Source organism: Phyllostomus discolor, chromosome 7, assembly GCF_004126475.2.
Source record: "Phyllostomus discolor isolate MPI-MPIP mPhyDis1 chromosome 7, mPhyDis1.pri.v3, whole genome shotgun sequence".
Lineage (NCBI taxonomy): Eukaryota > Metazoa > Chordata > Mammalia > Chiroptera > Phyllostomidae > Phyllostomus > Phyllostomus discolor.
Window position 1 is genome coordinate 89,501,297 of NC_040909.2, and position 72,089 is coordinate 89,573,385.

The following is a 72,089-nucleotide window of genomic DNA, read 5'->3' on the forward strand; positions in this document are numbered from 1 at the left end:
ATGTGCCCAAAACGCGGCCGGGGAACTCAAGAAGAAAAGTAGTTCCTACTCCACTTTCTAGGACCCGGTGGGCTAACAAGGGCGCACAGTACTTTTCCAGGCATTTTGATATGCTTTGGTTTGGTTTCCCTCGCCACTCCGCTGAAACTCCGCTGAAACTCCGCTGGACCAGCGTGCATGTCACCAGGCTTTCCCCTCCTTCCCACCCGCCGGCTCCCTTTCCCTCCGCTACCCAAGCACTTCCCTCCTCCCTTCAGCTGTCGCAGCACAGACCTGGAGGTACAGCTCTTACCCAGACAGACCTCTGGCCTTTCTGCGGCTCCTCCTCCCCGGCACCTGGCACCTACCGCTTCAATGTCTGTAGGGACACGGGCCAGCAGCGTCAAGGTGCTCGGCCCCACCAAGGCACCCGAGAGCTCCTCGGCCCCTCAGGCAACGACGTCCGCCTCGTGTCCACTCTAGTTTGGAGCGTCGTGAGCGGGGCCCAAGGCAGCTGTGGGGAAACGGGCCGGGCTGAGAGCAGGTGGGAGAAGGAGGCTCCAGCGCAATGCGGAGGACCGTCGTGTGGGACGCTAGGGGGAGAGCTGAAGTAGGGCCAGAGCGGTTGGGAGTAGCTCGAAGGCAGGCTGCTAAGACGGCCTCCAGGGCCGGCCGAGGGTGGCTGGGGGACCCGGCCTAGCGTATCTTGGAGCATTGGAGGTGGTGGGGCGCCAAGCGAAGGGCGGGTAGGAGAAGTAATGGGCGGGGTCTCGGGTGGGCGCAGAGGCGGGGCACGGGGACGGGCAGGGGGCTACTTGGGTGTTGGTGGGCAGAACCGAAGGTTTCGGGATGAGCGGGAGGGTGGAGCGCGGATCCGGACAGACGGCGGTGTCTGGGGCGGGGCGGAGGGTGGTGGATGGGCGGAACAAAGGGGCGGGTCTCTGTCGGAAGTGCTGACAGGTTCACAGGACCAGGGTCGGGACCGTAGGAACAGCCAGCGGGGCCACAAGTGTGGCCCTGCTCTTAAGCTAGCGAGTGGCTCCGGCTGTGCGTGAGCGGTTCTTGAGGTCAGAGTGGCGGCCCCGCCCAGGAGTCGGGTCGGGCTGGGTGGAGGGCCATTTTGTGTGACAATTTGAGGCGCGTAATTTATGTCTACGAAACTCCTTCCGAAGGGAACCATTTGTTTTCAATCTTCTTTTGCTGGTTTATTCCCAGCCCTGGGGACAATTGTGGGGACAGTTATGGAGCCGCATGACAGCATCGCCTAGTGATTCGTGGCAAGAAGAGGGGTGAAGGGAGAAGCATGTTCGGGTGGACATGAAACAGGAGAGGTTGTGAGAATCCCATTTTGAGCATTTTACATTTTTTTTTCCAGTTATTTGAAAGATCATTCTGACAGCAGTACGAAGCATATATTTTTTGGAGAAAGCATAGCAATATTAAATCCGCCACAGAAAGATTTCCTTGAAAGTGTTTGCAGTAACTCCAGGAAGGAACAGGTCGGGAAAGTTGGGAAGTGAAATCAATGGAACTTAGTGACAGTGGATGGAGGGGGTGAGTGAGAGAGTATCTAGGGTGACTCTTGGGTTTCTGATTTAGGAGAACAAGTGAGTAGCCGACGGTAACATAATGTAGGGAATACAAGAGGCAGAACAGGTTTGGGGAAGGAAATATGAGTTCAGTTTGGGACTTATAAATATGACATTAGAGTAAAATATTAAGTTGAGGTGTCTGAACAGCTGTTTTATGTAAAGATGCAGGAACGATATACCCAGGCATGTTTAACATATAAATTCATAGGCATATTATAGATAAATCAAAACATTGAAAAGGGTTGTTGATTGAGAAAATGCACACATTCTACTGGGAGATGCCATATAGGACTTTCACAGCTTGAGCAGTCAGTGCTGGCTTCAGATCTTCAAAGGATGGGCCTACTCTCTTGTAAGGGGCTCATGCAGCTGGTGACTCTAAGTTGAAGACAATGCTCATTTACTAGTCTGAAAACCCTAGGGCTGTATCTACTCTACCTGGTTCTTTAGAAATGGAACCACAAAGCCCGGATGACACTACACATGTTGTAGTATGGTTTACTGAATACTTTAAGCCCTCTGTTGATACCTACTGCTCAGAATGAAAGATTTCTTTCAAAATATTACTGCTCACTGATAATACACATGGTCACCCAAGAGCTCTGATGGAGATGTACAAAGAGATTAGTTTTGTTTTTCATGCTTGTTAACACAACACCCATTCTGCAGCCCACAGATCAAGGATTAATTTTGACTTTCAAATCTTATTATTTAAGAAATAAATTTTATAAGGCTATAACTGCCATATATAGTGATTCCTCTGATATATTTGGGCAAAATAAATTGAAAACCTTCTGGAAAGTTTTCACCATTCTAGATGCCATTAAGAACATTCATGTTTCATAGGAAGAGGTAAAAGTATCTGTGGCAGATACCAGCCAGCAATATCCATCTCTGCTGCGGATGCTCGTTGAAACATGAGAAAAGCATACACAGAGACAACCAGGTCCTGTGGGGAAATAGGGACAAAATGGCCACTCTCTCCAGTGGAGAGTGTACTGTATCCATTCCCAAGCAGATTTTTATTGAGAATCCAGACTTAGTTTGTGGATTCACAGTCTGGCAGAAAAGATCAAAAGAAGTAGGTAACTTACAAAGGTACATACAGAACCCCCGCTGTGATTCTGAGCAGAACTTAGGGTTTTATCTAACAGTGCTTAAAGGGCTAGTTTTGTTTTCCTGTCTGTGTCTTCAAATGTTAATCTATTAACATCCTCCAGCAAACAGATCTCACAGGATCTTGCATATTCTATTTCCCAGGCCTGATTACCCCGGGGATCCACCAACTCTAGTCTGGGCTGCACTGCCCCTGCTATTTACACAGGCCTGAGTTAACAAAGAAGACAAAGGCAACCAGGAGACTTGGATTTTGACATCTAAGAACAAGTATTCAGGCTTTGACAAAGCCAAGGGGGCAGGAGTTGATGTCCATCACCCCTTCATTTCCACAGCCCTGAGTCTCTTCCCAGAAGCCTCCATGTGATCATGCCTGTCTTAGGCAATTCCTTCCGTGGGAAATCTTACCCGTCATTGGCTAACTGATCAAGTTTAGGAGGTCAGGCACAGAACAGGCAGTATTCATGCCAGGGAAATAAGTATTGTCTCCTTAGTGGCTCCTGGTCTGGAGGTCTCTCACTCAGCCTAAGTCACAGGAGGGTTACAGCTTCCTGAGACCAGGCAGGGCGGTCCCCAAGTATCTACATTAACAGAGTTTGGAGAAAGTTGATTTCAATCCTCATGGATGACTTTGAGGGGTTCAAGACTTTAGTGGAGGAAGTAACTGCAGATGTGGTGGAAATAGCAAAAGAACCAGAATTAGAAGTGGGACCTAAAGATGTGACTGAATTGCTGCTATCTCATTATAAAACTTTAATGGATGAGGAATTGCTTCTGAAAAATAAGCAACAAAAGTCATTCCTTGAGGTGAAATCTGTCTCTGGTGAAGAGCTGTGCACATCACTGAAATGGCAACAAAAGATTTAGAATATTCCATAAACTTAATTGATGAAGTAGCAGGGTTTGAGAAGACTGACTCTAATACTGAATGAATTTCTACAGTGGGTAAAATGCTATCCAACAGCAGCACATGCTACAGAGAAAGAGCTCCTGAAAAGCAGACTCAATAATGCAGCAACTTCAGTATTGTCATGTTTTAACAAGTTGCCATAGTCATCCCAGTCTTTAGTAACCACCACCCTGATCCATCAGCAGCCCTCAACATGGAGGCAAAGACTCCACCAGCAAAAAGATTATTATTCTCTGAAGTCTCAGATTATGGTCAACATTTTTTAGCAATAAATAATTTTTTAATTAAGGTATTGTATAGACCATTGTGCAAGGCATGGTCCCAGCCCCCAGTGGCAAACATCTACTGCAAAATAACTTCCTAAAAATCATGCTAAACCTTCCAAGGACCAGTGTAAACAGTTCAACCACTTTTGCCTTTTCATTTGCAAATATTCCTCTTCTGTGATGTGATTACTGGCATCCTCTCCTTTGTTTTTTGTATAAGGTAGCCACCTAAAGTGAGCCTGTGCATAGTTAATGAGGACCTTCATGTAATGTGCCCAGTAAGACAATAAAAGCTCATCAAAGCAAGGGCCAAGGTTTTTGCTCCCCTTGAGAGAGAAGGTACTCTCCCCTTTTTTCCACAGGATTCGGTAGTCTGTGTGAATTTCTTTTGCTTCAGCTACAACTCCGTGGACTACATGAATAGGGGTCAGCGACAGCTGGTGCCCAGGAACAGGGACCCAGAGGCTATGAGCCATTGTTGTGGACAATACACCAACTTGGTTGGAGTGCATGCATTAGCCCAGGTAAGGACCAATGACATTGGGTGCTTTTCGGTAAGGTCGTAATGTCACAGGTGGGCACAGGTAACCAGGTTCTTAGTGATCAGGACAAAGAATTGAACCAAACACTCAGAGTTTATAGTAGAGAACATGGGAGCAGGCCAACTCCAAGCAGAGATTGACCTCATGGGCGGCTGGAGGGACTCTATTCTTATAGGGCAGATCCTTCCTGGCTAGTTTTAGTGGGCTTTTACTGAGTATGTACAAGTAGTTGTATTACTTTAAAGCTACCACTCCTCCTGGGGTCTCCCTGTACTAGGTTCCCCTTTCCCTTCACCAGAGAATTATAGCTCTCCATGTTAGAGATTGGTGAAAAAGAAAGGAGTTATTTTTTCAAGTTATACGGACTAAAGGTAATGACTTAATGTCTTCGTCAAAATCCCAAAGTCCCTTAAAAACCCACAAACACACAGAGTCCTCCCCTCCCCCCTTTGCCCAGTCTGGGGTACCATATCTCAGGGAAAGAAATAGAAGTCCATGGCTCAGGAGCGCACGGTTCTTCCCAGTAATCCGTGCTCAGCTGGTAGGCCTTCCTCGGTTCTTAGCACCATGGGCTGTGTTGCTGGGATCTCCAGCTAAAGCTGTGTGGTGGTTCTCTGCTGAAGCTGCATGGTGATTCTTTGCTAAAGCTGCATGGTGGTTCTCTGCTAAAGCCGCATGGTGATTTTTCTCATGGCTGCAGGTGGGGGGGTGTCCCCCCACTCTGGCCAAAGCGCGTGGTTCTCCTCACTGCCACAGCAGCATAGTCCCTCTCTTTACATGGCTGCAAGAGTCTCCACTCAGCCAAAACTGCATGGTTCTCTCCTCAATGGCCGCCAAGTCTGGGTTTAAATATCCTTCCAGCTTTACTGGGCTCCATCATGAGTCTGCGCAGGGGTGGCCCCATGTAGCCAATCATCTCTAAGCTCTCATGTAGGCACTGCAAATAGGGGGAGTTGCCTCCCAGTTACATCTTGGGGGGAGTTCCTTCCATCCTCCTGGCTCAGAGCATGGCCACCACTATTTAACATATCTATGCAACCAGTTAAAGGTTATAGGTGTGTTAAATTACCAAGCCAGAGGTTAGCTGCAAAGGTTAGTTGCTATGCAAAACAGCTCTGAATGGCCCTGCTCCATGTGTCCCTTCCCCCAACTTACAGCTCTGGTGGAGGGTGAGGACGTCCTATATATCTTTCTAATATTTCCTAGACACCTTGAGTTCTGAACCCCATTACGAATCCTTTTTTTGGGGACCCTCTGGCTGCACCCTCCTACAGTAAGGTGTGTTGGATTACAAAGGAAAAGGGTTTCCTTTCTAGGTCACTTTCTCTTGTGACCACTTTGCAACTGTACCTTCTTTAATAAGATAGAAGACTTGATATCTCTCCCAAGTATTTGCTGCAAACTCTCAGGCATGAGTAGAGCAGTTAAAAGTCACAAGGGCACTCACCACTAGAAGCCACCCGTGACAGGATTACCTGGTACCTGGACCCAATTAGAACACTAGGTTTCTTGCCAGGTGCAAGTAAAAGTCCATGCAATGCAATGCACGCTATAAAAACACTCACAAGCCCATCCCTGGGGCACAACCCCCAACTAGGTCTAGGCTTGGGAAAAAGAGCAAAGTTTTTCTCTTTAATTGGATTTAAAAATATCAATTAGGTACAGGACAATTACAAGCATCTCAGCATTTTTTTTCTTTTAAGCCGCCTCTTGCAGTCATTTTGATTTTGACTTTTCTTTCCGTCCGCCTGCATAAGGAAAAGTGGATAGTGAATGAGTGTTTTGGTTTCAACTAGACTAAGAAGATTGCTTTCCAGAAGAATTTATTGTTAGTCACAGGCTTTGTATGAGAGCTTTTGACATTCACCAGGCTCCTAAGACAAAAGGCACTTCCTCCCCTCCACCCAATAAATTGGGTATTCCCAGTGAGTCAGAACCTTGTGAGGGTGTCTGGGATCAATTCCCTAGACATTCAGGGGCCTTATAGGGACCTCCAACACTGTGGAATATAACTTCTGGCTCATCTGGGAAGCACCATATAAAGGCTGGTCATTTAGTGCTACGAGCCCCCCTTCGGAGTCCTAAATGCTTGCTGGAGAACCCAAAATCCATAAGCAGGGTGGGGATATTCAGAAAGTCCAATACCCCTCTCCCTGACTGTCTTTCACCAACATTACACTCAGACTCACCACACTATATCCCTCAATAGCTAACTAGTTAGGGTTCAGCACAGGTGGCAGAATTTGAAAAGACAATAATTGAAAGTAAAAAAGAGCCTTTTAATAGGAAGAATGGACTCCGATTCATCTAAAGATCTGGAAGTTTATCTGAGGGTATTACAGCAGCTCCTCAGGGGTGTGGATTACAAGGTGAAGGAAGAGCATTGTTGGGAACAAGGAAATTAAGAACTAAATTTAACCTTAATAGACAAGAACCACATTGTAGCTAAAAGGAAATGATAAGGGAGACACAGGGCAGTTAAGCAAACATCCCGTGTCTAGCAGACGCTCTCCCCTAGGTAGGCTAGATAAGCAATGCTTTGTAGTTTTTAATGAGAAAATAGAAAACTAGCTAGCTAGAGCCAGGAGATTACTAGGTTAATGAACAAACAGCCTGCCTTCCCGCCTTATGCAAGAATGCTTGGTTTGAAATTCCCGCGCGGTCTTTGTAAGCGAATTGCTAACTGCCATGTCTGCTTCTGTATAATGCTTGCTTGCCCGCCCCTATATAAGAATGTAGTTGTACACGCTCGGGGCAGCTCTCGTTTGCAGCTCCTTGTGGGCACTGTGTTGCTGGACACTTTGAGAGTTCGCCCCTGTGCAGGTTAAACTTGGCCAATAAAGTAACATCTTTGATACCCTGAAAGTCTCCGATATTGGTTCTCGCGTGTGCTGGATGCTACAAGCATCTCATTCAGCTTTTAGAAATTATAAAGGAATACTACTCTGCTTTTCCTGACAAGGGAACCTTACATATAAAAACTTGGGAAGAAGTAGGCGATAGGTTAAGAACTTTACAAGATGTCACTGTTTCTATTGGAACTCAAACCTTAGTAACTTGGGGGCTAGTAAGGAATGCTCTCATGCCCATATGGGCTAAGAGATTTGAACTAGTCAAAAAGGAGGATAAAAAGTCTAGTTCAGAGGAGGAAGTTGTATGTAATGTAGTGGAAGAACCAGCTATGAAAGTTCTATCTACGGCACCACCTGAGGACCTGCTTCATAAACATCACTCCTTACATCAACCCTGGGAGAGTTCCTCCTCACAGGATTACTCACCACCAAGGGAGCCAGAAAACTTAAACAGATATTCTCTTAGGACCATGCAACAGTGCCTTCAACAGGCAGCAGAGGCTGGGGATTTAGATGCCCTTTTAGCCTTCCCCATCATAGCCAGGGGTTAAAGAAATATCCATAAGCCCCTTCTTTTTTCCCTTTACAAGGATCTAAAAAGGAGCATTAAAGAAAATGGGCTTCAGTCTCCTTTTACTAATGGGCTATTGCAAGTCATCACTGACAGTTATAGAATGGCCCCTTGTGACTGGATTGCTCTGGCCAGTCTTAACCCCAGCTCAGGTCATGGTCTGGCATTTGGAGTACTCTTAGTGAGCCTACCACCAAGCGGCTGAGATTGCACAGATGAATAATCCTGTCACCCTCCTTGTGCTGCTTGGGTCTGGTAATTTTGCCACCGGTGTGGCTCAAGCCAGGCTTGATCCTCATGCTTGTAGTCAAAGTGCTCAAATTGCTCTCAGGGCCATGAAGCCTGTGCCTGATTTTCAGGCCAGGGAATCTTCTTCCTTTACCAGTATCCACCAGGGTGCTTCGGAGGCATATATTGACTTTATCGATTGCCTCCAAGAAGCTATTGAAAGGCAAATAAATAATTACAGAGCAGCCAAAGATCTTTTGTAGCTTATGAAAATGCTAACAAAGACTGCAGGACCATTATAGGACCCCTGGGAAATACCACCAAAGACATCAGTGAGTTTATCAAAGCTTTCCAAGGTGTCGGCACAGAGCAGCATAAGGCTTCTCTCTTGGCTGCTGCAATTAAAGATCTCAAATGTTACTACTGTAGATGTTACAGGGTGCAGCCAAGAGGGGGGGGCCCAAATGGGCATTTGAAATGGGTCCAGAACTTAAGGTGTCTAGGAGATTTTAAGATGTGTTCACCCCCACCCCCCAAGTGTGGGTTGGGGGAAGGGATAAATGGAGCAGGGCCATTGAGAGCTGTTTTGCATAGCAACAGCCTTGCAGCTAACCTCTGGCGTGGTCATTTAATGTATCTATAACTTTTGGCTGGTCACTTAGATATGTTAAATAGCTGTGGCCATGCTCTGAGCCAGGGGAATGGAAGTAACTTCCCTACCAAGATGTGACTGGGGGCAGGTCCCCCCGAGCTACAGCACCTGCGTGGGAGCTTGGAGAAGATTGGCTCCAGGACATGGGGTCACACCTGCACAGACTCATGATGGCAGTCCAGTAAAGCTGGAAGGGTATGAGTTCTGGCATGTGAAGCCGAGTGTGGGAGGGGTCGGAAATGGGGCTGTAGAGCAAGATTGGCACAGGGATTTAAACCGAGATGCAGCAGCCATTGGGGAGAGAACCACACAGCTTTAGCAGAGTGAAGACTCCCGCAGCCCTGAGAGAGGGAGAACCACGTGGCCTTGACAGAGTGGAGACTCCCACAGCCCTGAGAGAGGGAGAACCATGTGGTCTTGACAGAGTGGAGACTCCTGTGGCCCTGGGAGAGAGGACCACGTGCCTTTGCCAGAGCGGGGACCCCCGCAGCTTTAGAAGGGGGAACCACCACCTGGTTTTAGCAGACATCCCGGCGACTCATCTGAGGGTGCCGGAACCAAGGGAGGTCTCCCAGTTGAGATGGAGTACTAACTGGGAATAACCAGCGGACTGCCTGAGCCATGGACTTCTATTTCCTTTCCTGAGATACGGTACTCTGGACTGGGCAAAGGGGGAAGGAAGGAAGGACTGTGTCTGTTTGTGGGTGTTTTAAGGGACTTTGGGATTTTTGATAAAGACATTAGGTCACTACTTTAAGTTTGTATAGCATTAAATAAACATTTCCTTTCCTTTTCACAAATCTCTGGCATTGAGAGACGTCTTTCCTCTGGTGGCGGACATAACAGACCTGGGGGCTTCTTTCAATAATAGTATATCGTCCCAGGCCACCCCCCCCCCTTGTTTGTTCTGTAACATAGAAAGCACTCTCACCTGCACAAGGACTGCTCATCCACACCAGAAAGGGGAAAGGATAATTACAAGTTTCCCCCAAAGTATTGTCCACGCTGTGGCAAAGGCACACATTGGGCAAAGGAATGCTGCTCTAAATTTGACAGAAACAGCCAACCTATTCAGGGAAACTTCTGAGGGGGCGCCCGCTCCAGCGCCCCCAACCCCAATCAGAGCTTTCAGAGCATCAGTCAATATCAGGGAATGCAGGGAAATGCACAGTTTCCGACTTTCATGCAGCCACCCACAGAAGCGCGGGGCTGGACTTGGCCACCACCAATGAGCTCATCTTAAAGGAACAGGATCAAGTAATTCTATCTCCTACTGGTGTCTGGGGACCTCTACCCCCACCCCAGAACCATTGGTTTAATCTTAGGGAGATCCAGTATTACTATCAAAGGCATTTTTGTATAGCCAGGGGTCATTGACTCAGACTATCAAGGGGAAATTAAAATCATGCTTAAAGCTTCTGTTTTTCATGTTATTCCTGCCCAAACTTGTATTGTCCAGCTGCTTATACTCCTTTATATAATCTCAAAGACTCAGAATACAGTGAGGGGAGAGGGAGGCTTCAGTAGTACAGACAATCAATCAGTTTTTTTGGACAGAATCAATAAAATTAAATAAACCAGTCTTACAAATAAAGGATAAAACCTTTCATGGCCTCATAGATATGGGACCCGAAGTTTGTTATCTCAAATCAGCTTTGGCCTCCAGAATGGCCTCTAACAGAGAGCAGAATGCCTGTAACAGGGATGGGAGGAGTTTCTCAACCACAAGTCAGTGTATGGTCTTTTAAGTGTTACAGACCAGACAGACAGGTAGGGAGAATTCGACCATATATCCTGCCTATGCCCCTTAACATTTGGGGCTGTGATTTCAGTCAGTGGGGGATGCAAATCTCTCTGCCTCATTTTCCCTAGTGGCCACTGCTCTTATAACTCCCCTACCACTTACCTGACTCTCTAATACACGGGTACGGATTGATCAGTGACCAGTTGAAGGAGAGCGACTTGAACAGACCTGCCTTTTAGTTAAACAACAATTAGAAGCAGATCATATTGAACCCTCTAACAGCCCTTGGAATACACCTATTTTTGTTGTACCAAAGAAATCTAGTAAATGGAGGATTACTCATGATCTAAGAGAAATCAATGAATCCCTCCAACCAATGGGCCCCCTGCAGCTGGGTGATGCGTGGGTCACCAGCCAGCAGTGACCATGGAACACTGCCGATGGCTCGTCGAAATGTGAGAAAAACATGCACAGAGACAGACCAGTTTCTGTGGAGAAGTAGGGACAGAAAGGCCACCACATCTAGTGGGGAGCACACCGATTTACAGTCCAAACCAGCTTTTACTGGGTTCATTTTGCATAAGAATTCAGGTAAAGCACATTACTCATTGTGAGGAAGTAAGGATCAAACGATAGGTAACAAGGAACTCTGAGGGTCTATTTTGAGTCAGGGTCAAAGAGCTGTAAGACTTTAAGGAACAAACTGACTTCCTCCTTGGACTCTTGTCATTCAACTGAGAGCATTCTAAACAAAGAAGGTTCCACAGGAATTTACATGTTCTTTCTTAGGCCTGATCACCCAGGGAATCCGCCCTTTCCAGCACAGGGTGGCACCACCCTGTCATTGTTTCAGGCTTAGGTGGAGCAAGGAAAGTAAGGCAGCCAAGAGATTAAGAGATTTTCTTGCAGAGCAGGAGGACTCGGACTTTGTCAAAGCCAAAGTGCGAGAGTCCATCACCCCTTTTTGCCGTAGCCCCCAAAGTCCTTCTTTTGGGGGCCTCCCATGTGATCGTGCCTGTCTTAGATCATTTTCCCTTGGGGAATTGTACCCATCATTGGCTAACGGATGAAGCATTGGGGTCCAGGCAGGGTGAGGTATGAAGGAGCAGAAGCAGTGCTCCTGTCAGGGAGATAAGCTTGTCTCCTTGATGGCTTACGGTTCCAAGGGCCTTCCCTTAGCCTTAGCCTAGGCGGGGGTTACAGCTTCTGATACCAGGCAGGGTGATTCCAAACAGCTGGGAGTCCCCAATCCAGCTTGCATTCAAAAGGACTGGCCACTTTTAATTATTGACCTAAAGATTGTTTCTTTACAATCCCTTTAGCAGAAAAGGGTCAGAAGTGCTTTACATTTTCCCTCCCAGTCATTATCAATTTTCAGCCTTTACAGAGGTTTCAATGGAGAGTTTTGCCTCAGGGTATGCTTAACAGCTCAACAATCTGCCAGCATTTCATTCATATAGCCATTCAGCCAGTAAGAGATCAGTTTCCTGATTCAATTATCTATCATTGTATGGATGACATCCTGACTGCAGCACCTTCACAAGATATTTTAGCAAAAATTGCTTCCTTTCTTAAAAATTCTGTAGCTTCTGCTGGGCTAGTAATTGTTCCAGAAAAAGTCCAGCAGTCAGAGCCTTGGAAATATTTAGGCTATATACTTTTTAATAGTACAATTTGGCCTCAAGTCCTTCAAATTAATCCATGCAAAGATTTGACACTTATTTGCCTCCAATAACTCCTGGGAGCAATCTACTGGGTGCAACCCAGCCTTAGAATACCTACCCAACAATTAACTCATTTTAATGCCCTTAAAGGGGACTTGGATCTTAATTCCCCCAGAAAACTATCCTCCAATGCCCTACAAGAATTAACTATAATAAATCAACATATTCAGCAGTGACAACTAACTAGAATTAATTCACAGTTTCCTGTCCAGCTTTTCTGCTTTGCAACTTTAGGGACACCAAAAGGCCTTATAGGGCAGTTATATCCTCACTTACCTATGATAGAGTGGCTTTTCCTGTCTCACCAGCCACAACACACTATTACCATGTATATAACTGTGGTGTGCCATCTTATTATAAAAGGATGTGAGCAAACACAGCTGTTATTTGAATATGATCCTGCTTTTAGTCACGTCCCCTTAACTCAAGTCTATTTACAACAATTGGCAGCTCAGTCTTTAGAATTTCAGTGTGCTGTAGCTGACTTCTTAGGAGGACTGGAAGTTAACCTGCTCTCAAATAGATTGCTTCAGAATGTTCCATTCCTTCAAATAAGGCTAGCAGAAAAGGTCAGCCCAACACCAATAACTGGGGCAAGAACTGTGTTTCTTGACGGGTCTGGAAAAACTGGATGAGCTGCTATTGCTTGGTGAGAGGGCAAAAACTGGAGAAATTTTGTATTTCTCAGGGCACTCCTCAACTCAAAGGGCCAAGCTTTTCGCTATAATCATAGCCCTGCAGCAATGGCCCCAAGAACCTCTGAATATAGTCTGTGACTCAGGATACACTGTTTATACTATTCTGCATCTAGATCAGGCATTAAGACTTCTATTGACCACAGTTTACTTAACCTATTTTTGACCCTACAGTCCCTCCTTGACAAGCGAGAACACCCCTCTTCATTACTCATATTCGATTCCATTCAGGCTTGCTGGCCCCCAGGTAGATGGTAACAACAGGGCAGATGCCTTAGTCAGTGTCCTTACTACATTCCAGGAAGCAGCAGCTTCTCACCAGTTTTTTTTCATCAAAATAGCCAGGCACTCCGAAAACAATTTAATATCCCCCACTCCCAAGCTAAGCAAATTATTAAAGAATGTCCTGATTGCCAAGCCTTTAACAAGGCACCCCCATCCACAGGAGTTAATCTTCAAGGACTAAGTTCTCAAATAATTTGGCAAACAGATGTCACTCATTACACTCCTTTTGGAAAATTCAAGTATGTTCATATTTCTATTGATACTTACTCTGGTGCTCTACATGCATCTGTCTTCACAGTGGAATCTGCTAAAAATATATAAAACCATTGGCTGGAGGCCTTTAGTCATTTAGAATAGCCTCAGCAAATTAAAACTGATAACGCCCCTGGATACATTGCATATTCTACTCAGGCTTTTCTCCACCATTAGAATATCCAACATAAAACAGGAATACCTTATACTCCAACCGGTTAGGCAACTGTAGAATGGGCTCATCATACTTTTGAAAATCTTCTTGAAAAACAAAAAAAGAGGGAGCCATGAGTCCTCCCCCACAAATTTGATTGTTAGCCATGTTTACATATACTTTTCTAAATTGTGATGAATCACTTTGTACTCCAAATGAGAAACATTTTCAGAAGAAAGAGCCAAAGTCATCTTATCCTCAGGTTTTATATAGAGATCCACTGGGGGATGGCTCTTGGCAGGGCCCGGTAGACCTCTTAACTTGGTGAAGAGGGTATGCATGTGTTTCTATTCCTACAGGCCCTATCTGGATACCAGCAAACAGAGTGAAGCCTTATCATGAGTGAGACAGACACCAAGCTCCGCTATCTGCTGGCAAAAACCAATCAACTGACAGACCAGATGGCCCAGCTGACCCTGAACAACCAGAAGGAAAACAGACACCCATAATATCACTCACAGGCCTGGGTCTGCCCCTGGAGGAGGATGGGGTCTGCCCCAATGACAGGGGCTGAGGCTGAAGTGCCTCCTGCAGAGGGCAACAACCCCTCATTGCCCCATAATGTTCAATGGTTGAACACTAACAACTGGTTCAGTGGGCTCAATTTTGGGGTTTGGGTCATGGTAGTCCTTGGATGCCTCTTTGTCTTAATCCTTATTTGTGTTTTAAGGTATATATAGAGATTGTTTTCTTAAGATTGCATTGTGGAACAGCAAATAGTAGGTTTCACAGGCTTAACAGCTACAATTGTATTTACAATAGAAAACGGGGGGCGGGGGGGGGCGGGATTAGATGTTGGGAACTGCCCTGCCTGGCTTTAGAAGTTGTAACCTCAGAATGGCTAAGGCTGAGTAAGAGACCTTGGGACCATAAGCCACTGAGGAGACAAAGCTCATCCTCCTGGCAGGAGCACTGCCTCTGCTCACTTTACTTCACCCTTCCTGGCCCCCAATGCTTGGTCAGTTAGCCAATGATGGATAAGATCCCTCATGGGAAGAGCGATCTAAGACAGGCACAATCACATGGGAGACCCCCAGGGAAGGACTTGGGGGCTATAGAAAAAGGGGGTGATAGACCCCTGCCCTACAGCTTTGACATAGCCTGAGTCCTCATTCTGCCTGCAATTCTCCTAATCTCTTGGCTGCCTGCCTTCCCCAGCTCCACCTAAGTCTGGAACAATGCTGGATGTGGATGTGACCCTGTGCTGGAAAGGGCAGGTTTTCAGGGGCAATCAGGCCTAAGAAAGAATGCATAGAATCCTATGCAACCTACTTTGCTAGTACCCTCAATTTAAATAAGGGTCCAAGCCTGAAATGAGTTTGTTTCCCCATAATTTTATGGCCCTTTAGCTATCTGACCCTGACTCAAAATAGGCCCTCAGAGTTCTTTGAATGTTATCTATTTGATTATTACTGCCTGACAGTGATCGATGGGCTTAATCTAAGAATGTGGGTTGCTTACTGATTATAATAATGTCCTGTGTACTTTGACATGTTTGCAAATTATTTTCCCTGGGTAGTGTGAAACACCACCAAGTAGCAAACTTTGTGGGATCTATCCTGGTCCTAAATAAAAACAAGGGAGGAGATGTAGGAGGTCATTCTGCGCGGTGTGGGCCCAGCCCTCAGTGGCAAACATCTACTGCAAAATAACTTCCTAAAAATCATGCTAAACCTTCCAAGGACCAGTGTAAACAGTTCAACCACTTTTGCCTTTTCATTTGCAAATATTCCTCTTCTGTGATGTGATTACCGACATCCTTTCCTTTGTCTTTTGTATAAGGTAGCCACCTAAAGTGAGCCTGCGCATAGTTAATGAGGACCTTCATGTAATGTGCCCAGTAAGACAATAAAAGCCCATCGAAACAAGGGCCAAGGCTTTTGCTCCCCTTGAGAGAAAAGCCATTCTTCCTTTTTTTCCACAGGATTCGGTAGTCTGTGTGAATTTATTTTGCTTCAGCTACAACTCCGTGGACCCCACGATCAGGAGTCCATGTCAGTGTTGTATTGGTTTTTAGACATAATGCTATTGTGCACTTAATACACTATAATATAGCATAAATATAACTTTTATATGCACTGGGAAAGCAAAAAATGTGTATGACTTGCTCTATTGTGGTATTTGCTTTATTTCAGTGGTCCAGAACTAAACTCACAATATCCTCAAGGTATGCCTATAAAAGTTTTTATAAACCCATTTGTCTGCCATCACACAGAGATCAACACTCTTAAGAGTTTAGTAGTCAATGTTCCTTAGTTTATTCAACATACACAGAGAATAATTCACAAAAGGTGGACATACCTGGGTGGGTGGCTCAGTTGGTAGAAACATCATCATGTACACCAAAAGTTTGTGGGTTCAATTCTTGGTCAAGGGCACATGTCTAGGTTGCAGGTTGAATCCTCAGTCAGGGGGTATATGGGAGGCAACCAAATGATGTTTCTTTTTCACATAGATGATTCTCTCTCTCTCTGTCTGTCTCTCTCCATCTCTCCCTCCATCCTCTCTTTTTCCCCTCTCCCTCCTTCCCCTTCTCTAAAATTAATTAACATATTCTTGGGTGAGGATTTTTTAAAGGTAGATCATACTTTACATATTGATTCGTAATCTGTTAGACAATATTTTGTGAACCATGTTGAATTCAACAGGTGAGAAATGTTGTGTTTTTAATGACTGTCTTTTATTTCACACTGTGTGTGTACCATTAGTTCACCTATACCTGTATTATAGGATTTTTGGACTTTTCCTTGTTTTTAATATCTATGAGAAACAAAAATGTAATAAACATCATTGTCCATACATAATTGTTCTCTTATCCATAACAACTCTAAGATAGATTCTTAGAGACAGCATTACTATGTTAAAGAATATGTATGTGTGTGTATTTCCCATATCCTCAACATTAAGGGATATAACAATTCTTTCATTGTTTGTTAATATGGTAGGTAAAAAGTAGTATCTCTCTGGTTTAATTTACTATTTTTGATGATTCATGAATTGAAAGAAGTTCATTTTTATTACTATTTTTTTTCTCTTTTATGAACTGCTTTTTCATGCCATTAGTCCCTCCTCATATTAAAAAGATTAACTCTTTCTACTATCTTGAAAATAATCTTTCCCAGTTTGTCTTATGGCTCTGCTTTTGATTATTTTCATAAAGAAGTGTATTTTTTTCTTTTAATCATTCACTGGATACTTTCCTGTATGATTTCTGCTTTAGGGTTTACTTAACATAATATTATGTAATATTTACCTATACATTTGGTAACAAAATATGTACTCCAGACCCAAGGGCATGTAAGAATTTAACACACTAATTCATTCAATCATTTATTTATTGATGCAACAAATGTCTATTGAGCCCATATACATTCGGCACTGTTATAAATGTTAGAAATAAACAGTGAGCAAGATCACCAAAGTTCCTGCTATGATGGAGTTATACTCCACAAGGAATACAATCATGTAGCATGTAAAGAGTGGGGCCAAAGTAGATTTATAGTTGTGAGTACATAAAACAGAGTTTATTTTTGTATTATTATTTATTAATTATTATATTATTCTCCATACAAACAGCTGTGAACCAACTTTGGCCCCACCCTTTAATTTAACATGGGATTTCAAATTAATAGGAAAAGAGTGGATTATTGAACATATAATGCTGTTACTAGTTAACCATTAAGAAAAAAATAAATTAGATTTTTATTTCATACCTTACATAAAGTATATTACAAATAGATATAAAATCTATATTTTTAAAATAAAATCGTGGAAACACTAGAAAAATAAGTAAATATTATATAAAGAAATATATGTTCTCAAACATGAAAACTTCAGAATAAGATCTCAAGGCAATTTTGGAAATTACATCTTATTTTTTTTAAATGGAATACAACAAGATGAGTTTTGAACAATAAGCTTTATTAATATATTTTCAAAGCTACATAAAATCCTGAGCTACCTCATTTACTCATAATTAGTTATTATTTACTCTTCAAAGTTTACATTATTTTACTGCAAACTCTGTAATGATTACATTTTTATACAAATCAGGAACATAAATTGAAATACTGTTTTTATCCCTGGAATAGCCAATTAATGTACTTAGATCATCTCATTTTTTAATTCTACATTAAAGGTTTTAGAACATAGTTTTTCAACTAAGCCATTTCTTTCTCAAAACTGCAAAGATAGACAGTGGAAGATATGATTCCTTAAATCTTACTGAATTCTTTGAAAACTACATTGATTTTGGTCTTTAATATATTTTCATGAATAAATTTGTAATTATCTGACCAGTTATATTTGAGAAGAATCATAGGAGTAACTACCTTTAATCTCAACGTTTTAGCTAGTGAAAAATTTCACAGGCTCCCTTCACATATAAGTAGTCCACAATTATCTCAATAAGAAAATTTACTATGATTTAATAAAGAGGTAGTCAACCCGAATGTAAATATATCTTTGTTTAAATGGTTATGTATTATAAAACATGTTGTGTAAAATACTTCCTCCAGGCTCTGTAAAGAAATACATACAGCTGATTAAATTAATAAATCTAAACCAGAACTTTTATAATTGGTAAATAGAACAACAGACAAAAATAAAAGACAAAAGTGCTGTGATCTTTGTGGAAAAAAAATTTATCCAACATATTCAACTGTGGACAAATAAATATTTTCATTCTTGTATTTTAAATTACTACCAAAATAGTATATCTTTCTACAAACAACAAAAAACAAGCATACAATATGTAAAAATGGTTTTTAACTGACAAGAATGTCAATGTCAAGTCTCAAGGTACAGTCAAATTCTTTTCCCAAACAAGGTCACTATGATTTTAGGTTAAAGTTATAATAAGCAGTTCAAGCAAAATACATATTGCTTACATTTTAAAGCAGGCAATTTTGATAGTTTAATTAAAATGTAAGTATAAATGTAAAGCTATTGTAGAAACATTTATAAACATTTCTTGGTAATACTCACAGATCAGCAAGTAATGGAATAACTGATTTGAAAATGAAAGGTGATGTTAGATCTAATGCTTGATGACAAGTCCAAAAATATCTTTAAGACATGTAAACATGAGGAAATGGACTTTATTACTTGGAGCTTGAAAACCTAGCAGCAAGGCAAACTATTATTTGCATATGATGCAGTGCAATGACCTTTTATTCATAAAAGACTCCCAAAGTTTTAACACTTCATACATGAACCAGAATGGAATTCATTAGGATAAATGATTTAAAAATGTCCAGAGCAAGTTATCAACAAATGCTAGATACTCTCGCCTGCATTGCTTACTTGTAAGCAAGCTTATGGAAAACTGTGTTCTGGATAACTCACTCTTATGGCTCCCCAATAACAAGCTCGGATGAGGCAGATCAAGCCTAAGAGATAAGCAATTGCCCATGAAACATAGGTTGCATGAAATCGCCTTGCAAAATCTTGGGTGGCAACCTGAAATAAAAAGCAATATAAAAATAAAATGTTGGAAAAAATTTTAAACTACTTGCTTAGAGAATTTATGTTGATTTACATGTGATTTTTATGAACTGTATCTCTGAGGCTACAAAATCCCTATAAAATATGAATTGGTGTACTTTTGACTATCACTGATAGGATAAAATTTAATAAGACGATACCACTAGTTACTGGAACCATGAATTTTTATGATGCAAAGAAACCCACTAAAACATGTTATCTCTAAAAGGAACTTAATGTATATAATTCCACCTGGCTAATGATATGCAGACAGGTGCAACTAAGGTGCATGGAAACTAAATGGCAGCAAAACAGATCAATCCCTTCCTCTTCTCCTGGGATCATCTCCACATCAACAGCTTAGTTTCAGTCTCCTTTGAAAATAAGTGAACATTGATAATAACCTGTGCTTCACTTGAAGAAACAGAAGAGCCACCATAGCTGATTGAGTATTGCTTTGGCTTTGGCTGGGGCCAAATTGGTTCTGGCATTAAGTGAAAACAAATGGGCTTTTGTTAAACAGGTGGTAAAGTCCCCAATGTCAAGGAGCTTCAGAGGGGTCCCAAGACACCATTTCCCCTGAACTGGCAAGCTCCACTGAAAACAGGTCCACGGACTGCACTTCCAATTACCCACAGTCCTTCAGAAGTTTCTGGGCCTGATATGCCAGGGAGGCAGGCTCTTCAGGCCTCACCATTTGCTTGAGATAAAGTTGAGAGGGAACAATTCTAATAGAGAGTAGAGTACTCACAGTTAATCCAACTCCAATGAAAATACAGATCATTCCAATGGTAATATATGCACAGCAGCGTCTCTGTGGAAGAGCAGTACCCACCGAGGAACTGTGAATTCATGAGAGCAATAAAGAACATTATTTACGTAATCACTCTCCATATCATCTGTGAGTACTCATCTATGGCTTTAATAACACACACTTCCATTTATTTCTTCTGCTTGAAAGGCAATCATAATCATAAATATTGAATTTGTGATATATTATTGTGGCTTTAAACAAAGTTCAAGCCTCGGTCATTGACAATATTCACAAAAAAAACCAGTGTGGTCAATAATGATTTTCCAAGACAAAAATATATTTTCAAAAATTGAATTCCAGAGTAGAAAATTAGTGTTATCTTACAAGCGCCATTTGATTTTTTAAAGCCATCTTGATTTTATGTCAACAATACTAGAATACTAGATTACTAGAATACTAAATCATGTACCTGTGCATCTGCCTCCAGCAGTCTAATCTACCATGGATTGGAAACCAATGAAGTTTATTAGAATTATGTATTGAACAAGTCAAAGGTTCTTTTAAATTATGGGTTTTTAAAAAAGATTTTATTTATTTATTTTTTAGAGAGGGAAGGGAAGGAGAAAGAGAGAGAGAAACATCAATGTGCGGTTGCTGGGGGTCATGGCCTGCAACCCAGGCATGTACTGGGAATTGAGCCTGCGATACTTTGGTTTGCAGCCTGCACTCAATCCACTGAGCTACGCCATTCAGGGCAAATTATGTTTTTTAAATTTTGCTTTTCATTGGAGAAAGAATTTGCATGGGAAGAATTAACATTGTTAAAATGTCTACACTACCCAAAGCAGTCTATAGATTCAACACAACTCCTATCAAAATACCAATAGCATATTTTATAGAACTAGAATAAATAATCCAAAAATTTATATGGAACCACAAAACATTCTAAATGAATATTGGAGCAGCTTTTCTGTGGTCCAAAAGAAATCAATTTAGTACATTAATTCTGCTTAGAAAACCCATGCCAATTTTCATCACAACTTAAATAGTCACTACCTCTGGGAAATCTTCCCAGAAAAGAACCTACTACCCCTCTACAACCCAATTGCTATTTTATCACAGGAATAAGGCAATGACCAATAAGCACCTATTGCATAGACAATAAAATCTCTTATACTTTGAATACATATGTGGTACCAGTATGTAATATATAGTGTTGTTCTGTATGTGTTAAGACTTTATGAATATGTATTAGATTGTATGCTTCTGTGACTTGCCTTTTTATTTTCTTGATACTCTACATGAGACTCTTCCATATTCATATGTGGAGGCCTAGTTCATTCATTTTCATGACTATCTTCCTTTGTATGAAAATACCAGTTTACTTTCCCTGTTGATGAATAGCTAGGGTTATTTTACATTAATTTTTTGCTATTATAACAAGGCTGCTTTCAACTCTCAGGTTTCCTCATGTACATACACAGGAATTTCTCATACATATACCTAGGAATAGAATTGCTGGGATGCACTGTAGACATGTCTTCCACTTTAATAAATGTCAAAGTTATATTCCTACCAAAACCATATGGAGCTCCCCCTCACCATCCTCAACACTTCCATTCTTTTTTTTCATATTTGCCAATTTCATGAGTCAGAATAATATTCCATTGAAGTTTTAATCTGTATACCTCTGATTTCTAGCATGCTGAACATCTTTTCAAGTGCTAGTTGGCTATTTGTTGTCTTTTTCTAGTAATTGCTTATTCATATCTATTGTCCCTTTGTGTTGGGCTATCTTAGCCTATGATAGCTCACATATCAACATAAGAAACGTCCAAACCTGTAAGAATTTTTATGAGTTTATTTGAGTCAAGCTGATGACAATTACCAGAAAGCAAAAAAAACAACTTAACCCTACATCTAAAAGAACTAGAGGAACAATAACAAACAAAGCCCAGAGTGAACAGAAGAAAGGAAATACTCATGACCAGAGCAGAATTCAAAGGTAGGTCTTTGCTTTATCTATCATTTTACTTTTTATCCAATCCCAAGGTTTCCACACTTTCCTTTTTCCCTGACTCTCTAATCTATCACCAATGGATTTTATGTAACCTTCTTATGCCTCCTCTTTTAATTGTAATGTATAAAATAAGGTGCAAAATGGCCATTTTCTGGAGTAATTTCTCAGTCCTTTGAGGTTTTGCTTCCTGGCAATTGTCATCAGTTTGGTTCAAATAAACTCATAAAAATTCTGATAGGTTTGGATGTTTCTTTTGTTGACAAATGATAACAAAACCCAGAATACAGTAGCTTAAGAAAAAGTATATTTCTCTTGCATGTAGGGATTTGAAGGTAAATTTACAGCCTCAGTCTTGTAGCTGGCTGACTTCATGATGCCACTGACTCAGCACAGGTAACAAGTCTCTTGCTGCCACTGCCTCTACCTGCCAATTGTATAGTTAAGTAGGTGTTTTGCAGGTTTACAGGAATGAGAAAGGGATTAGCCAGGTCATTCCAGGCCTAGCAGCATGAGATTAAGGGACAGAATCAAGGAACTATATTGTATATTTATATAAATTGAAGACTGTTTAGGCAGGTATATACAGAGTTGTGTAGAGGTGGAAGAAAACATTATCAAAGATACCACTAGAGAAATTAGGTAAATACCTATACCTGGAAGGCTGTATGTATATACCTTACTAAAGAGTTTGTAGTTTGTTTTTGGATTTTAGGCAGTGGGCGTATAATAAGTCCATATGGTACATTGATGTCAGGAAGTAGAAAATGCCTTTCCTCGGGATACTTTATATGCCACTAATAGCCAAACCTAAGATAAAAGCACCTCTGTGGATTGTTCAGTGTTTAACTGTTGGGGACCACCCTGCCTGGTCTCAGGAAGCTGTAACCCCCTATGACTTAGGCTGAGTGAGAGACCTCCAAACCAGGAGCCACTTATAGGAGACAAAATAAGGAGACAAAACTTATTTCCCTGGCATGAATGCTGCCTGTTCTAATGCCTGGTTCCCTTTGCATGATCAGCAGTCAATGATGGGTCACAATTCTCTAAGAAAGAAAATGAATCTAAGACAGATGCGATCACATGGGAATGCCCTAATGGAAGAGACTTAGGGCTGTGGATATGAAGGGGTGATGGACATCAACCCCTGCCCCCTCGGCTTTGTCAAAGCCTGGATCTTTGTTTGTAGATGTGAAAAATCCAAGTGTCCTGGCTGCCTTTGTCTTCTCTGTTAACTCAGGCCTGTGGAAATAGCAGGGGCAGTGCAGCCCAGACCAGAGTCAGTGCATCCCCAGGCTGGGACATAGAATATGCAAGATCCTGTGAGATCTGTTTGCTGGAGGATGTTATTAGATTACAATTTGAAGGCACAGACAGGAAACCAAAACTAGCCCTTTAAGCAATATGTTAAAACTCCAATCTCTGCCCAGAATCACAGTGGGGGTTCTGTCTGCACCTTTGTAAGTCACCTACTTCTTTTGATCTTTTCTGCCAGACTGTGAATCCACAAACTAAGTCTGTATTCTCAATAAAAATCTGCTTGGGAATGGAGACTTGGTACTCTCCACTAGAGAGAGGGGCCATGGCACTCTCCACTGGAGAGAGTGGACCTTCTGTCCCTATTTCTCCACATGACCTGGTTGTCTCTGTGTATGTTTTTCTCATGTTTCGACGAGCATCTGCAGCAAAGATGTATACTGCTGGCTGGTATCCGCCACATTTAATCTACACAACTGTACACCATAGCTATGAATCTGGAAGCTACTGAAAGATCTAAAGCCAGAGCATTTAAAATTCATATTTGCATTTGAGGACCATCACTCTAGTAAATGTATAGAAAACTGTAAGCCTAAAGGCTAGGAGATACATGAGAAAGCTTTTGTGGTTGTCTTATAGAGATCTTGAATGCATGAACAGTGAGACTAAGAGAACAGAATTAAAATGCTGAACAGAATTGATGAGATTTGTTTCCATTTAGATGGGGAATATAGATGCACTTAGAGCTTCTAGCTTGGTCAGCTGGGCAGATGGGATAACATTCATTAATGTAATAAGTTCATCAATACATTAATATAATCATCAATTTCAGAATGGGGTTAAAGAAGCTGGATATGATGTGTTTGAGAGGGCTATGGACACCAGGGTTGAAACAACAATAGGTAAAATAGTGAATATAGATTATATAGTTATATTTGAAACTCTGAAGAATGAGCAGGAGTGATTTAAAGGCATATTGGTTGGGTTTACTGACATGCAAATAACAGGGGAACCTATGAAAAAGCCCAGATGTAATGTGGTCAAGTAACAACCTTGGAGAATAAAAATATTTGACAACTTGGCAGAGAAAGTGAAGTCAACAAAGGTGAAGTCAGAAAAGCAATGCTCTAAGAAGTGAGAGAAAAATAGGAGAAAATGGCATCTGGAAACTAAGAAAATAAATGTTAAAAAAACCAAACAGAATAATCAACAGAACCAATCACTACAGAAAAAACAAGCAGGATGAAGACTGAGCAGATCTATTAGTACTTGCAGTTGGGATGTGAATTTTGTGAGAACAAGTTCAGTGGCCTCGTGGCTAATTGCACTTTACTCCAGAGAGAATGGGGTGTCAAGATCACATGAAAGGAAGAGATCTGCTTTGTTCTGAGAATAAAAAATTAAGTGAGCAAAAATACAGATAAGTTTCTAAGTAGGACAGACATGAGAGGACAGGGAGTTCACAGAGAGTCTCAGTCATCTCAGAGAGAAATGAGGCAACTCCTTTGCTGAGAAAAAGAGTAGTGGGTACAAGTGATGGACATTTCAGAGGAACAGTAACTATCTGAAGATAACTTACTTGAGGGCTAGGGGTGGGAGTTAATCAAGAACACTTGAAAAAGGAATACTAAGCAAGGGTTTAGCTAAGTGTAAAGCTATATGCTTGTAATGAGCTAATCAATATAGAATTTCCTCAGTTCTCAGTTATCTTGGGGTGAAGGAAGGAAGAAGCCATGGCCTGTTGATCCAAGATTGGTGGTTTGAAAAGCAGATGGATGGATTTGAATTTCAAGGGATGAAGACAGCCAATCTAGCAAACACTTAAGACTTGGCTGTGATTGTTTACTCTCTTTTCTTATACCCACAAGATGAAATCCCCTGAAGGCAAGGTTATATCTTTTATTTCGAGCACAGTACCTAGCACAGGACTGTTTGTTGAATTCATGAATAATATAAAAGAAAGCATTAAATAGCAAAATAAAAGAGAGTCTGTTGTTGTTTAAAATGGTAGGAGGTAATCCACAAAGAAGTATATTAGTAATATACAGAAATCATATTTAATGATCATTATCTTCACCATCTCTATAGTCTTAGGCCTGTTAGTACATTTGCATAGAAATGCAACCTAGTTTGTATTTCAGAATTCTAGGACTTCATCTCCTGGCCAGCAGTGGCCACAAGGTGCCCAGTTGAAAATGAACCTCACTATCAGCAACAACTAAGCCGTGATTGTATGAGTAAGAAACGGTGATATGAAAAAGGACTTCATGGTCTCAGGACCCCTGAGGGAAGCTTTCCCTACATGTCTTTCGATAGTTTCACAGTAATGATTTAGTAATGTAACAGGGTGCAGCCAAGAGGGGGGACCCCTAATAGGGATTTGGAATGGGGTCCAGAACTCAGGGTGTCCAGGAAATATTAAGATGTTTTCACCCCCCCCACAGGTGTGAGTTGGGGGAAGGGACAAGTGGAACAGGGCCATTGACAGCTGTTTTGCATAGCAAAAGCTTTGCAGCTAACCTCTGATGTGGTCATTTAACATATCTATAACCTTTAACTAGTTGCTCAGATATGTTAAATAGCTGTGGCCATGCTCTGAGCCAGGGGAATGGAAGTAACTTCCCCACCAAGACGTAACTGGGGGGCAGGCCCCCTGAGTTACAGTGCCTGCGTGGGAGCTTGGAGAAGATTGTCTCCATGACATGGGGCCACACCTGCCCAGACTCACAATGGCAGCCCAGTAAAGCTGGAAAGATGTGAGAATGCTGGCAAGTGTAGCCAATGGTGGGAGGAGTCGGAAATGGGGCTGCAGAGGAAGATTGGCATGGACATTTAAACCAAGACACGGCAGCCATTGAGGAGAGAACCACTCAGTCTTTAGCAGATTGGAGACTCTCACAGCCCTGTGAGAGAGAATCACCATGCGGCTTTAGCAGAGAATTGCCACTTGGCTTTGGCAGAGTGGCAAGCCCCCTCCTCACAGCCAATGAAGAGAGAACCATACAGTTTTGGCAGAGTGGGGACTCCCACAGCCCTTGTGCAGGAAGGACCACATGGCTGGGGCAACAGAAAGGAGAGCCACATGGCTTTGCCAGAGTGGGGACTACTGTAGCTTTAGAAGGGGGAACCACCACCCGGCTTTAGCAGAGATCCTGGCAACACAGCTGATGATGCCGGGAACCGAGGGAGGCCTACCAGCTGAGACAGATTACTGGGAAGAACTTGGGGCTGCCCGAGCCATGGACTTCTATTTCTTTTCCTGAGATATGGTACCCCGGACTGGCAAAGGGGGAAGGAAGGACTGTGTGTGTTTGTGGGTGTTTTAAGGGATGTGGGGATTTTGATGAAGACATTAGGTCACTACTTTAAGTCTGCACAGCATTAAATAAACATTTCCTTTCCTTTTCACGAATCTCTGGCATTGAGAGATGTCTTTCCTCTGGCAATGGACATAACAAACCTGCAGGGTTCCTTTCGGGTAATAGTATATGATCCCAGGATCCCCCTCCTTTGTTCTGTAACAGTAACTCTTATAGCTTAAAAATAATTTTAGGATATTTGTTATTTGTGTTTAAAGAAATAAAATTCTGTATCAGAATCTTACTTCAACAGATGATTCATCATTTTGTTATGAAGAAAAACATTCAAAGGAAAAAGAAATCCAGATACCAGCTCTGAGTGTTCATGTGATAACTGCATCTCTGCTCAGATAAATGCCTTGAGGCCTCCCATGTTTAGCATGTGATTCCAATTCTATCAGCACTCCTCTAGAATATTGTTTAAGCTTATTTAGTCCATGTGAATTTCTATGTAAGTTGTTTCTTAAGTAATTGATAAAGTTTTTCTTCACATTAATACACCATCTTGTGATGTTTTAACCAATCACAGAATATCTAGACATTCAATATTTCTTTATTATTTGCAAAATATTGCCAGTGTTCTAAAATAATTAACCAAGCAAAATCACTTCAGCTAAATCTTTAACCACTCTATCAGTTCCTCATCTGTAAAAATGAGAATAATAACTCTTGCATTCCTAGATCGTGGGATGGCTTACAGGTAGTATGTCTTCATCTAAAAGCAACTATCACTGTGTTTAGCACAGAGACTGCTAATCGCAAAAAGTCTTTCTTTATATTTTTTTACTTTCTACAGAATTTACTATTCAATTTAATGTTCTCAGTGAAGATATCTACAGTTTAATTTTCTTTGTTTTGTGAAAATACAGATAATACACAGAAATATGGATCATTCACATACTGGTGTGGGGGGAGTGTCCCTAGAGTATATATATTTTCTGCATACTTAATTGTAGTTATTCACTTTGTTTTTCCATATGCACACTTCTAACTGATTCAACAAAGTCAAGAATTCAAATGATAGATTTCACAAATAAATAAAAAGAAATATCTATCCCTTTGAAGCTAGAAATAGGCTGCAAAGAGTTATTCTCTCAGGGGTATATTTAGCTGGAATCAGTTTTAGTAGCAATAAAGGGAGATACTTAGTTATATATTCTCTATTTCTCAGGCAGTGTTTAATTATTTTTTCCTAGAAATCATTCTTAGGATTTCTCTGCTATCAAAATTGATAAGGTATTTATATCATTATAGGAGACTGTTCTGCCTGGCATGGGAAATGTAGCCCCGCTCCCCCTTGGAAAGGCCAGTGGAAAGCGAGATCTGGCACACAGGACCCATGCCCCCAGACAGGTTCTCCCATGGGGAATCAGGCCGCTTTGAGACTTGGTTTTTGCTAAACCTCCCTCACCCTGAATTGAGGCAGCAAACATTCACTGCATATCTTTAAAGTAACCTCCTAAAATCTATGCTAAACCTCCCAAGGATGAGTGTAACCAGTTCAACCACTTTTTTCTTTGCATTTGCAAATATCCTTCTTCTGTGATGTAATTAGTGGCATCATCTCCTTTGTTTTCTGTAACAGGTAACCACCTAAAGTGAACCTATGCATAGTAAATGATGACCATCCTCAAGGTAATGTGCCCAGAAAAGGAATAAAAGCCTGTCTAGGCAAGGGACAGGGCTGGCCCTCTCTTTCACTGAAAAAGTGGCCATGTCATCCCTTTTTCTCCACAGGATTTCTGTAGTCCATGTGAATTTGTCTCATGTCATCCATAATGCTGTGGACACTGTGGGCCAGTGTCCACATCATATCATACTAAGGCTCACACAAAATAAACTAAGAACTAATATTTTCAATATCCAAAACTGAATTGTCAAAACATTCCAGTTTAATTTCCTTAAGTTATAGTTCACACACACATATAAGTCAAGAATAATAATTTTTAAATTCAAATTTTATTATCTAAATAGACGTTGTGCAGGCAGACTATTGTTAATCCAGCAGGCCTGAGACTGCAGTCCTTAGAAAGACCTGCTTGCTAGGTTGGCCCTTGGCTGGCATCCAGAAACTTAGATTTCTAGAAAGTTTCCACTATTCCCTAACTAAAAAGAGTAGCTTAAAATGCCTAAATAGTGAAAACAGTATGGTTAATGCTAAACACCTGCTTTCCTTTTGGGTCTCTGGAAATGAGGTTCATGCCATGCAGTAGGTGCCTATGGGACAAGCTCCAATAAAAACCATGGACACTGAATCTCTAATGAGCCTTTCTCATAGATAACATTTCATGTGAGTTGCAACACTTTGTTGCTAGAGGAATTAAGGAGGCCCTGTGTGACTCCACTGGGAGAGAACTCAGAAATTTGCTACTCTTTCCTCTAGACCTTGCCCCATGTGCCTTTTTCTGTAGCTCATTTGTTTTGTATACTTTCACACTAATAAATCATAGTTGTGAGTACAAACATTTAGTACTAATTCCTAATAGTTCCCTTAGAAATTCATGGAATCTTGGGGTGACTTGGGGACCTCCAACACAGTTGCCATAAAAATGTCTTTAATCAAAATATCTTCTATTTTCCCCATTGTTACATTGTCTTTTATTTTCCTTAAGAACACAATTTAGAAATAAAAAGAAAGTTAAGATAGATAAATAATTATGTAAGCTTTGCCATCAGATAATAATCTTAGGTAGAAGAGGAGAAGAGCTAAGAACTACCTTTTCTCTTAAATGGTAGCCTATTTTTTAAATATAAATTTTTGATTATTTTCAATAGATTATAACCTCTCAGGACATTTGAGAGGTTAAAATGTTACTGATAAGTAACATTTACTAGGATACTGATAATTTTAGTAATTTCTTAGAAATTGATTTCCTTTCAGAGAATGATAATCAAGTCTAATCATTTAAATTTCACAATGAAATCTATATTGAGTTTTAAAGATTTCTTTTTTTTTGTTTTGAAAAGCATGAATATATTAAGCATCCATTCATTTCATAGCATGTCTTAAATCAAAATGAGAATTCTGAAATCTTTAAACTGTTCTCTAGTATTGCCTAGTAGCATTTCCAATGGTAGAAAACTTACATATTTTTGCAGTGTGGGCATTTTGCCAGAGTGTTGAACCGCAGTTCCATCCACTGTAAAATAAACAAAGGAAGGGATTGAAAAGAAAAGCAACTAAAAATTATCCAATCTGATAAGATGTTTCTTTTAGTTCAAATGTCATTATGGATCACAGCAAAGCAATCATCTTCTCATGGCTGTATGATCTTTTCCCTCTGACGCTTCTCCTTCTTGTCTTAAAATAAACTTTGGAATTCCCATCTGAAACAGTTCCCATGATTTTTCCAAGGTTCTGACGCAACTGGGTTTGCTTTACAAAGAAAACTGAATGCACTGCTATATTTAGGGTCATTTCTTTCAGATTTATGTCTTAGTTTACTCCTAGAGTATAAAAACTTATTTCACGTATCTTCAAAGTTTTTTTACTTTAAATCTTGAGAACTAGCCTTTTAAATACATGAATATTTAGATTTATTACTAAAATGCAGCCTTTATCCTATTAATGTGGGAAATCCACAAAATAAATAAACTAAACATATTGGATACATGTATAACTCAGGTTAGAAAGTTACTTCCTGTTCTGTCCTTGCTTAGTCTATGTAACAAAACACAGTCCTGTGATGCAATCTTCTCTTTCAGTTTCCTTCCCTGTACATATAGGTACTAGAACAGGCTACCTTCCTCACAGGAGTGTTATGCAGATACTTGAAATGGATTACTGGTAGCAAGTTCACTGGTTAAAAAAATGTACAGTATAAATTTAAAGTAAATCTTTACCACACAAAAAAATAAATTTTAAAATGCCTTTCTCACCTTCTATCTTGTTTACTTTTGTATATACTTTCTTGTAAAGTTTATATTTCCTTTATAGTTTTAGAATTCCTTTAAGCACATTAACAGTTTTATCATCAAAACAAATTTTCTTTTATTAAAATTAATTTTGTTTAGGATTTCATGTCACTCATTTCTCTTTTCATAATTTTTCAATTCTAGGTAATTCAACTCTCTACTGTTCAGATGTCTTAAGAAGTTTCCTTATATTCATGCAGGACTAGCTGAAGGCTATATATTCCCTTTATTCTTCTGTAAAATATTCTAAGCAATGTCCTTCAAAACAATATGGCTCAATGATCCCCACAAAATATTTTAGAGCTTAAAAAATGTTTTTACATACCATATTGAATCCACTTCTAGGATATTAGCAAAGACACATGCTAAAAGTGCCAAAGAATTTTGCCGTAAAATTTTTGTGTGTAATTTTTTTATTCACACAACTCCCAATGACCATGGAACTCTTTACTCACATAATACCTATTATTATTCTATAAAATGAGTATTCTATTGAATGTACTCTGGAAAACACAAATTTAGCTTTTCTAAACATTATCCCTGGTTCTAGCCAGGCTGTGAAATAAACAGTATGAATAGTGTGAATTCCTACTAAATTTAACATTTGTTTTATAACATTGATGTAATAAAAAATGTTGTTGGAGATCTGATCCATTGTATTGCTCTTTTATTTTAATCCATGGGAATAATTCTCTTTTGAGTTACAGTTTTCCAATAAAGGTTCTCTTACGTGACTTTTTAAAAGCATATTCTCCTTGTAATAAACTGTGTTTTCTTCCTTTCATTGACTTTAGAAGACTCACAATTAAAATTTAGTCTCATTTTAACAACTGCCCAGTATGAAATATTATGCATACTTATATTCTTATGCATTTTATTCTGCACTTGTTTTCACTCTCCCTGATTTTTTGATATTTAATTTTCAATGCTATTGAACACTGTGACTTGTCTCAATTCTTTTGGGCTTTGTAAGTCAAGGGGAAAACAAGGTAGAGAATAAGCAAGTGAATGATCCTAATAGTTAAATGCTTTAAGGGGAAAGAACATACTACAAAGGATATGAACATTTATGATCAGCATAAATATAAAAATAAGGCAAAGTTCTCAGCTCAGAATTGAGAAATTTGCAGCTAGTTTGTTCTTCATACACTGAGCATTTCTCATTTATCTCAAACTCTCAAGAGTAACAGTCATCCTATAGATATATACTGCATTCTCTTAATCACTAAACACTCTGTTTTCTAGGAATTTTGAAATCAACTTCAAATACCATATATTAATCCAAAACACCCTTTCCTGCTAAAAAAAATTACAGTTTCTAATCATAAGAACTGTGTCAATATGCTAATATGATTCAGTTGCCTGCAATGATTATTAAGTAAGAAAGAACTAGTTTTAGAAATTAGTCTTTGGCTTGCATATTACTTCAGTGATTTTCTCCTGGAAGGAAAATATCTAAATGTATAAATTTCTTTAAGCAATAAAAATCATATCACAAACATATTATTAACTTCTCAATTTGGATCATTCTCTAAAATTCACTACCAGATTATTTCAAAAAATTAAATACAAACTTTTAAAATAGTTGTCTTTATTCTTTATTCCCTTATCTATCTACCCTATTATTAGTACGTATGATCAATTCTCCCTCTCAAATTCTTATGCTATTCCCGGCCATGATCATCACTTTTCTGAATGACAAAAGCCAAACATCTACTATTGTGCTTCCTCAGGCTTGCCCCCATGCAATCCATTCTGTGCACAGAATCCATATATGCAGAATTAATTATAAAGCCATATATAGCATTCTACTGCTCTTAGGATAATGTCACTTCCTCTAGGCTAGGCACTTCTATGTGTGCACTAAGAACACTGTATTTCATATAATTCTTGTTTTAATTGTCTTTCTCCTCCTATTAGATTAGAAAAACCCATGAGGGCAGGGACTGTACCTTCCTTTCTCCACAGCACTTTTTTTGAGATAATAAAAGCACAGCACAGTTATTTAGATAATAACTTAGCCCCATGCCTGAAATTCACTCAATATGTATTTTTGAACAAATACAGTCAGCTCACTTATAATGTGACTACAAAGATTATCTGTGGCAAGGATTTGGAATATACAATATAACTAGGCAAAATGCAAGGTAATAATGGAGGGGTGCTCATTAAAGTAAGTGGGAAAAATCAATTTTGAAGATTTAAAAATAGAATTTCAAAATATAATTTGCTTATATATAAGAAAGAAAAAGATATTTAAGTTAGTCAAAATAATAAATGTATCAATACATGCAGTGTATTATTCTATATTAAATCAATATATAATATTTTTTTAAAAATGTGTTAAAGACCCTCACCAAGTATATATCCTCAAATCTGTGTACTTGTTGCTGATTTAATCAGTGAACATAAATGAAAGGAAGATTTATTTTGTTCTCTTAAATCAGAAAAATACTAGCAATTCTGGCTAAATGTAGTAGGTTGGACAAATGTATACATTTCTGTTTCCTTGCCCAAACCTGAGTAAAGTGATAGTAAATGGATTTTAAAATGTATAATACAATAAGGACAAAGAGAATCAGAAGAGAAATGCCTCAGATTTTCAGACAGTGGAAAGCTGATGTACACATGTCACCTAACTTTGTGAAAGGGTGCCTGACCACCTGTAGAGGTCCTATTAGAGAAAAGCAGGCTGGTTCACATGAAGAATAGGAGACAGCTCAGGTGTTGGGGCTAGCGGGTGCTTTCTCTCAAAGGTGGAATTTAGGGGTAGTGGTAAAAAGAAGAGTATTGCTTATACTTCCCTCCATATCACAATATCAGGATCCTTTCCTCCCCCAAAACATGCAAGAGAAGAATGGTTCATTCTGAAAGGAAATGGACTAAAGGTTTGTGACCTAAACAGCATTAGGCACAGCAGAGGGCAAGGGTAAGACAGCATTCTAAAAACAGGAACCAAGTGAAAGTCTACAGTTTGAACAGTGCATGAGACTTTCATTCTATTACCTTTCTTTATCTCCTAGAAAGTATCTTCCAAGCATATCCCTCACAAGAAATCTGAGATATGGAACATCCCATAGAAACTTAACCTAAAAGAAAAATGGCTTATTGATACTAGTAGTTGACAATTCTTCACAAAAGGAGAAGGTGGAGAGGAGGGGGAGAGCTGAGAGAGGTAGGGTAAAGAAGATAAAGAAATAGTTTAACTCCTGCTGCATGCTTAGAGATGCCAGTCAGAGATTTGCCTTCCAATAAATAAACTTTTCAGTAAAGTCTCTATCACCAAAGGAAAGCAGATAGAAAAGTGGGTAGAAAACAGAGACAAGGCATAAAAAAGAACAAATCTCAGAAAAAATATAATAGCTGCAAAAAGATGTTATAAAGAAGATAATGCTCTTTAGAAAAAGGAAAAATTAATCAGACAACACAAGGAAACTCATAGAAGTTAAAAAATAATTTAGATGTGTAGTAAAAGAAGCAAAAAGGGAAAATAAAGTGTTGAGAGAGAGAGAGAGTCAGTCAGTCAGTGGAGTTGATTCATCAGAGTCCCAGAAAAAGGGAACAAAGCAAACGAGTGAACTAGGAGGAGCCACTGGCAATTCAGTGAGTTTGCACACATATCCCCCAAGGCACGTTGACTAATTTCAGAGCCATGGACAAAATAAAGGAGGAAAGAGGGCTATAAAGAAGAAAAAGGGTCCCAGCAGTTGAATTTCTCAACAGCAGAGCAAATCCTTAAAATGTTTGAGAGGAAACAATGGTCAATCTATAATTCTAAATCTGAACAAATTATAAAGTGAATGTGTGGTTACATTAAAAACTGTTTAAGAAGTAAAAGCATTCAAATTTATTTTCTTGCATCTTTTCTCAGAAAGCTAAGAGAAGATGTGCACCACTTGAGGGAATAAACTCCCTCAAGTTTATTTCCCAGGGATCCCACATGGGAAATGGTACAAGGAATTCCAAGGATAATATGAAGGGAAGTTCAAGGGTGACAACTCTGAGGCAGGAAGCTGAAATAACAGATTCCTTGACTATACTGATAGAAATTTTATAGTGCTGTGAAAGAAAATGAGAATAATTAATTACTTGTACAGACAAGATTAAATTCAAGAGGGGAGGGAAAAGTATTTTTTTAAAAGATTTATTTATTTAGTTAGTTAGTTAGTTTTTAGAGAGGGAAGGGAGGGAGTAGAGAGAGAGAGAGAGAGAGTAACATCAATGTGCAGTTGCTGGGGGTCGTGGCCTGCAACCCAGTCATTTAACCTGACTGGGAAATGAACCTGCGACACTTTGGTTCGCAGCCAGTGCTCAATCCACTGAGCTATGCCAGCTAGGGGGGAGGGAAAATTATTAACAAATTCAAGAAAATTTTAAAGCTATAAATGAGAGAAATAGAGTACATTACTTGACTCAGCTGTGAGCATAGATTACTTAATTATAAGAAATGCAAACACTAAGTCTACTTGAATAAAATATTATAGTTCTACTGGGAGTATGGAATGAGAAAAAATATGAGCGGGGCAGGGGTTTGATGAATGCTAAGTCCTCAATCAGCATTTTACAAGGTAATAAGTAATATCTAAAATTGTTTAATCAAAAAGAAAAAGGATAAGCAAATAATTTAAACATGTGGAAGTAAACATCAGCAGAGAAGCCGAAACAGATGAAAGCTTCTGTGGGATGGTATTTGGGGATGAGTTAGATAAAGAGATGACCAAGATTTTCCAATAAATCTTTATAGTCCTATTTGACATTTGAAATTATGTGCACAAATTACTAAAATAAAAGTTGAAAGAAAAAAAAGCAAATCATCTATACTTTCTTAAGCTCATTCAGCCCTTAGGGGCAAGTTTTGTTTATATGGAAATTTCAATCTCCTAAGCTCTGCCCATGCCTGCCTGCCCTTATGTAGGTTTCTTTAATTTTCTTAGGGAATTTTTTGTCTCCTATAAAGTCTGAATAACAAAAGGAAGCCTATATTTACCCTTCCTGAAAGGGTAAGGCATTACGAAATTAACTTTTAAAAATCAAACTTAGGGTTAAGCATAAAAGCAGTAAAATAAGTACTTAAATTTTGCTCATATCAAATCATATACCTTCTAAATTTTTACCCAGTAGTTTATCTAACTACAAATACCAGAGTTAATTCCCTATATTTCAAGTTTATTTTCTAAATAAGAAAAATTTTGATAAATTATAGGAAGAGTTTTTTCCTGAATGTATAAACCCACACTTTGTGCTCCACTGAGGAGGTTAGGGTGGGGCGAGATTCTGGCACTGGTCAGGCCAACAGGAACTAGTGCTGTTTCTCTCCTTTAGCCTACCCAGAGAGGCCCCTTTTTGCAAGTGAACCAAGCAGAGGATGCACCTGTTGTCTAGTTCACAGAATATACTGAATATTCTAGCTGTATGTCTGATTTACTATCTTTCTTTTTTTTAATTAATTTATTTTTTTATTTTTGCCATTTTATTGTTCATAATTTTGATCTTCTCTTTCTTTTTTCTTTTTTTTAAATTTTATTTTAATCATTGTTCAAGTACAGTTTTCTCCTACTATCTTTCTTAAAAAGGCCCCACTTTAATCTTTTAATCAATTTACACTGGACAAAACTATAATACCATGAGTCACTGTTCATGTGGTCATTTTCAACACTTACAGATTGATGTTACTGTAACAAATGTCTGATTACTTACCAGGAATGTGTTTCCACAGTGTCCACACACAACCCTTGTACCTTCTGTTTGGATTGGCAATGCAGGTTGAGCTGGTTGTTCTTCAGAAATAAGCATTACTGGGCCAAGGTTAATTATGCGTCTACTGTGGGAAGAGAAAGGAAACAACTTCATCATCCCACAAATGGGGTAGGAAAAACCTGTGATGTATGGCCCAAACCACAGAATATAGCATTGGAAATAGGTTATAGAAATTGTTTTAAAAATTAGGTGAATTAAGTATTTGGCTTTGGAGCCCAAATCACAGAAAATAGCAATAGTCAATATTAAAAAACAAAAACAAAAATAAAAAGCAACAATTTAAGAATCATTCAACTGACATTTGTAAGTTCCTATAATTTCAAATCAGAAAATAGTTCTTATTCCCTATCTAGGAAGACAACTTGAACTTGGTAGAAGACTCAATAAAATAAAATATTCTACATCAACCAACAGTGTGTGCCATGAAGGTATCAATATGCTGAGTCACAGCCACATTTCCTGGAGCAGGCTGGTATTCCTTTATGTCTACTTAGTCACAGTAGGACAGAAAGGAAAGTAGAAGAGCTCCTTTTCTCTCAGGCAGGGTTGAAAATTATTTATGAACTGGTCCAAAAGCCAGAAACCACAGGGAAAAAAAGGGTCTTGGTATTCCACAATCTGGGGAGATCAATGGTGGCATTTGGCATGGGCAAATAACTCCAGAATTAATTGTACAGATTATGCTCATTAAAAATTAGTGCAGCACATGGCAGATACACAATGATGATTAAAACAGAAAACACTTCTAAGTTAAGACAAACTATGTCAAAGGCAACCTAGTTGCTTTAAAATATGTTTAATAACTAATTGACTTATTATAGTACATTAACTATGTATATAATATCAAGAAAACTTCTCTTGCTCTTTCAGGAATATTATATCTTACAAATACCTGTGACATTAATTTCAAACTAAGCATGTAATTCCTTTACCAAAGAAATATAATCTAGATTCTATAATTACTATGAGGACAAAGACTCTGTTTAGAATAATGCCTGGCACGTATGAGCCTTTAATAAATACTTTTTGAATGAAATGAATGAATAAATGAATGAATGGAGTCTTCATCTCTTACCAGTTGGGTCTCGGACAGCCTATTCGCCGAGATGTGTCCTTACAAATGAGGAGACAATTACAAGGGCATCTGACATATTTTTTCCCTGTTGGGGGATTTTTGATTGGCTAGATAAGGGAAGAAAATGCAAACACAGCAAAATTAACCAAAGTACAGATTGCCAAAGTTTGTTTGCGTATAAGAAAAGCAATAATTCCTTAAAAACTAAGGCCATGCTACCTAAGCACAGTTTAAGGAAAAGTGTATCATGAGTGCTTTTAAAAGCTCAAATGTTGGCAAGCACTCCAGGAGGTTTGGGGGCTGTAGAGATATTTCAAAATTAGTTTGTATGGGACTTTTAATATGGGAAAAATATTTAGTGCACACCAAGAGTTGTTTTCCCTTTGAAATTCATACAACAGGTTCATCTATCTGACCAGATGCAAACATTCACTGGGGGCTTATGTGCCTGTCTGGGAAGAGCAAACTTTGCAAGAATAGTAGGCAAAGAGGAATATATGATAAATTTGAACTTTTCCTAAACTTTCCTCACTAGAATATCAGAGGTAATTAGTTTTATGACATCTTCTAACTCTAAAAAAACTTACAATAGCTCTTAATGCTAGCATTACTTTTTTTCTTTAATTTTACAATCATTTTAAAAGAGAGAATAAATAATACCAAAGAAAACACTTCCTTCAATTCTAGGACTCAAACTTATTAAAGTAAATTTCTATGATGGACTGAGAGGAATATAACCTCATTCCTGTGGCATGCCTTGCAAAAATGTATAATCTGAATGTAATCTTGATAGAACATCAAATAAACCCAAATTCAGGAACATTTTACAAAAAGATCTTCCATGTACTCTTGAAAAAATGTCAAGGTAATAAAGAGCAAAGAAATAACTTAAATTTCAGATACAGAAAGATTAAAAAACATAACCAAATGCAACATGTAATTCTAGACTGATTTCTTGACCAGATTTTTAATTTTAATAGAATATTGGACAAACATGAATTAGGTCAAAAGATTATATAACAGATTGTATCAATGGTAATTTCTTGCATGTGATAATTTTCCTGTAATTGTGTAAGTAGATATATTATTTTTAAATAAAATCACACTAAAATGTTTAGGGGTAGATGATCAACATGTCTGTAATTATCTTAAAAGATTATGAAAAATGGTGATTTATTCAGAGGAGAAAGTTAATGTAGCAAAATGTTAATATTTGAGGATTGTGCATGAGGAGCCTTTGGGAATTCTCTGTACCATCTGTTATTATTTTTATAACTTTTCTGTAAGTCTAAAACTTATTTTTAAAAGATTTTTAAAAATTTAAGTTAATGATTTTGGTAGAAATATGTAAAAGCTAGGAATAAGCCACCTATAACTTATTAAACTATTATATAGAGAAAATAAATCTGAATATCTAAAACTAATGAACATCTAGAATGTATTACTATACTATCTAAAATATCCAGAAAACCAGAATTTGGCTTAATTTTTATACAATCAAATTTTGCTGTTAAGCAAACATATGCTTGGAAAATGAAAAGACTTTCTATTTTATTCCCATCACACTTCTAGTGTTCCTCATCTTGTAAACAAGGCAATTGAACAAGAAAATTTCAAGCACTAGCCTCAGTGCCAGCCCAGGCCATGTCACATCTGGTATGCAGTGAAAGGTGGGAAATGACATTGTCTTTATGCAGAAGTTTTAATATTCTTACTTGGCAAAGTAAACTTGAATGTTCTAAGCATGTTATGCTGGGTACTTTACCCCCAACAGCAACACTATGAGGCAGGTATTATTATTATTATACCATTTTTCAAGAGGAAACCACAATTTAGAGAAGTCCTCAAGCATATATCACTGCTAAGTGGCAGAGTTAAGATTCAAACTCCAGTGTGTTGATCTCTGAATCTGATTCATCATCAGTTCTGTAGCCAACTAGCTCCACTCTTCTCCAGGACTTCTCAAATTTTCCATTAACTTATCTCAGAAATCGCTTTTCCTTTAACTTTAAATTTTGTATTCTCTAAAGTTTGCTAAAATTTATCCATATTCTCTCCTTCTCTCTCTCTCTCTCTCAGACACATCCCTATTTCCCTTTCCAATTCTATTTACTGAAATAAAAAGGACTTTTGTTAGCCTTGCTTTTTGTTTTTATTGTTGTTGTGTGGGGTGTTTTTCATCTCCACGGGAATATCACGTTCCTCACAGAGGTGGTTGACCTGAGGACAATGAATCACAGTAAAACTGAGCTTTTGTGTTCCACCCTGGTTCACTATATGTATTCTTTTCAATCTAGAATTTCTACAGAGAAGTTCCTAATTGCCTAACACCTCATTAAATTCATAACTTTAAGATGAAATTACACAAACATTAGTAAGTAATGCTAAAGAACTCCTCAAAAACTTTTTTTCCTTCCTTATAATGTTACTGATTTCACCCAAGGCAATCTGATTGAATACTATCCATTTTCTCTGGAATATTCACAATTATTTACATTTCTTTATATAACAGGGGTGCATAATGGTATAAAATTTTCAGCACAATTTTCTTTATGTCCAGAAGTAATTTATTTGTAGTCAAATCCTCTTGGTCCTGTATGAACTCATCACCTCTAAGTAACCAAATTGAGGGTGGTGGCTAAATCCACAGTGACTTTTAGATTCCTGCATAAATAACCTAATCTGTTTTGTTTACTTCCAAATGCAAGTATAAAGTTTTAAAATGCCTTTTTTCCTATTCTTTTAAAAAATGAAAGTTTGTATAGCTGGAGTGTTGTATACTTGTCTGATATGATTTCAAATTCACCTGTTTATTGCTTAAAGGAAGTTGTTTTAATCCATTTGTTTATAGCAAAGATTAAAAAAGGTTGTTTTTAGAAGTAAAGTTATGTTAGGACATCACCACCTGCTCCTTTGTTGTAGATAAGCACCCAGTGGCTCCGGTGCTGAGGGGCCCAGTTGGGGGCTTATTCACAAGACCAAGTAGAGATGTAACTATGGCAAGGGGATCTTTAGCCTACATACTGATAGTTATGAAGGCTGTTGGAGGGTTTCTGGCTGAGCAAGGAACACTTTGCTGGACAGCTCTCCGAAGATACTGAAACACTTACTCCTGCCCTAGCCAATGCGATTCTTTGGGTGGTTGTGGCTCTCAACTGTGCACCAGCCCTGCAGTCCTAATCCCCAAAGTAGGCAGCCTATGAGACAACACCAGAGCCTTGGTTCCCTAGCAGCATAACCTAGCAACAAGGGACTTTGATTTTGGAGCTGGCAGCTGGAAGTCAGGTGAAGCTGGCTCTCTGAGAAATCCTCTGTTACAGGTCCAACTCTGTTAAATTTGGATTTTATTCCTTTTGTCTCCCCTTGCCTGGAACAATAGTGTGATTAATCTGCCATTTCTATGAATTGTACTATTTCTGTACTGGCTTTTAAAGAGATATTGTCTTGTATTATATATTATTGCCTTGTGAGATTATTCTAATTCCTGTGACAAACCTGTGATAAATCAAAGACAGAATCAGTCTTCCAGCATAGTTTTGCTGCATCTCCCAAAACAAAACAGTGGAGGAACAAAATAAATAATTAATATCAAATCTAAGGACACCTTTGGTATCTTTTTAAAATTATTATTTATGTCTAACACTTCATATTTGCTTGCTAACTCTAAAAAGAGCACTTAGGAGGTTAATGCTAATTAAATTTACTAAGTGTTCAACTTAAAAAAATAGCTGGTTTTGTTATCACCTATTCATACAAAAAAGTTCTCCAAATAATGTCCTTCATGGAAACAATATTTAAAATAGAATATATTATTTTGTAACTTAAGGTTTTATTTTATCACTTTTATATAAAATGTATAAAGCCCAGTATCCATATTTGATGTTTTTTAGAAGTACAATAATACTAAATGATTTTTCAAAGATTTTTTAAAGAGGAAAATAATACAAATAACAAAATTAAATTTTATTTAATTGCAGATTTAAAGATTGACATTTAAAATATAAAGCCTAACCATAAAAGCAGAAATATATTTACTCTAACCAGTATGCACTTCACCAGTTTATTACTTGAATCTCTAAAAATTTTACTTAAACTTTAATTGCTCTTCCCAAAGTTCAGTAAAAAAAACTGTCCTTCAAAATTTTTTTAACATTTCACTAAATTAGTGTCAAGTAAATGTAATAAAACACCAAGCTTCTTGTAAATAATTTGGCACAGAAGTCAATAATAAATCATAACCAGAAAAAAACTACTGACATTCCACAAACATAAAATAAATTTAAATAATTTTCCACATAAGTACCAAGTCCACATTTGTGGTGTACTTCAGTATATTTTAACTTTAGTGAAAATCGGAATGGATTTCGTTGTGAGGTAGATAGACAGTGAAGATAATTATAAATAAATGTCTATGGTCAATCTCATTTTAGAAAATAAAGAGCCAAATGATATTATATTTAAATTCACCATGATACTTTTGTAATGAAGTAAGCTTTAAATTAAACACCTGAAGCACCCTTGTATGTTAAATGAGAGACACTCAGAGACAAGAAATAAATGATAAAAATATGCCATATTTGTGTCCACATTTACTTTTAAAGTACATTATTGGTATACTTCCTTAAAGGAGAAGATGTCAGATAACAGCTGATGCTTTTATTAATGGAAATTTCACTTACTGTAGCTTCATTGCAAACTGTGCACTTAACCACATGCTGGTGAAGTTTGCCATCCAAGTTGATGAGTGACTGGCACACGCGACAGTTTATCACTGGAATGCCACCAGTATCTGGACAGGCGGTGGTGGTGTATGGAGGGGGGAGTTCTGCTGAAAAGATACCAGTGACTGAGTCACACGTATTATGGCTGGTTTGAGCATATAAACAATAGAAATAAAGTAGGAAACTATAAAAAATACCCCGTTCTTTCAGTTGTGTGTTTAAAGCTAGTCAATTTATTGAAATTTCAGAGCAGAAACACACATGGGACTGTCTTGTGAAGTAGAATAATTCCTAACTCAGATAAAATCCAAGACATTTTGCTAGGGTCTACTGCAGTGACCCAGTTCCCATTTACAAACTCATACCCAAATATCCATTGCATTCCTATGCACAAACCCTCAGAGCTTGTATTAGAAAAGTGATGATATATGCCTGAAAATCTTATGCTAATGATCTAACTACCAAGAAATAGAAAGAATCAATGAAAGCAAAGTTTTTATTTTATTTTATTACTGTTTTTCCATCAGTGTGGCTTAGGCCCTGCCCAGGAGAGTGCACATCACCACATCAGTGGGTAAGTGAAAGGAAAGTATTTAAATAGTTTATAAATGTAACACATAAATAGTGTAGCTATCATGCTGAATTTATACTAGAACCAGTGTAATACCTGTTAGCTATGACAAACAAAATAGAGTTTTGGTGTCAGTCGAGGAAAGATAAAAATGAACCTAGAAAAAATAAACTTATCAATATGGAACAAAGCTAATTAGGATGGAACTAGTTAATATCAGGCACAAAACAAAAATAAACTTATTTTTTGCTTCAAATTTTTACTTAACATCAAAAACCTAACAATTGCACTCAAGTATAGGTAAAAAAAAATATGCCTGGAATCTTGTTTAAATATTCCAAGAAAAAAATGAAGAAACAGGTAAAACAAGAATAGTAAAATATTGACAATAGATGATATAATGACATGGAAAGTCATCTTGTTCTTACTACCTTTGCACGTGTTTAAAAATTCTCAGAATACAAAGATACACAGAGAGAGAGATGCTGTTTTTCAATAGGCCTGAGGTTGACTAGTTGGGTAAAAGGCGGAAGCCCAGTTTCAGAATCCCATTTATCTATCCAAAGTGTACATTTATTAGGAAAATCTGACAAAAATGATCTAGATATACTACTCTATGATGGTACTTCTAAGGGAGACCACCTAACCTCCTGTAGGTTTCTCAATTGAAAGCAGTATAGAATCCTTCAATGTGAAGCATTATCCTAGTACAGGCGCCTAGAAAGAACTACACCTAACACGTGTTAATGTCCCCCCCAAAAAGAATGGGTATTTCAAGGGGCACCTGTGACACTATAAAATACAATCACAATAGCTAATCATGAAAAAAACTACTCTTGAAACAGAGATTTTCTATCCGCTGGATTGGATTCTGAATTCTGTGGTATTTTAAAATAAGTTAGAGCAGAGCATATTATGTATATTTAAAACTCACATATGACCTCCTGGCATCATTGCAGTTTATCGTATAAATTTTTTCAGTCTTACAAAGGATTAGCAACAAATATTATTTATTCAAATAACCCATAAGAAGCTGAATTTCTGGGGCAGCCAAGGTTCTGAACTGGCCACTCTAGAGTGACAATACACACACATTTCTGGAAGGTTTATACCAGAGCACTACTGAACACTGAACTTGAAAAGAAACTATACAGCCCTGATGGTTCATTTGGTTGGAGTGTCATCCCATACAACAAAAGGTTGCCGGTTGGATTCCTGGTCAGAGCACATACCTAGGTTTTGGGTTCAATCCCTGGTTGCATATGTAAGGGAGGCAACTAACCAATGTTTCTCTCTCTCTGTCTCTCCCTCTCTCAAATCAATAAACATATCCTCAGGTGAGGACTAAAAAAAAGAAGCTATAGATGTCTCAACTTTTTAAAAGTATCTTTAAACCCTTGAAAGAATTTAAGGTTCACTCAGAGTGACCTGTATTGTAATAAGAAGACAAAAACAGACTAAAGGAACAAGGAAGGAGTCAACACAGATTTGAACCCTTATAAATGCAGAGAAGTTTATCAGATCTCAATATAGAAAGTATTGTCCTGGCTAAAAAACACATACCTCATGGGACAATCAAGACACACTGCCTGCTGTATAATAATAAATATTATTTTTAATAATGATTAACAGTAGCATAATTAATAAAAGTGAGTTCCTTCTCTTGCTTTTCCCTTGTTATAAAGTAACATGAAGCATTTCTCTTATAATTCTAGGTCTCTATCTTACACAGTATGATAGAAATTTAAAGACAAGGCAATATCACTAAGAAAACATGCGCGTTGGAGGTGAGGGAAGGAGGCCACACATCACAACCATACAAAAGGACAATAAAACCCAGGCAAAAGCTTTGCTCAGAGAAAATTTCAATGGGTGACCTTAAGAAGTTTTTGAAGTTCATCAGATCCATCAAAACCCTGTGAGTTTTTCCTCTAAAATTTGTACTATGTAACTTCTAAATTCTCAAAAAAAGGCCTTCAGTAACAAAAATATGCCCAAATCTATTCTTTTGGAAGCTTAAGAAGTGGAGGGAGGGGGAAAGAATATATATGAAGTGAGGATTATAAATCAAAATGGGGAGATTATAAATTCTGTAAGGCTTGCTCGGGACTGATTTACCAACTCTGCGATAGTGTCTGGTCTATGACAGATGCTCACTAAATATTTATTGTATGGAAGAATGAATAAAAGAGTAAATGAATGAGTGAATCTCTGAAATTTATTGAACACATTTCTCTTAAGAAAATAACATTATGTATATTACTGCTACTCTCCTTATAGAAGAGCTGGGTCCTAGCAGGGGACTCAGCTTGAAGGAAAAAAAGAGATCTTTTCCACATAGAATAATACCTTCCTTAAACCATGCACAGAGTGGGGAGGCAGTCAGGGGGCATGTGGACCCACCAGAGGAATAGAATCCATTCAGGAGATCAATAGAATGACAGATGCTGATGCCTAATTGCTCCAATAAACAATGTCCTCAGGCCTATCATTTCAATGTTCTGTCTATTACTTCAGCCCGAAGGTGATTTAAACATACTTCTTGTACTTTTATCCACGGTAACCTTATAATTCAGTATCTTCTTATAAGGGACTTGAAACTCCAGAAATTTATTTCAGTTAGTAAACCTACAATAACTAGCAACTTAGATTGTTCAACTGGTCACTTTTCACATTTAAAAGGTCAGCAGATCACCATTATTATACTATTTTAAATTCCTGCCATTCATAAAAAGCCCACTGTAAACTCAAAGTGAGGAATCATTAGATATTAAGAGTCAAAAATCTGCATTTTGAAAGTCTTGTTACTTGAATAATAGTCATTTTCTTTATGGGGTTTGCCTATATAAATAATATTTTTATTCCATGTGAACAGTATTATTTATATCAGCAGTCTTCCATCCTGGAAAAATATCCCTCAGATTTTCAGAATTATACAATGTTATAAATTTAAGCATTTTAAGAATTATATGGTCCAATTCCTTTATTTTATGGAAGAAACTGAAGGCCAGAGATTCTAATTTTCTTTTTTTAATATATTTTATTGATTATGCTATTACAGTTGTCCCATTTCCCCCGTTAACTCCCCTCCACCCTGTACACCCTCTCCCACCCACATTCCCCCCTTTAGTTCATGTCCATGTGTCATACTTATAAGTTCTTTAGCTTCTACATTTCTCATACTATTCTTACCCTCCTCCTGTCTATTTTCTACCTACAATCTATGCTACTTATCCTCTGTACCTTTTCTCCCTCTCTCCTCCTCCTACTCCCCTGTTGCTAACCCTCCATGCGATCTCCATTTCTGTGGTTCTGTTCTTGTTCTAGTTGTTTGCTTAGTTTCTTTTGGTTTTGCTTTAGGTGTGGTTGTTAATAATTGTGAGTTTGCTGTCCTTTTACTATACATGTTTTTTTAATCTTCTTTTCTTAGATAAGTTCCTTTAACATTTTATAAAATAAGGGCTTGGTAATGATGAACTCCTTTAACTTGACCTTACCTGAGAAGCACTTTATCTGCCCTACCATTCTAAATGAAAGCTTTGCTGGATAGAGTAATCTGGGATATAGGTCCTTGTCTTTCATGACTTGGAATGTAAGGTCTTCTTGCCTGTAAGGTCTCTTTTGAGAAATCAGCTGGCAGTCTGACTGGAACTCCTTTGTAGGTTACTGTCCTTTTATCTCTTGCTGCTTCTAGGATTATTTCCTTCATTTTATTCTTGGCTAATGTAATTATGGTGTGCCTTGGTGTGTTTCTTCTTGGGTCCAACTTCTTTGGGACTCTGAGCTTCCTGGACCTCCTGGAAGTCTATTTCCTTTGCCAGAATGGGGAAGTTCTCCTTTATTATTTGTTCAAATACATTTTCAATCTGTTGCTCTTCCTTTTCCCCTTCTGGTACCCCTATAATTCAGATGTTGGAACGTTTAAAAATGTCCTGGAGGTTCCTAAGCTTCTCTTCATTTTTTTGAATTCTTATTTCTCCATTCTTTCCTGTTTGGTTGTTTCTTTCTTCCTTCTGGTCCACTCTACTGTTTTGAGTCCCAGTTCCCTTCCCATCACTATTGGTTCCCTGTGCATTTTCCTTCATTTCTTTTATGGTAACCTGCATTTGTTCATCTAATTTGTGACCAAAATCAACCAATTCTGTGAGCTTCCTGATCACCAGTGTTTTGAACTGTGCATCTGATAGGTTAGCTATCTCTTGGTCACTCAGAAGGATGAGTTCTGGGGCACTGATTTGTTCTTCTGTTTGAGCCATCTCTCTCTCTCTCTCTTTTTTTTTTTTTTGGTCTGGTCGCTCCTGTTACGGTGAGGGGCAGAGCCTTAGGTGTTCACCAGGCCTGGGCACCCCAGTCGCTAGATTGTGACGTTGTATGTGAGTGCAGGGTGGAGAGGGAACAGTGGCGGTAGCTCTGTTCTCCGTGGGACCTCAGTCCCTTCCCTGGGATCCTGGGTTGCGTGCTCTGCCCTGCTCCACAATCACCGCCTCACTGGGTCTGCCAGCTAAGAGTTTTTCAAGCACTTCAGCAAAGGCAAGAGATGACTCCTGTCTCAGAGGCCCCTGCACAGAGCTACCTCTCTTAATGAATAATTTTACTACAAGGAAGAGATGTCACGACTAGTGAGGGTTCTGTAAGACCACCTAGACAGAATCGGGTTTGAGTTAAAAGGGATTAGGATGAGAAGTAGGAAGAGTCAGGGGAAATAAAAATTAGAAGAGAGTATGAAAAACGGAAACTCATAAAACAGACAATGAAAGAATATAGATCACAAGGCAAAGATAGTGTTCTTTCTAAAACACTCAAAAGGACCCTTAATATTCTGTAAACCCACAAGTGATCAAATTACATTTTCCCATCACAAACATCAACATAGTTTATCTATTTTATGGCAAACAACCCTTCCGTTCTACAAATTCATCCTGGTGTATTAATCTGTACATCATTTTTTACCAGGTATATCTCCAGCATTTTAAAGTTTGACCTTGTTTGGTTGAACTGCTCTGACCATTATCATCTCAGTTATGCCTTTGTTAGTCTCTTCAGTGGAACATTTTCCAGTTAATTCACTTATTTTACTAATATACTCCTTTTAAAAAAACTTTACTGAATTTATAGGGGTGAATTGGTTAATAAAATATACAGGTTTTAGGTATACAATTGTATAATATAGAATTGCATTATATAATGTATTGTGTGCTCACCATCCCATGTGAAGTTTCCTTCCATCCTCACTTATCCCACCTTTATTCTGTTCTATCACCCCCTACCCCTCTTTCCCTCTGGTAATCACCATACTGTTGTGTCTATGAGATGCTTCTTCTTCTTCTTTTTTTTTTTTTTTTGCTTAATCCCTTCACCTTTTTCACTCAGCTCCTCGACCCCCCCCACCTCTAATAGCTGTCAGTCTGGTCTCTGTATCTATGAGTCTGTGTCTATTTTGATTATTTATTTTGTTCATTAGTTCCACATGCATATGAAATAATATGTTATTTATTTTTTTCTGACTGGCTTATTTCACTTACTAATATTTTTCATAATATTTTCCAGGTCCATCCATGCTGTTGCAAAAGGTAAGATTCCCCACTTTTTTACAGCTCAGTAATATTCCTTTATGTAAATACACCCTCATATTTAGCCCCTCATGCCCTTGACAAATGTATCAAAAATGAAAAATGACATCAGATTAAAATGAGATAAATTTTAGGACACAATGATTATAGGATAAGCAAGAGAAGTACAAAGGGCAAGTGTGTGAGGAAAGCCCTGGCTTTTTCTCATCCTCAGGATATTTGTGGATTGGGTTAGGGACGGAATGACAGAGAAAAGGAAGCCCACCTGCTTTCCCCTCCTCTCTGAAACCAAAGAAACAAAACTATTCCAGGAGATTCTTGGGTTCTTTTAGAACCAGGGTGCCCTTAGAAAGATCCATCTGACTAAAGTCAGGTGGGAAGACAGATGTGGTAGTTATTAGGTTCCTGATATTCAACTCCAAACCTACCCTTCTCTGCTTTGTCCTACTGGGCCTGGAACACGGAAAACCTCATTTGGCTTTGCCAGCTGGATGCACATTATGTCCTATTAATAGGTGACGATAAAGGGAGACCACAAGGTCGGAGGAGAAAGAAGGGTCTTATATCCCTTTCCTCAAACATACAAAGTTTTCTCCAGAGCAGACACTTCAGCACCACCTGGCTTGTGCCTCTCAGAAGTCATGCTTCAATTCTGAATGACTCCTCCTTGAAAGACTTCATTTTAACAATTCCAATCTCTTCCTTTATTCTCTCTGGCTTTAGGGTAGTAGCTACTTCTTGCATTAAATATCCCCTAAAATGTTAGAATCATATTTATACATGTTAATTAGTTACCTAATTAACAACTTTCTATGTAATTAATTATTTTTACAATATTTCACTCTGTTGTTTCTGTCTTCAAGTCCTAACTAGTGAAAAAACTCACACCAGGAGTCATCCCAGGAAACAACCCTCAGAAACAGGCTGGAGACGTAGTTTGGTCATATTTTTGGCTGGACTGCAGTGCTGAGCTTCTTTCCAGTGGGACATAATGTGGTAGCAAATGGCAGCATGCAGTGGCACTCTCATGAATCAGATTTTCCCCTGTAGATGATTGTGAGGTTTGTGTCTCCTTCACTTGACCACTATGGCAACAGTAATCACCATATGAATTGTGATATACGGTAGATTTTCATGAATGCACAGGAGCCTTTACAGAGAGAAAATGAGAAGTTCTCAGCTCACATCCTAGTTAGAGAACCAGAGAACTTCTATCATAGCCCTAAAGGTATCATTATTTCTAATCTTTACAGGACTTATATTGTTAGAAATAAAACACAAAACCTAAGTGTGTGGATTGCAAAATTATAATGTCAGGTAAATTCACAGTCTTGCTAAGTCTCTCATGTGAAAGGAGATTGATTGCAGAAGAGTTAAACACTGGAATTGGAATGGGGCCACCTGGTTGCACTAAACAGAGCAGAGAATGAGTAGAAAGCAGTTTGTCTGTTCTTGTGTCTGAAGAGATGAACCTTCACTTACAGGAAATCTCTGTTATAACCTCACCTAAGGCAGTTGTCTTACAGAGGATGACCTTTCTCCCTAAGACCTATCCTTCAGCCCTAGTCAAGACACATGACTAGGTTCTGATTTCAAATTGCCCTAGAAGGTCAAGTATATGTGTGACTCAGGATAAAGCAGCTGACACAAGAAAATTGCAAACTTTTGATAAAGTATATTGTCAGATACCTGGAGAATATGAGTACTGTTAAAGAGGACAGAATCTAACACTGTGTTGAGCCAAATGTAATGATATGGGTGCACCTTCCAAATGTTCTAGATTTGATGTTTTTTGAAGCCGGTAGTGGCTAAATCATTTTACTTGGTGGTGGATGAGACTTGACCTTACATTTATTGAGCTGAGATGTCAGAGCATCCCTAGAATGATACAAAAGAAGCAGTCAAAGGCCTAGAGAGTTAGAAACATTGGAGTGAATTAATCATGAAATCCGCATACCCATGCCCCACAAATTCCATGAAAATCTGGAGGAGATACCTTTCACTAAGGTATATATACACCCATCATTTAGGGAAACTCATGTCCTGTGTGGGCCAGGCAGAGCAGCACAAGATGACTCTCTGAAATTATAGAAGACCAGAGCAATGGAGGCTAAACAGCAACACTTAAAAGCCAAAGACAAGGTGGGTGCACTAATCATAATGGGAAAGTCAATATTAGAAAACTTTGACTCACAAAACCTTTGACAGTAGCTAACTGAAATAAGTCTAGGATTGAAGTGGATTGGTAACCTACAAGAACATCACTTGGTTATATATAATAGAAAATACTAGGTCTTGTAACCAGCCACCTGACTTGAGTAACCACAATGCAGGAGAGTCACAAGTTTCCAACAAGTATGTAACAAAGCAAGTTCACAGACCCCAAACGCCTTTATTGAAGAAATCGTTTGTGGCTTTGAAGAATGATACAGCATCACTGGTATTAAGTAAATCTCTATGCCTTCCTCAGGAGACCCGAGTCCATTACTAGAGTGATTAGGGAAAAGAAAATTACTACATTTGCTAGGGATTAATAGAAACTGGCTCTTAAATGGTGCTAATTCTTGACTCAAAATTCCACTGTGGTCCACCAAAGAGAGGGCTCGTGGCTATCAGGTCACAGGTAATGGCTTTCCCCAGGACCAACTCAGAGTGGCCCCCATAGATCCGAGGACCCACTCTGAAGTTATTTTCCCAGTTCTTAATATACGAATTGGGATATTCTTGTCAACTAGCAAAATACACACATTGGTTCTCTGGCCCACTGATTAAGGTAGGTAGGGTCATGTATAGGTCCCTGGAAATTCTACTAAAAATAATGCCACTGCAAAAGATCTGAAAATGTAGGAGTGGTGATACCTGTCATATTTTTATTCATCTTACCTGTTTTCTAAATTTGACTGCTTCTCCAGGGAAAGTCTAAGGTTTATAATGGAAGGGGTGTATTATAAGGCCTCTCCATGAGCTCTGAATGCCAGACAAAGTACAGAGGTCTTTAGCTATATAATCCGGTGACAAGCAGAGGCCAACTAGACACCCTGTGGTACATTCCCAGAAGTTAGTTAGCATACAGTCTGTCACAAGCATCGATTCTGTATCAGACACTGTGCTAGATATGTTTCGGAAACCGCAGAAAATGAAGTATGGTGTGCGGCTCAAAGAGCTTATGTTGTTAACATAGTGAGGCACTGTTTGCAGTGCACCCTGCCTGGTCTCAGGAAGCTGTAACTGCCCATGACTTAGGCTGAGTGAGAGACCTCTGAACCAGGAGACACTAAGGAGACAAAACGTATTTCCCTGGCATGAACACTGGCCTCCTACGCTTGATCGGTTAGCCAATGACGGGTAAGATTTCCCCTGGAGGGAATCGCCTAAGACAGGCACGATCATGAGGAGGCCTCAGGGAAGAGACTCGGGGCTGTGGAAATGAAGGGGTGATGGATATCAACCCCTGCTCCCTCGGCTTTGTCAAAGCCTGAGTCCTTGTACTTAGCTGCAAGAAATCCTAGTCTCCTAGCTGCCGTTGTCTCCTCTGCCCCACTCAGGCCTGTGTAAATAGCAGGGGCAGTGCAGCCCAGACCAGAGTCAGTGGATCCCCAGGGTAATCAGGCCTGGGACATAGAATATGCAAGATCCTGTGAGATCTGCTTGCTGGAGGATGTTATTAAATTAGAATATGAAGGCATAGGCAGGAAATGAAACTAGCTTTTAGGTCCTGTAGTCCTTTTAAATGATAAAAACCCAAACTCTGCCCAGAATCCCAGCGGGATATCTACCAGCACCTTTGAAAGTTACTTATTCCTTTTGATCTTTGCTGGCAGACTGTAAATCCACAAACTGTGTCTGTATTCTTAATAAAAATCCTTCTCAGGCAGGGGCTTGGGGCGCTCTCCACTAAACAGAGTAGCCGTTTTGTCCCTATTTTCCCCACAAGACCCGGTTGTCTCCGTGTAAGTTTTTTTCGTGTTTCAATGAACCATCCACAGCATTCCATGGTCACTGCAGGCCAGTGGTCATGACAAGGCACAATTTCATGAGGCAAATGTTCTCATAAGAACATGTACATAAGGGACTTCTGTCAAGATGATGGAGTAGAAAATACTGTGTTTTCCTCCTCCCACAACCACATCAAAATTACAACTAAATTCTAAACAATCATCCTTTAGAACCACCTGAAGACTAGCTGAATAGACTCCTATACTATGAATATAAAGAAGAGACACACACACAAAAAACAAACCACATCAAATCTGGTAGGAAGGCCCTGGCTAGTGTGGCTCAGTGGATTGAGTGCTGGCCTGAGAACTGAAGGGTCGCCAGTTCGATTTCCAGCCAGGGCACATGCCTGGGTTGTGGGCCAGGTCCCAGTTGGGGGCATGGAAGAGGCAACCGATTGATGTATCTCACACATCAACATTTCTTTCTCCCTCTGTTCCCCTCTCTCTAAAAGTAAGTAAATAAAATATTTTTAAAAAATGGTAGGCGGAAGTGAAAATGTGGAATGGGCTGGTCCCACACCCATGTTTGGCAGAACGGGGAAGAATATCTTGGCTGAGGAAGTTCCCCTGGGGAGTGAGGGATCCTATATACACACTGGGCTTTGCAGCATGCAGCACCAATGTAGGAAAGAGGAGTCACCACAATATATGGCTGTGAAAATCAACCAGGAATTCTGTCTGGGTGACCCAGAGGGCTGTATCTTTTTTTTTTTTTAATGTGGATACATTCTCCTAGGTGTAATCAGATTTCTTACCAAGAACTGTGTCACAGACTATGATTGCAAAAGGGAACATGGCATATCACTCTTTTTCAGGTGGGAAACTGAGTCCCAGAGATGTAAAGTAATGATTCTAAGGTAACAAGTCATAACAGGCAGAAACTGTGAGATTCCCCCAAGCCAAACAACACCTGGAGTCATATTGTCCCTGAGACCATATTAAGGGATTTATATAGAATGCTTGGGAAACTTATCTGAAGGCCAGAAAAATGAGCTATGCTTTCCATTTCTTTTTCACATGCATATTTTTTTCTTTCAGAGAAAAAGAAATTCACTTTACAACAGCAACCAGGGTAAAAACAAAAATCTAGAAAAGTGCCAAAGCAACACAAACTCTGAAGCACCCTCACCACCCCTCCCCCCAAAAAAGATTAGAAGTCCTCCCAAAAGAACAGAAAAACTGCAAGAAGAATGTATTCCCTTTCAGGAGCTATTAAAGGGATGTCATTCCCAGGTTATAATCTATCTCTTCAGCTTTATAAAAATTAAACACAAAACAGTTGAGCACAAAGCTGTATCCAGGTTTGTCTGCTTTTCCCAAAAGCGGAAGGATTAGGGTTTCTATTTGGATGACCTTCCCGATAGCCTCTTGACAGATGTCATGCTACATCTCCTGGCAAAGCTTACAAGATTTTAACAGAATACTCTAGCCTAATAGTTTGACATTCCTGGAAGAAGTTTGTAGAATCCTTGAAAATAAAATGGAAAACTGAGAGCATCATCTGTCACCACAGCCAAGTGTTATCATACATATAATAAATAATTGGGGAATGAAATGTATTCTTTAGCCCTGATATCTCCTCAGACTCAGAGTTGTACATCCAACTATCCGATCAACACTTCCAGTTGAGTGATGACTATAGGTATTTCAATTCGGCTTATCCAAAACAGAATATTGATTTCCAGCATCCTCCCCCTTCCTGCATACAAACTTCTCTCCTGATTGCCCATGTTAGATAAAAACACATTTTTTTAACCTAGTTGCTTAGGTCATTTTGGAGATTTGTGATTCCTTTGTTTCTATTACAATATGCCCTGTATCCCATGACTTCCACCACCCTGCCCTTAGTTCAGACATATTCCACTTGAACAGTCTTCTGATTCATCTCATGTGTTACTAATCCCTTCTCAATTCCCCCAATCATCCACTGTCCACATACCAACCAGAATGATCTTGAAAAGTAAAACATTTCACGTCTCTCCTTAGCTCTAAACCTTCCACGGCTTCCCATTATTCTTGGAATACAATCCCATTCCTGAAAATGTCCTACAAAGCTCTCCTGGTTGTCCCTAATGCAGACCCCTAAATGCTTCTACCATACCTGCCCTACATCACATACTCTAACCCACTGTCCTACTTGTTTTAAATCAGCATGTTTTATACTTGCTGTTCCAACTGCCCAGTATACTCTTCCCCAAAGTCTTCCAACAACTGAATGTGATTCATTTTTTCAGATGTCTAAGCAATTGTCATCTTTGAGGTATCTTTCCTGAACACCAGATCTGTAACAACCCAATGCTACCAGTTACCTCTGTCCTCATGCCCCTCTGTGTTCTCTCTGCTCTGAAATTATAATGGTCCTGTATGTCTCTCTCACTGGAGTGCAAGCTCTCCAACATCTGGGACCATATGCTAGTTGCTGAAATATTTGAAAGGATGACTGACTGAATGCAACATTTTGTAATTAATGTTTTTTTAAAGATGCTAGCCAGTGCTGAGAGAACATGTGGGCATTATAAATAGAATACAGGTGCCATGGCTGGTGTAGCTCAGTGGATTGAGCACGGGCTGTGAAACCAAAGTGTCGCAGGTTTCAATTCCCAGTCAGGGCACATGCCTGGGTTGCAGGCCTTGACCCCCATCAACTGCACATTGATGTTCTCTCTCTCTCTCCCTCTTTCTCCCTCCCTTCCTTATCTAAAAAATAAATAAACAAAATCTTAAAAATAAAGAATACCCCGTTCCTTTAAAAAAAAAAGAATACAGGAAACACGGAGTCTGATGCCTGCTGAACAACGGGAAAGAAAATGGGCTCCCACAATAATGGAAAACTGGAAGCAGATACACTTCACCAAATTGGGCTCCATTTCCCCTTCATAAGAGTGTGGCTCAGCAAAGCAGATTTTGATTCAAAAACTGGTTTTGAAAAAATTCCCTTAAATGGATCCTTAGCTTTAGCATAGCCCCAAATCAAGCTTCATCAAGACCCTCCACAGCCCTGTTTGGGCCTTCAGTGGGGTTTGGGTAGCTGCTCTCAAATACACTGCATTTGTTTGACTCATTGTGACAACCTGTCTTTCAGAGGGTTTCAAAATCCTTGGCAAATAAGGTAAGAAGTTAAATTAATCTTACAGTGTTTTGTGTGTGTGGTGTATGTCATCTCTTCCTACCAATCCACACCTAACCTTAAACTCTGCAAGGATGCAAGGATGTTCAGAAGTCAAGTGTGTCCAAATACAGGGCAGGGCAAAATTAGGTTTCCAGTTGTTTGTCTGGAAAAAGACATGCAGGTTATGATTCTTACAACAGCTTTATTAACTCAAACAAATGTCTCTCACAAGTGTAAACCTACTTAGCCCATCCCTGTATATTCAAGGACTCTTGAAATGGGTTGAATGTTTGTGTGTTCCCTCAACATTCATATGTTTAGCTCCTAACTCCCAATGTGATGGTATGAGGAGGCATGGCTTCTTGTAGGTATTAAGTCATAAGTGTAGCCCTCTTAAATGAGATGCACTCCCTTGCTCTCTTCCCACCATGTAAATATCTGTCAAAAATGTAAATAAAATTACTTCTCATTTAAATTTCATGTTTACTAGATATAATGCCATATGAAATTACTTTCTCATTATCTAATTATCATTTACTGGTTAAGAAAAAAAGTTAGGCCCTGGCTGGGCAGCTCAGTTGGTTGCAAGGTCATCCCAATACACCAAAGTTGTGGGTTCAATCCCTGGTCAGGGCACATACAGCAATCAACCAATAAATGCATAAATACGTGAAACAACAAATCAATGTTTTTTCCCCCTCTCTCTAAAAAAATGCTGAAGTTTATAAAAGAAGATGAAAAAGGAGAGGAAGAAGAAGTAGAAGAAGAAGGAAGAGAAGGAGGAGGAGAAGAAGAAAAGTTATTCTAACATAAGGCAGAAAGATTATTTTGGCTAAAGCCGTAGTTAAAAACAAGACAACAGGCCCAAAATGTAGTTACTTATGCTAAGCCCCATGTCACCAAATGGAGACTAATCATACTTCTATATTTCTCTCAGAAATGGAACCTTAAGCAGTCAATAAGTAGCTACTTGATCTATACTAGTGAGGTTATATGTCATCCCCTAGGAAAGTGACTTTGTCACAACCAATCTATATTTTTGCAAGTGTGACTTCCTTGTGTTCCAAATAAATTTCAAATATTTTGTCTTAAATGGTGACTGGATGAAGTTTGACAACATTCACTGGTAAGTAATTAAACCCCTGCTGGACCATATATTTAAGATAGCAGTAAAATATTAATATAAATTTTCCCATTAAAGAAAATTCTACATCTGGTATCCTCTGGCACAAGTTTAATGCTGACCAAAAAAAAAAAAACCAACAACAACAACACATGAGTGTGTGCCTTCTAGGGTGAGTCTTTGTTCCATTTTTGTACCTTATTCTCAACACTGATAATACTGAATTACTCACAGCTAAATATCTTTTCACTTTGTCCTGCTTCTTGTTAAGTGTGGACTAAGAGCTCAATTGTACTTTTCAAGTATAATGTGTTAAATGAAAATTTTTAAATGCAGACAAGTTCAACGTGCTCTGCAGCTTGCTCCAATTCCAGACTTGAACTTGGAAAAAAGTGTGTACAGGAAACAAGATCTGCCCATATTGTCAAAATTAACATTTGCTTCCTAGGCTTTTTTAAACTTCTCTCACATTCAAATAAATAAAAAGATGAACTTAAGCTACAGTTGCAAAAGCCATATTTGATCAATCTTTCACTATTCTTAAGCTTTTTTTAAGTATTGCCTTCCATTTTCTATACTCCTGACCCCCTTCTTTCTCCTACAGCAATCAGCTCAAAGCATACGACAAAGATCTTTCAATAATTTAATAGTTTGGTAAATTGATCCTTCTTCCTCTGTAAATCCCATAGCTATCAAATCTTTTTGGATTCTATCTTGGAAAGAAAATGTATAGAAATATAGCAGTATTAATTTGGGTTACTTTTTATAAGTTCATTTCAATCTCACCTAGATAGTATCAAAAATACTCATCTTCCCTTCTCTCCCTTCTTATCCAAGCTAGCACATAGTCTTTCCAAGCAGAAGTGAGTAACAAGGAAGGGCAAGAATTTCAGACATACCAGGAATATTGATTAAACTCTATTCCTTTTGGTAAGGCAATTTCCTGATTGAACAGAGCACTGGTGGGTTAAACCTAGAAGATGCATATCTTTACAAGCTAAGCCTTTTTCAAGGACAGATGCCAAGGAGCAGTACTCCGAGGTTTCTCAACAACCTGAACGGGTTTCCTGAATGATTGTGAGAGATGAGCACACTCCCAGCTGCACTTGTGGTCTGCTCTGAAACACGCGAAGCCCAGCTCGGAAATTCACATCGCATCCGGTACCCGTGAGGTCCGAAGGGGTGGCAAACACAACACACTTCCAATCACACGCGCGCACACACACACACAAGGAAGCCTGCAGCGAGGGGTCAGGCCTGCAGGCTCTAGGCAGTCAGCATCAGTCTCCCACACCAGGGGACAGCGCCCCTTAGCCAGAGCTGCAGCCGCTTGTCTTTTCTGTCCTAGGTCTTTCCCACTGGGTAGGAGAGTCGGTGCTGGCCTTACCTCGGGGGCTGCTTTCTTGCAAGTACTGAGGGGCGGTGGGAGTGACGTTTCCCGAATGGGGGGCAGACAGCAGAGGCGAGCGTTCGTCTGTTCCCTCAGCAGCCATGACTGCGGCAGCTGCGGGCGGGACGAGCAGGGCTTCGGCTCCGTGGGAGGGGCGCAGGCTGCGACAGCGAGAGACCAGTATATTTCCCGGGGAGGGAAGCGCACCCCGGATCAGGACACGGGGAGGAGAAGCAGAGGAAAAGAAAGAGCAGAGAGTAGACGAGGGGGATGGGGAGGAGACGCGGGAGGCGGGAACTTTGGAAAAGGACCAAGGGGGAGGGGCCAAGGGGGAAGTGGAAGAAAGAAGGGCAGAGGACCGGGTAGGAAGGTGTGTCAAGAGGAAAGGGCTAGGGAGGAGTACCACACTGCGGGACGGGTAAGCAGGAGGAAGGGTCTGCAGCCCTTTTCTGTCTAAACTTGACGTTTCCTTAACTAAGGAGAAGGGTGAGGAGCAGCCTGAGAGGGGTCAGGAAAAGCTTAAGACTCCAGTCTAGGAGACCTGCAGCAAACAAGGATCTCAAATTCAGCCCCTTCAGGGAGGAATTCTTTGCTGTCAAACTTTGCACCTCACTCCTCCGGTTATCAATTCTTTCTTGAGGGCTGCTTCTTTTTTTTAGAAAATTATTTTTCAACATCTGTCGTCTAAGAGAAAGTAAACTTTCAATAATGCTTTGTTAATTTTTAAGTAGCTGCTTGGCATTCTAGTAGCAATGTCTTTTGAAATGATGCATACTGGTTTAGGTTTCATTTCACAAAGTAGGTTCCCATTTTAGTTTTTGGGTTTTTGTTTTTTGTACTAAATTGTCCCTGGCACATAGACAATAATGAAGTTTATGAATAAGAAAGACAATGAAAAACTATTTCTTGAGATAATGTTTTAAAATTATCTTTCACATGTAAAAGTGAAAAAAAAAGCTAGGCACTGTTCTTATTTTGCTTTCTGTGTTTATTTTACTTCATTTATTTCTTTGTTTTTCTTTTTTGGTAGTTTGCTAAAGTGGTTTAAAAATCAAAATTTTGAACATGCCCAGGTAAAAACGCAATAGGAACATAGTCATTGGCTCATTAGTAATTTTTTTTGCAGTGTTTCTCTGCGACATTCAACAAATATTTATTATGTTCTTGCACTATCTACAAAGGTGAATAAAACAAATCTCAGTCCTCAGATGCCCACGAGTCAAGTAAAAAACAAACCAAGAAATAATCTAGTAGCCCTAGCTATAGATCTAAAGTAATATGCAAAAAAGCAGACTTTAGACAATCAAAACTACTTCTCCTATGTCATTAACAAGAGTCTTCATTTTGCTCTCTGAAGATACTCTTTCTTTCAAAAAGTGCATTTAGGCACCAGCTGAAAATCCAAAGAAAATAATTAAAGAATGATGTCTTCTAATATGCATCATATTTTGTGGGTCAGTAGTATCAGGATACAATATAATATAAGGGTCCTCCTATGATAAAATACAAGGGCATTTATAGGTTTCCAGGAACCTGGGAAGTGAGGGGTCAAGGTGTAGCATTCCCTGAAAAAGTGAACAATTTAGAAAATAAACAATGACATTTTTACAGCTGCAGTCTAGAAGCTATTGAGCTAAAGAAACTTTTAAGAAGAATCAACAAAATCGTATTACTATAAGTGTCCTATCCTGTGACTAGTCACACTCTATGGTAACAGTGTGTTCACATTTCAATTACCCACCATCCCTTGACCTCCAGCTGACTTTGTGGTGATAAACTACCATACATCTCTCGTTCACCATGAAATCTACAGCATCTAACATAATGCCTGGCATAGTAACAAATGCTTAATATGTGTCAAATCAATAAGCAAAGGAATATATAAACAAATCCACACAGTCTCAGAATCTTGCTAAAAGAAATTGTTAGAAAAAGTTAGGAGTATTTCTTGATTTTTTTAATGAAGATGATAATTTTGCCATCTGACTGACCAGTGTTTCTATTGCTTAATTATATTTCTACATGAGGGTTTCTTTATTGTCTATGTAAAAATTATCGGTATACATTTTTCTTTCTTCTTTTATGGCTTCTCTATTTGTTTCAGACCTCCTTTGAGGGTATTACAGCTAATGGCAATTATTCTTCTTATAATATAAAAGGTAGTGGATCTACTGAGATTATAATTATAGCAATGTTGAGTTTTATAAAAATTAAAAAAGTTCATTAATAAGTATCACTTTGTTCTAGTTTAAAGATATTACTATGGTTTATAGTTGCTCACAAATGGTATATAATATTCATCAAGCCAAGGCATTAGTGATTAGATCTTACCATCTCTCTTTGGATAAGCTAATATGTCCTTTAGAATAATAGCACAATGTTGGGGACCCGCCCTGACTGGTATCAGAGCTGAAACCCCCGCCTAGGCTAAGGTAAGGGAATGCCCTTGGAACCGTAAGCCAGCAAGGAGACAAGGGCTTTCCCCCTGGCAGGGAATGCTGCTTCTGCAGCTGAACCCCAAAAAGCTTGGTCGGTTAGCCAAAGATGGGTAAAGATTCCCCACGGGGGGAATGACCTAAGCCAGGCACGATCAGTTTGGGAGGCCCTCCAAAAGAAGGACTTGGGGGCTGCAGCAAAAGGGGGTGATGGACCTCGCTCCTCGGCTTTGACATAGCCTGAGTTCTCATCGTCTGGGAGAAAATCTCCTTATTGCCTTAGTTCCCGTGCTAAGCCTGAAACAATGACAGGGTGGTGCAGCTCTGTGCTGAAAGGGCGGATTCCCCTGGTGATCAGGCCTAAGAAAGAACATGTAAATTACTGTGAAACCTTCTTTGTTTAGAATGCTCTCAGTTGAATGAGAAGGGTCCAAGGAGGAAGTTTGTTCCTCAAAGTCTTACAGCTCTTTGACCCCAACTCAAAATAGACCGGCAGAGTTCCTTGTTTTCTATAGTTCCTTATTACTTCCCCTGATAAGTACTGTACTTTACCTGAATTATTATGCAAAATGAGCCCAATAAAAGCAGGTATGGACGGTAAATCAGGGCGCCCCCCACTAGGGGGGGTGGCCATTTCGTCCCTACTTCCCCACAGAAACTAGTTTGTCTCTGTGCATATTTGTTTGTTTCTCGCGTGTTTTTCGGCGAGCCATCCACAGCGTTCCGTGGTCACTGCTGGCCGGTGACCCACGCGCAACAGCACAATATAAGCACATAATATGTACACTATTAAGAGATATATCTTATTACTTACTTAACTACTAAAGATACAGTTTCAGTTATCTACTACTGAATAATAAGCTAAACAAAACCCAGCAGCTTAAAACAACATTTGTTATTTTTCATGATTCTGTATGTTGAATTAGTGGTTATTCTGTCAGTTTTTCCTGGGCTTACTCAGGCAGCTAGAAGGCTGGCTGAGGGCTAGATAGACTCAGCTGAAACAGCTGGGATGACCAGGCACCTTCCTCTTTCTCTCCCTCTCTGTAGTCTTTCATTCTTGGCTGTTGACATGCCTGGTAGTCTCAGAGAAGTAGTCCAGCATGTTCCAGCAGCACAACTGAATAGCTCTATGCAGCCCCTGGCTGAGTAGCTCATTTGGTCACAGTGTTGTCCTGATATGCCAAGGTTGTGGGTTTAATTCCTGGTCAGGGCACATAGAAGAATCAACAAATTAATGCATAAATGTGTAGAACAACAATTCTCTCCCTCTCCTCCCCCGCCTCTCTCTCTCTCATCAATAAATAACAATTAAAAGAAAAAAAAAAGGCTATCCACACCATTTCTTCAGATCTAGGCTCTTCTACCACATTCCTCTACCTTTACAGCCTGCTTCCTGCCCAAAGAAAGTTGGGGGCCCAGATGTCTCTTTTTATAATCAAAGAAAGTCACAAAGCTAGTTGGAAAACCGGTTCCATCTCTTCATAGGAAGAGTGGCAATGTCACACTACAAAAGGATGTGGAATACAGGAGGCATGATTTTTTGAGGCTATTATACAGCAATCTATCATAATATGTTCTCTGGTCACAGTAATTCATTCCCAAGACTCCAATGTCTCATTTAATCACCAAAATAATTTTTTGTGTGTGTCTTGTCACTTAAATCAAGTCCAGGTGCAGACAATCCTCCTTAGGTATGATTCTATGTGGTTTATTCCTTGGGCATAGCACCCATTGATTTAGAACACTGTGAACTAGAAAGACAAATTGTGGGCTCTCCTCCTTTCTTCCAATCCCAGCCTCCAACATTTAATAGTAAAACATGAACAGGATAGCAGCAATAAATAATCCAATTTTATAAGACAAGAGGAGGGAGGTAATTTGTTTTCAGAAGTGAAGGTTCTTAGCATACATAAAACCATAATAGTCTCAAATCTGATCTGGAAGATGGCAGTGAGGTGGGTGGGAGTGGAGCCCTGTTCTCCCTGTGCCAAGCTGGAACACCTAACAGATCTTCTGAGGAACAGTGAACAATCAATGGAACCCCAGCTTATGTGAGGTTTGGAGGCAAGAAAATGCAGAGGACATTGAAAAACAGATGGTGAGGAGATGGCGCTAGGACAATAAGATCCCTGGGATCTGCACAGGGACCAAATCTGCTGTGGCCCTTGGTCCAGTGCCTGCCGCAGGGTACAGGGGGGAGAGTTATATCACCAGCTCCCTCCCCTACCAGGGCAAGGAGGGCAGCCTGGCACCAGGAGGGACCTAGATGCTGGAAGTCCCTGGGGGAATAGAGATGAAGTGGGAGACACACAGAAGCAGTACACATACACTGGAACTGTGGACGTCGGCACCAAAGAAACTAAAGAGCCAGGCATAACACCTGAAGAAGGGAAAAGTTGGGCCTTGTCAGACGCTGACTTGAATAGTCTCCCAGACTGGTTGGAAAGTTGGACAGTGTGAAAAGCCATGTGCTTGTTAAGAACAGTGGACAGCTGCTTTGTAAGGAACTCTCAAGCAGCAGCTGGCTAGCTGGAGGGTGATTTCAGATGTGTGTGCCCAGAGACTCAGCGGCTAAGTGGAACCACGTGCCTGATCTTGTCTCATGCTGTGTGCCCAGAGGCTGATTGAAGCAGCACCCCAGACTGAGTGGTTGAGTGAAACAGCATACCTGAGAGTGACTCATACTGTATGCCTAGAGGCTGAGTGGCTGATTTGAGCCTGGCAGCTCATGGAGGACATGGGCTGCAAGCTGGGAAACTGTGAATATGTGGCTGGGACCTGGTCCCCATCCTCTCAAAACCATAGGAAGGGAGAAAAGTGAAGCCCAGCCCCTCTCTTCCTGTGGCATCTAGGAAAACCATCAGAACTCCCTAAACAGGTTTAAAGACATCGGTTATTATTGGATTATTACTTTTCTTTCTTTTTTTGTTCTTCTCTCTTTTTTCTTTTCCTTTTTCTTCCTCAACTGAGACAATAAAACATGGAGTTACAAAGGGTCCAGAGACAGCACAAGGCTAACCCCAAAAACTGAGAAACTGAGACAAATGTCAGTTTGCTAGACCATACAGCTGACATTTTATTGTTTATGTGTATTATTTTTTCATTATTTTTACCACTTTTATTTTATTAGCTTTTTTTTTTAAATTCTTCTTCCTTATATTTAGTTTTCCTTGTTTCATTTCTCTGATAATGGCATTGTTTGACTGGTTTCCCTTATTCACCTTTATTATATTTTAATTATCCTTTTTACACTGCACCTGTGTTCCAATAACACACAACTCTTGGTCGGGTACTTTCTATTCTGGTTATCCAAATCACATATTTCTTGTCATATTATTATTGTTCAATACAATTGTACATACTACACAGCAACCCTCCCTGATCTTAGCCCATTTCACTTTAATCCTGAGCATTACTATTGTTGTGGTTAACTCTATTGTCTCTGATACTACTCCTACTTTCTTTCCTTTAATCTCACTATACTTCATCATCTAACCTTGCACAAGACCTCTGTTTACTGGATTCAGCTCACAATCATCCTTCCCTCTAATAAGAGTCTTATATCTCTTTCACCTTTTATAAAAAGTGGCTAGTTGAGTGAAATATCACATTTAATGCTGTACTTATTGAAAGAATCTCCTATCTCTTCTATACTTGCTGGCATTTTAAAACCCCATAAAATACTCTCCGCTGTCTTAAACCATTTTGCCTACCCCCTGCCATTGACTACATATAAGAATAGGTGGGAGCTGCAATCATCAGTATACTCACTAGAGGACAAAAACTACCAAAAAAGGAACCACCAAAGGTAAAGACTCGAGTACAACAAGAGAGCCCATACAAACAGGAGAAAGGGAAACCTAGAGTATCCGTCCAAACAAGGAGATCAAAGAGACCACACCGGGGAACCTCATAGAATTCCTAATATAGAAGTTCACCCTACAAAAACAGCTAGCAAAGCAAAACATTAGGAGGCATAGAAACAAAAAGAGTCACGTAAAATGGGGAGACAAAAAAATACCATGTAATCAAAAGGAATGGAAGACTCCCCAATAAAGAGCTAAATGAAATGGAGGTAACCAAACTATCAGATATAGAATTCAAAATAATGGTTATAAAGATGCTCAAGGAACTCATAGACAACTACAAGAAACCGAGTGAGAAAGACATCAGCATGAAAAAGGAAATAGAAACTATAAACAAAACCAGGAAGAAATGAATGATAAAATCTCAGAAATAAAAAACACACTAGAAGGAATTACAAGCAGTCTGAATGAAGGAGAAGATCAAGTCAGCAAGCTGGAGGACAAGGTAGAGAAAATCACGCACATAGAGCAGGAAAAGGAAAAAAAGACTCATAAAGAAGTAACAGGTGGTAAGGGAGCTGCAAGACAACATGAAATGTAATACTATCCATATAGTAGGGGTAGAAGAAGAAAAAGAAGAAGAAGAAGAGGAGGAGGGGCGAGGAGGAGGAGGGAGGGATAGAAAACCTGTTTGAAAAAGTAATGATGGAAAACTTCCCTAATTTGATGAGAGGAAAATTTACACAAATCCAGGAAACACAGAGTCCCAATCAAAAGGAACCCAAAGAGGCCTACTTCAAGACTTCATAATTAAAATGGCAAAATTCCAAGACAAATAGAGACTCTTAAAGGCAGCAAGGGAGAAACAGGAAGTAACATGCAAGGGAGTCTCGATAAGGCTAGCAGCTGACTTCTCAATGGAAATGCTCCAAGCCAGAAAATAATGGCAAGAATTATCCCAAGTAATTAAAAACACAGGCTTGCAACCAAGGCTAATTTATCCAGCAAGGCTCTCAATTAAAATGGAAGGCCAGATAAGGAGCTCCCCAGACAAAAGAAGTCTAAAAGAATACGCCTCCACTGCCACATCCTCTTCCAACCATGTTGTCTGACAAGGTCTGAATGTGGAAAGAGGGAATTCAAGGAATCCATCTTCCTGGAAGAGAACGTGGCATACAAAGGGGGGCTGTAATTTTCCTGGGGATTGCTCAATAATTTTCTTGCTAATATTAATCATGGTCTTACTTTGTACCCTGATTCCTATAAGAACAGGTCATGAGAAGAAAGAGGCTCGAAGAGAGTCAATGATTGATTTTGAGGGAAATTCTGAAGGGACAACTAGTTCTCCCTAGACTATTGAATCATGCCTAAATTGTTTTAAACAAGGTGTTTATAAACCTGAGTAAGAAATTATCCCTGATTGTTCCCATAAAAGAATTCATGAATCAGTTACAACAGGCTGAATTATTGGCAGATTTTCCCATGCCTGGTCCTTGCCCACAGATACAAAGGGTTTTTCAAGAAAACAAGAAAAAACTATATAGACCCCTACCCACAGCCTAGGGATACCCCTGAGTAGCATATTGGATTAATAGCAAATTATGGTATCCCCCAAGAGGAGCTAATAGTCTTCAGAGGGTTCTAGGTCCCCCATTGCCTTATACAGGAGCATATAATGAGGACGGCATTAGAATGGTCAATAAGGATGGAGTCCAAGTGCCTTATAATAGTCTAAATTTCATGGAAAGGCTAGCTCGAAGCAGAACTCCCTGGTGTTTATTAACTAAGGAACAATAAAGGTTTACTGTGGCTGGATTTCCTGTTTATCTCTCCTTACATGTTTGTTTTGGTGATCAAAAGGTGATGGGATTGTTAGACACCTGTATTTCAGGTTTATTGATTCGCATAATTCCAATGAAGTTGTACAAAATAATTCCTGACCAGAGAACAAAATCCCCTCTAATGAAATAGCCCCTGAATGTCCAAAAGTTGTTGGAGTAACAGCCCCTCCTTTACCTTGATTAGGAATATATATCAATTAGAATTAGACAGGCAAAGAAATAAGAGAAGCTGGTTAACTATTACAAACTAAGCACGTAGAAACAATTACCAGGGAGTCAGAGTCCATAGTACATAGAAAAACATTTTAGACAGAAAAGATAGATAGCTAAGTTAGATACCACAAGGGCCTTATAATAAATTTCCTATAACCTCTACACAATCTAGCATATCCTTTTGCCCCATGACAAATTCTGAAAACTTTAATAAACAATAAGACATTCAAACTCTGTACATATTAGCAATTTCTAATTGTCTGATTTATGGCTCTCCTGGCAAAAACAATCTTTGTTTAATATAACTGAATCTATGGAAACTTTGTACTTTTCCTGGTTACCTTTGTATTGATTTTTTTTTCTGCTTCACCTAACCATAAATGTTAATCACTACCAAAAATGAAAGTATAAAAACCTGCTTGTACTTGCAATAAATGGAACAGAGCATCACCGTCCTTTGAGTCATGTTGTCGTCTGTCTCCCATCACCGATGCCTTACCCGCCTTTCAGGAACACCTGGACCCAGCTGCAGCCGGACCGCGGCACTCCACCAAGTCAGTTGTGTAAGAGATGCTAAAGGGAATGCTTTGGGAAAGGAAGAAAAAGAGTGAGAGAGAAAGAAACACAGGTACAAAAAATAGGAATGAATAAGTACCTATCAATAATAACCTTAAGCCCTGGCTGGCGTAGCTCAGTGGATTGAGCGCGGGCTGGGAACCAAAGTGTCCCAGGTTCGATTCCCAGCCAGGGTATATTCCTGGGTTGCAGGCCATAACCCCCAGCAACTGTACATTGATATCTCTCTCTCTCTCTCTCTCCTGCCTTCCTTCCCTCCCTAAAAATAAACAAAGAAAATCTTAAAAAATAATAATAATAATAACCTTAAATGTAAACAGATTAAATGCCCCAATCAAAAGACATAGAACAGCTGAATACATAAGAAAGCATGACCCACACATATGCTGCCTACAAGAGACCCACCTCAGAACAAAACACCTACACAGACTGAAAGTGAAGAGCTGGAAACAAATATTCCACACAAATGGACAGTAAAAGAAAAGCCGGGGTAGCAATACTCAAATTAGAAAAAATAGACTTCAAAAAAACGGGCCATAAAAAGAGACCCAGAAGGTCACTTCATAATACTCATGGGAAGAATCCATCAAGAAGACATAAACATTGTAAATATGTATGCACCCAACATAGCAGCACCCAAATACATAAAGAAAATCTTGGAGGACTTCAAGGAAGATATTGACAGCAACACAATTATAGTAGGGAATTTCAACACCCACTGTCTAAATGGACAGATCTTCCAACAAAATATCAACAAAAAATTGTGTCATTGAACAATGTTCTAGATGAAGTGAACTTAACCAACAGATATAGAGCCTTTCATCCCAAAGAAGCAAATATACATTCTTTACAAATGCACATGGAATATTTTCAAAGATAGACCACATGATAGGACACAAAACAAGCATCAACAAATTCAAGAAAATTGAAATCATATTGAGCATTTTTTTCTGACCACAAGGGCCTAAAACAAGAAACCAGCCTCAAGAAAAACTCAAAAACACTCACACTCATGGAGATAGAATAGCATGCTATTAAAAAATGAGTGGATCAAAATGAGATCAAGGAAGAAATAAAAAAGTTTTCAGAAACAAATGAAAATGAACTTACAACAACCCAATACTTATGGGACTAAGCAAAGGCCACCCTGAGAGGGAACTTCATAATGATACAGGCCTACCTGGAAAAGACAGAAACATTTCAAATACACAACCAAACCCTACATCTACAAGAACTCGAAGAATAGCAACAAAGAGCCCAGAGCAAGTAGAGGGAAGGAAATAACCAAGATCAGAGCAGAATTAAACAACATTTAGACTAAAAGCATAATTCTAAGGGTTGATAAATCCAGGAGCTGGTTCTTTGGAAAGATAAACAAAATCGACAAGCCTTTCAGCAGACTCATCAAGCAAAAAGAGAGAGGACCCAAATAAACCCAATGAAAATGAAAGAGGAAAGATTACAACTGATACCACAGAAATACAAAGGATTGTAAGAAATTACTACAAAGAACTATATGCCAAGAAATTTTACAACCTAGGTGAAATGGACAAATTTCTAGAAAAAAATAACCTGCCAAAACTCAATGAAGAAGAAGTAGAAAGCCTGAACAGATCAATAGCAGCTTATGAAATTGAAACAGTAATCAGAAAACTCCGAACACACAAAAGCCATGGACCACACAGTTTCACAGGAGAATTCTTCAAAGCATTCAAGGAAGAGCTAAACCCTATCTTCCACAGACTATTCCAAAAAATCAAAGAAGATGGGAGACTCCCAAACTCTTCTTATGAAGCCAAAATCATCCTAATCCCAAAACCATATAAACACACAAGAAAGAAAGAAAACTTCAGGCCAATATTACTGGTGAATTTAGACATTAAAAACCTCCACCAAATACTGGCAAACTACATCCAATTATACATTAAAAAGATCATGCACCATGACCAAGTGGGATTCATCTCAGGGATGTAAGGACGATACAACATTCACAATTTAATAAGCATAATACATCACATAAACAAAAGGAAAGATAATAATCATGTGACTGTATCAATAGATGTAGAAAAAGCATTTGATAAGATACAGCACCCATTTATGATAAAAACAGTCAGCAAAGTTGACATGTAGGGAGCATTCCTCAACATAATAAAGACCATATATGAGAGACCTACAGCCAACATCATAATCAATGGACAAAAACTAAAAACTTTACCACTAAGTTCAGAAACAAGACAAGGTTGTCTACTGTCACCACTTCTATTCAACATAGTATTGGAAGTCCTAGCCACAACAATCAGACAAGAAAAGGAAATAAAAGGCATCCAAATTAGAGAAGAGGAACCAGAACTGTATTATTTGCTGATGTCATGATAATGTACATAGAAAATCCTATAGACTCCACCAAAAAACTGCTCAACCTAATAAATGAATTTGGCAAAACAGCAGAATATCAAGTCAATATTCACAAATCAAAGGCATTTTTGTATACCAACAATGAATATCAGGTACAGAAGTCAGAAAAAAAATCCCATTTGACATAGCAACAACAAAAAAAGTAAAATACCTAGGAATAAACCTAACCAAGGAGGTAAAAGACCTGTACTCAGAAGACTACACAACACTGAAGAAAGAAATCAAGGAAGACACAAATAAATGGAAACATGTACTGTGTTCATGGGTGGGAAGAATTAACATCATCAAAATGTTCATACTAGCCAAAGCAATTTAAAGATTCAATACAATACCTATTAAAGTACCAATGGCATATACCACAGATATAGAACAAATACTTCAAAAATTTATATGGAACCATAAATATCCCCAAATAGCTGTAGCAATTTTGAGAAATAAGAACAAAGCAGGAGGGATCACAATACCTGATATCAAACAGGCCACTGTAATCAAAACAGCCTGATACTGCCATAAGAAGAGACACATGGACTAATGGGACAGAATAGAGTGCTCAATAATAAACTGAAATCTCTGTGGTCAATTAATGTTTGACAAAGGGGGCAGCAGCATAAAATGGAGCAAAAATGGCCTCCTCAACAAATGGTGTTGGGAGAGCTGGACAGCTACATGCAAAAAAATGAAACTCGAGCACTAACTTACACCACACACAAAATAAATTCAAGGTGGATAAAAAAAGGGAAATATAAGTCCTGACACCATAAAACTCCTAGAGGGGAACATAGGTAGGAAAATCTCAGCTATTCCACAGAGCAATATTTTCACTGATATGTCACCTAGAGCAAGTGACATAAAGGAAAGAATAAAGAAATGGGATCTTATCAAAATAAAAAGCTTCTGCATGGCTAAAGAAAGCAGCATTAAAATGAAAAGAGAACCAGCTGCATGGGAAAACATATTTGCCAATGACAGCTCAGAAAAGGATTTGATCTCCCAAAATTATAAAGACCTCACAGAACTCCACTCTAAGACAAGCAACCCAATTAAAAAATGGGCAAAGGACTTGCTTGAACAGACACTTCTTCAAGGAGGACATACAGAGGATCCAGAGACATATGAAAAGATGCTTAGTATTGCTAGCCATCAGAGAGTATTGCAAATTAAAACCACAATGAGATACCACTTCACACCACTGAGAATGGCCATCATAAAATAATCAACACACAAGTGTTGGAGAGGTTGTGGAGAAAAGGGAACCCTAGTGTACTGTTGGTGGGATTGCAGTGGTACAACCACAATGGAAACAGTATGGAATTCCCTCAGAAAACTGAAAATGAAACTGCCTTTGACTCAGCAATTCCACTGCTTGGATTGTATCCCAAGAACCCTGAAACACCAGTGCCCCAATGTTCATAGCAGCACAATTTACAATAGCCAAGTGCTGGAAGCAACCTAGATGCCCATCAGTAAATGAATGGATCAAAAAACTATGGTACATTTACACAATGGAATTCTATACAGCAGAAAGAAGGAAGGAGCTCCTACCCTTTGCAACAGCATGGATGGAACTGGAGAGCATTATGCTAAGTGAAGTAAGTCAGGTGGTAAAAGGCCAAAACCATATGATCTCACCTTTAAGTGGAACCTAATTAACAAAATGAACAAGCAAGCAAAATATAATCAAAGACATTAAAATTGAGAATAGACCGACCGTGATCAGAGGGGATAAGTGAGGGGATAGTAGGGGGAAAGGGTGAAGGGTTTACAGGAACAATTATATAGGACACGTGGACAATAACAAGGGGGGTGGGAACAGGGAAAGGAGGTGGGAAGGTTGGAGTGGTAGGGAGGGATGGGGAAAAAGGCAGAAAACTGTACTTGAAAAACAATAAAAAATATAAGAATCTTAAAAAAAAAAAGATTCTGAAATCCAATTGAGCATGTCACCAGCTCCCTTGATGCTACTGCCAGGGGATACTCCTTTAATACAACATATTCTGCTCCTCATATTACTGGGTTTCCTTATCCATTGTTTTACTTGGTTGTCAGTCCTGCCACTGATTTAAGTTCTTTTCCATAAGATATAAGTGGGCTATTTCTAGCTGCCAGGTGGTCTGCAAATCATGCAGACTTATGTCAGTCATGTGTTAATTGCATCTGTCAGTTACATATCTCTAAGCCAGCACTTCAATGAGGTATTCAGAGATTTCAGTGAAATTAAATGAGGAGGTTCAGCAAAGTGGTTAGGAATTTTGGAAGGCCCTATATTTCCACTATGTTCTGCAAGCAACCCATGAAGATCCTGGACCCAGGATTTCAGTTTTCATTTGTGAGATGAATGCCAACTGTGCTTCTCTGACTTGTGTGGTGAAAGACTGCCAACCTAAAAGAGACAAGAACCAAGGCCCGCACTGAAATCATAAAAGTGGCGTGCCAGAATAAGTGATTGGAGGGGTCTTGTCCTTCCCAGGGAGGGTGCCAGGAGTGGGGATTCTTCCCTTGTGGAGAGTAGGACCTAAAGCCATGTTTAGAGCATGCTCAGTAGATCAATGACTCGGGGATGATACAGCCCATCAGCATGCACAATAAAATGTGGCAGACAATATGTGCTTATCTGAAGGGTAATATCACCCTCTCAGGGCAACATAAACCACATGTGCCCATCAAGGTTGCACAAAATAATATGTGCCTCTCAGAACTGATATAAATATGTGCCTATCAGAGCTGATATATACAGTATGTGCCTATCAAGAGTGAGGAAAATACATGTGCTTATTCAAATTAAGAAAAACATGTTTACAAGAAATTGTGCAAAATCAACATGACTTTGCACCAAAAGAAGCATAAAAACATAGGGCTTCAGGCCATGGACAACACATACAGAGAGCGAGTCACTTTGAGACATCCTGCACACTCTGTCTCAGGAGAGAAAGACCTACGTTGTGCTTCTGTCCCTCTGACTCTGCCTTGCAAGATGTCAACCACCCTCAATTGCCTCCCGACCCAGACCTGATCTGGACTCTTGGAACTCAGGTTTGTTATTCCCCAATTCTCTTGTGTGATGCTATTGCTGATTGTTTC

At 39.2% G+C, this 72,089-nt stretch overlaps 1 protein-coding gene across 2 annotated transcripts; it reads right to left on the bottom strand.

Moving 5' to 3' along the window:
* Window positions 1-17,522: 17,522 nt before the first annotated feature.
* On the bottom strand, window positions 17,523-57,966 carry PIP4P2 (phosphatidylinositol-4,5-bisphosphate 4-phosphatase 2). Of its 2 annotated transcripts, none has more exons than XM_028518368.2 (7): window positions 57,720-57,966; window positions 41,920-42,068; window positions 37,241-37,347; window positions 36,106-36,229; window positions 29,581-29,633; window positions 19,858-19,948; window positions 17,523-19,082 (listed from the first exon to the last, which is right to left on the bottom strand). In XM_028518368.2, exons 1-7 carry the CDS (start codon window positions 57,823-57,825, stop codon window positions 18,939-18,941), a joined length of 774 nt encoding a protein of 257 aa, XP_028374169.1. In that variant the 5' UTR covers window positions 57,826-57,966; the 3' UTR covers window positions 17,523-18,938. The 2 variants fall into 2 exon arrangements, with proteins under 2 accessions (XP_028374169.1, XP_028374170.1); XM_028518369.2 differs by having other exon boundaries at window positions 41,920-42,065; window positions 57,720-57,959.
* Between the last annotated feature and the right edge of the window lie 14,123 nt (window positions 57,967-72,089).

Coding starts and splice junctions, on each gene's coding strand:
- PIP4P2 (XM_028518368.2), bottom strand. CDS start 57,825: ATGGCTGCTGAGGGAACAGACGAACGCTCGCCTCTGCTGTCTGCCCCC. Junction 42,069..57,719: donor GCAAGAAAGCAGCCCCCGAG/GTAAGGCCAGCA, acceptor GTATCTTTTCAG/CAGAACTCCCCCCTCCATAC. Junction 19,949..29,580: donor TGCCCACACTGCAAAAATAT/GTAAGTTTTCTA, acceptor ATGAATTCACAG/TTCCTCGGTGGGTACTGCTC.